The sequence below is a fragment of the Elaeis guineensis genome, chromosome 7 (genome assembly GCF_000442705.2).
Source record: "Elaeis guineensis isolate ETL-2024a chromosome 7, EG11, whole genome shotgun sequence".
Taxonomy (NCBI): Eukaryota; Viridiplantae; Streptophyta; class Magnoliopsida; order Arecales; family Arecaceae; genus Elaeis; species Elaeis guineensis.
The window spans coordinates 101,409,292-101,473,891 of NC_025999.2; the positions used below are offsets into that span (position 1 = coordinate 101,409,292).

General features: G+C 38.2%; 4 protein-coding genes across 11 annotated transcripts; 3 read left to right on the forward strand and 1 right to left on the reverse strand.

Moving 5' to 3' along the window:
• Positions 1-1,007: 1,007 nt before the first annotated feature.
• Positions 1,008-6,616, reverse strand: LOC105047990 (uncharacterized). Of its 5 annotated transcripts, none has more exons than XR_012142536.1 (4): positions 3,955-6,616; positions 3,241-3,777; positions 1,377-1,477; positions 1,008-1,281 (listed from the first exon to the last, which is right to left on the reverse strand). XR_012142536.1 is itself a non-coding variant. In XM_010927160.4 (3 exons), the coding sequence occupies exons 1-2, from the start codon at positions 4,514-4,516 to the stop codon at positions 3,272-3,274; spliced, it is 1,068 nt and encodes a 355-aa protein (XP_010925462.1). In that variant the 5' UTR covers positions 4,517-6,615; the 3' UTR covers positions 1,008-1,477; positions 3,241-3,271. The 5 variants fall into 5 exon arrangements, 3 of the variants coding, with proteins under 3 accessions (XP_010925462.1, XP_010925461.1, XP_073116629.1); XR_003801275.2 differs by having other exon boundaries at positions 1,377-1,482; positions 3,955-6,614; XM_010927160.4 differs by having other exon boundaries at positions 1,008-1,477; positions 3,955-6,615.
• Positions 6,617-11,149: 4,533 nt separating this feature from the next.
• LOC105047989 (glutaredoxin-C7) lies at positions 11,150-11,941 on the forward strand. Its single transcript, XM_010927158.4, has one exon. It carries the CDS (start codon positions 11,263-11,265, stop codon positions 11,686-11,688), a length of 426 nt encoding a protein of 141 aa, XP_010925460.1. The 5' UTR covers positions 11,150-11,262; the 3' UTR covers positions 11,689-11,941.
• Positions 11,942-32,317: 20,376 nt separating this feature from the next.
• Positions 32,318-42,241, forward strand: LOC105047988 (probable phospholipid-transporting ATPase 4). Of its 4 annotated transcripts, none has more exons than XM_073260530.1 (12): positions 32,318-32,504; positions 33,012-34,989; positions 35,133-35,243; positions 35,433-35,709; positions 35,787-35,875; positions 35,985-36,072; positions 36,176-36,385; positions 36,483-36,608; positions 36,755-36,853; positions 36,951-37,142; positions 37,388-38,069; positions 42,103-42,241. In XM_073260530.1, the coding sequence occupies exons 2-11, from the start codon at positions 33,173-33,175 to the stop codon at positions 38,048-38,050; spliced, it is 3,672 nt and encodes a 1,223-aa protein (XP_073116631.1). In that variant the 5' UTR covers positions 32,318-32,504; positions 33,012-33,172; the 3' UTR covers positions 38,051-38,069; positions 42,103-42,241. The 4 variants fall into 4 exon arrangements, with proteins under 4 accessions (XP_073116631.1, XP_073116630.1, XP_010925457.1 ...); XM_073260529.1 differs by lacking the exon at positions 42,103-42,241 and adding an exon at positions 38,447-38,943; XM_010927155.4 differs by lacking the exon at positions 42,103-42,241 and having other exon boundaries at positions 37,388-38,359.
• Positions 42,242-54,611: 12,370 nt separating this feature from the next.
• On the forward strand, positions 54,612-57,879 carry LOC105047987 (protein indeterminate-domain 7). Its single transcript, XM_010927154.4, has 3 exons — positions 54,612-55,592; positions 55,733-56,129; positions 56,601-57,879. Exons 1-3 carry the CDS (start codon positions 55,427-55,429, stop codon positions 57,565-57,567), a joined length of 1,530 nt encoding a protein of 509 aa, XP_010925456.1. The 5' UTR covers positions 54,612-55,426; the 3' UTR covers positions 57,568-57,879.
• Positions 57,880-64,600: the final 6,721 nt, after the last annotated feature.

A 64,600-nucleotide genomic window follows, 5' to 3' on the forward strand; every position in this document is an offset into this window, starting at 1 on the left:
CTGAATAGAAACAAGAAACCAGATGAAGCATGCTTGAAACTTTTCTTTCCAGAAACTACAAGACTCCACTTATTTACAACATTGACATAACTTAGGTGCTCATGTGCAAAAATAATTATGTCTGGTCTACACCAAGAGTAGGTTAAACAAACCAATAGCGTTTTCACATATGACTTCCTATCGGATGTAGGTATATTATGGGAGATCCTATATGAAAGTGTTTACGAGTATTAGTCGAGACCAATTCAATCTAAACACAGACACTTCTGCATGCAACCCCATTGTGCTGATTCCAATCTTCCTACATTCCATTGCCCAGAATCTACTCTCCTCTCATTCCGTTGCTGCTGCTTATTTATGGAGGACTAAATTGTTGGAGAGGTGCCAATTTTAATTTGATGTTTCAATAATATGGAGATTTATTGGGACTATTAGTTTAAAACAGACGGATGAAACAATTATTTAGAAGGCTATAATTCGAGGAATTCATGGTGTTATATAAAGGCCTTTGTTTGCAGTTTTCACATTCTATTTTCTTGCCATTTTTCTTCTTGTTATAATTTCTGCTTGTGTCGGTTATATTCTTGTTAAATGATTGCCTGATCATAGTGTTATTATGGTTTGAGATGCAGCACAGGCGTTCTACTTGGCAGCATGTTAAAGGAGAAGCATTTATATTACTATTGTTTAAAAACTGAGGTAGGATTATCTTAGCATCTTTGCCATCAAATTTCACTAACATTTTGGGTTTGTAGTGGGGACTAAATTTTAAGATCTTTTATCGCAGCAATGCAGTGCACAACTGAACCATCTCTCGTAGGTTTTGCCTTTCTTATGCTATCATATGCTGCAGGTTTTTCCTTTGTTATGCACATCATACTATTTCATATCTAAGTATCAGGTCCAGGTTGCCAAGGGGTCATTACAAGAACAACTTGGAGGAAGCCATAAATAAAAGCACTCGAGCTGGAAAACAAACAGAGCTTCTATATGTGAAGTTCGAAGAGTTGCAAAATATGATTGTTGATTTGCATCTATATCTTGACATATTAGCTTATTTGTGTGGATAAAACAATGCAAGCATGCCAGTGAATACAAAATACAAAAGAGGTTACATAAATATCAACATCCACCTGAGTGCATTTGTTGTTCACTACTGGTACACCTAATTTGCTCCTAAAATGCTCCATTGTCCTGGCGCTGTCGTAGATATCCACCATTTCCTTCACATCTTTTGCAGCTTAGAACTGCAGATCTGTGCTCCCAAAGTAATGAAAGCACCTGAATCCAAAGAATTATGTTCCACCAAGGCCTATACTTTTGAGGTCAGATGTAAAATAAATAACCAGAACTCACACACTGGCACATATTCTTACATTCCAAAACTAAAAGCAGCATGTGTAGTGGGAATCTGGTTCTTCCACTAAAGCCAACAAATTCGATCATGTGGTTCATGTCCAATTTCACAGCATAGATCCTGCTCTAAACATAAGAAATGCACGTGTGAATATATTAAAGTGTACGAAATAAAGAATAGGCTATTGATGTAGCTACATTGAATTTCACAAAATAATTCGAGCTCTTAATATAAGACCCACATGTACATAGAATAAGTCTAGGAATTCAAACAAAACAGGCCTGCTGATCTATCTAAATTCATTTTGCACAAAATAAAATAGTCTAAGCTATAAGACCTGCATATTCACTAGTTACTGAACATGTATATAGATTTAAGATGGTTGAACTTAAAAGAAGGTTTCCTTACAAACATGGATTCAGTTCCGCAAAATAAATGCAGGTTTCATCGCATAAAAATGTACATGCCAATATTCAATCTTTTTGATGTAAAGCAGGAGGTGTGTAAAACCTGAATTTATTAATGGTTAATAAAGCCTGAGTTTTTATGTACAATGTTTATTTACAAAGGTCTGTCTTCTTGATCTTCCCCACATGGGAGTTGAAAGAGAAACAGGGGCCAAGGTTTTCCTTATATTCCCTTGCATGGGAAAACAGGCCCGACATAGTCGAAATAGAGGAACTCAGCATAAGAGGCCTCTACAAGTTAGAGCATCTACCATTTTCAGCCTGCTTGCACCACTCGAGTATCTTCTTCACTCGTGAGGTCCTGGAGTAATGCATTGATGCCGGGCTTTATGACAATATGGAATCTTAAAAAATGAAATTAGAGGCATACCTAAATAAACAGAGTTTCACATCTAAACCAAGTTTCTAACACTAACACATGCACAAGCACATAAATTTAAGTGAAAATGAACTAGAAACAAGGCCTGTTAATAAACTTGAATTCAATTTGACAAAATAAATACAACAATCATCAAGTGTACCTGAATGTCAATCTATTCAATCTTATAAAATGAAACTAAGGCTTGATCATTAAAAATGGTTCTAAGTTCGCATTATAAAACCACAAACTAAAGGACACGAACATGTCTATATATCTAATTCTACCATGAGATTCTTCAATCCTTGATCAGCATCATGAAATCTGAAAATGGTGCCTCTAAGTTGATGGATCAAACTATACATATGACCTCTGAAGATGTCATTTCTATACAATCTTCCATTTTTGTATATGCAAAATTTAAGGCATCAGCATAGTGTATATGTAGCAGATGGATGGGGCCTTATGACGAAGAAGTTGTACCATTTCACAATTGATGCAACCGTAGGCTCTCTGTAAGTGCCTTATCCAACCCACATAACCACAGTACCAGATCAAAAGGGATGTTGTCACATTCATAAAAATCTCAGAGAATAAAATTAGGTTGGCATGGAACTGACAAATGAAAAATTAAAGGGATGTTGTCAAATTCACAAAGATCTCCTCAAATACAATTAGGTTGGTATGGAAGTGACAAATGAAAAATTGAGGGGATTTTTTTTTTTTTTTTTTGACTCAACAAGCTCTCACTAACATCTTGCATATGGGTCAAATGCCATCGTAAATAACATTTTCATAAGTTTTATACCAAGAGGGTGAATTTTACAGTTTGGGCATCCCAGGAAATAGAAACCAAAAAGAAAATACAGCAATCATTTGATTATAAGACCCATGTGTGACATTATCTGAAGTACTTGCAGTTCACTAATTAGTATGTACCACTTAAATTCTAGTAATGCATACAAGAAATGAATAACACAAGATTTAATTTGATATCATGGTTACACAATTACATGTGATACAAAAGAATCTAAGAAGTTGCTTAACTCAGTACTCACCAAAGGCAACAAATGTTGGTCAGTCATTATCCTACTCTTCTTCTTCTTCATCTTCCTCCAAATCTTCCTCCAGTGCTTCTTCTTCTTCTTCTTCCTCCTCCTCTCCTTCCTCCTCCTCGTCATCAACAATAAAACCTCCTAAAGTCTCATCTTCTTCATCCTCTTCAATATCTTCATCTTTTTGAGCTTTGACACCTTTCGGCATTGCAGGATGCCTACCACCTGAAGCATCACTGCGCCTTTTTTTGGCATCTTTAGATCTGGTAGAGTAGCTGGGTCTCTTAGAACTTCCAAATTTTGCAACCAATACCTTCTCTTCCTCACTTTCCCCACTCCAATTTTCATCGTCGCTGCCTCTGCCTCCCTTCTTCTTTCTCCTCCTAACCTTCCCCCTTGGGCTAGTTGCTTCATTGGTAAGTTCATCATCATCACTATCCCCTCCTGGATCCTCGAGGAACCAATTCCAATCTCCAATGGGACGAATCTTTTGCTTCGGGTAATTATCAAATTCATGACCTCTCACCAAGAATCCAAACTCTGCAGCATTGAATCATGGAATTAAAATTGGCTAATCACAAGCATTCTCCGAGAACTCATAAGGCTGGATTCCATAAGGGAACCAACAGGATAAACCCAAGTGGGTTCAGATCAGAGCTTAAATTGATACAAATCAAATCTAGAAAACCAAACATTTGAACAAATAAGTAATCTAACCTCTCACGGGGTCGATCTGGGAAACGTCCAAGGAGCCCAGCACTACTTCCAGTCCTCCGTCGCTGTCTTCTTCATGTCCTTCCCCTCCAGGTGCCTCCGCCCTCGCCCTCCTCTCCTTCTCCATTCTCCTCTCTACAGTCCTCCTCTCCCTCCTCTCCACCGCATCCAAGACCCTCTTCTCCACCTCCACCGCCTCCCCCTCTCGTTCTCTCCTCCTAAGAACGAAGAAAGAAGGGTTCTTTAGGGATAAGGAGAACCGATCCCCAGCTCGGAGCTCGCCCTTCTCTGAGTTCCGGTAAACCCTTTTGTCCCCGCTGCCGCTGCGACAGACCAAGATGGGGTTCTTCCCGGTTACTTCGAAAGAGACCCTGAAATCCCCACCGGAGTCGTCGCACCCCGCGTCGTCGCCGGCGGGCCCCAGGAGGTGCAAGGAGAGGTGGTGGCGGGAGACGGTCCGGTCCGCGGCGGAGGGCCCAAACCCTAACTCCGGTCCTCTTCCAACCTCCGTCTTCGAACACCTCTCCATAGGGATTCTCGTGCCGTCCTCGGCCTCGAGTTCCATGGCATCTACGAAGAGAAAAGAAGGTTTTTTTGGGGTTTGTATTGGAGGAAGACGGTAAGAGGAGCAGAGAAGAAGGAAGCAGCCGGAGGGAGCGATTCCAAGGATTTTTTTTTAAAAAAACCAAGAAAATTTAAAAATGCGTGAGTTTTAATATTCGGCTCGGTTCGGTGACTCGCGTTCCTTCCAACAAACCCAAATAGCTCAGGTCTCACCCACCACTCAGTGGTTCTGTTGTTGCCAACTTCTTATCATCTATCATCAGTGATGAATATCTATAAAAATAATATTTTTATATATCAAAATTATATTCGATAGAGATCCTTCGATATTTAAGTCAAAAAAAAATTTGATAAAAAATAAATTTGAAAGTTGAAAGTAGCAGAGCTCTGACTAAAAATATCTTATCCCTCTTGTTTACTTATCCTTCTTTTTATAGATAATTTTGATGTAACCGTCGAGCACGTGATCCCACTTTTTATAACACTAAATATCGAGCCATAAATATGGAGTTAGTGGGTCGTTAATTTTTCTGAATAGCCGTGACACATAGTTAATAACCGTCCACAACTGTTATGGCATATTAAGCAGATTTACCGATCATATGTCGGTAGAATCTATGAGCGACCGTCGGCTAGTAGTTCAGTTATGCCAATGGTTCAAGTCATCCGCTGTTGATTGGTAGTAATCGAACATTCATCGGTCAGCCGACCATAAGTCAGTGTGATTTACTCGATCGGTCAATGAAGAGTCAGAACTGTATGTTCAGCTGATGCACAGTCAGAATCATGGTGACCAAAGTTGAGAGTTGACTGGTTTACCCCAACAGTTGTCCCCCACTCCCAAATCTAAAATGAACTAACGTGTATATTGCCACATAGTTTGTCACATTGGACGTAGAGAGTTATTTTTTGTCATATCGAACTCCGATTCTGCAGCCATTTTTTTCGGAGTACGGATGATTGGCCGCTTTGTCATTTTGGCAGGTACAGAGTCGCCTTTAAATTGCCATATTGACAAGACGATTCAGTATCAGATGTCAGTATCAGATGTCATTTCAAGAAAGCGATTCGGCATTGGACGATATGATTCTGACAAATAGATTTTTGCTATGTGTCCGAATGTTATTAGGTCAAAGTTGTTCACGGCCAACTCCCTATCGCTTGTCGCCGGTGATGAGCACCTGCAAAAACAGCATCCTCACAGATCGGAGTTGTGTCCAACGGGGACCCTTCGATGCTTAAGTTAGAGAGGGAATTGGTAAACAATAGATTTGAAAGTTGAAAGTAGAAGAGCTCTGGCTAAAAGTGTCTTACCCCTCTTGCTCACTTACCCCCCTTTTTATAGATAATTCTGATGTAACCGTCGAGTACGTGGTCCCGCTTTTTATGGTGCTAAATTATCGGGCTATAAATGTGGAGTTAGTGGGTCGTTAATTTTCTTGGATAGCTGTGACACATAGTCAATAATCATCCACAATGGTTATGGTATGTTAAGCAGATTAACCGACCATATGTCGGTAGAATCTATCAGTGACCGTCAACTAGTAGTTCAGTTATACTGGCGGTTCAAGTCGTCTGCTGTTGATCGATAATAGTCGAACATTCATCGATCAGCCGACAATAAGTCGGTGCAATTTACTCAATCGATCGATGAAGAGTCGGAACTGCATGTTCAGCCGATGCACAGTCGGAGTCGTAGTGACCAAAGTCGGGAGTTAATTGGTTTACCCCAACAATTTCAGTTGTGGTTCTAATAATGTGGAGGGCATCAATAGTCCCACATCGATTGTAAGTCAAGGGAGACTCGTGCTTATAAGGAAGAAAAAATCTTTCTCACGTGAGGCATTTTTTAAAAGACAAAACCGTGAGGTCCATAAGTCAGAGCGGACAATATCTCACGTGACGGATCGAATCTTTGTCCGCAACAATGGCGTTCCAGATAGAGATCAAGATCCACCTTGATTTTTTAAGGTCGAGGTCCGTCTCAACTGACTGTGAGATTTTTCGAACTGTACACATCGAAGTCCTTCTTGACTGGAGGCTTTGTTGTGATTCTAATAATGTGGAGGACACTAATAGTCCCATATCGATTGTGAGTCAAAAAAAAATTATATTTATAAAAAAAATTATATAAAATATTTTTTAAAAAATAAAATTATAAAATTTATAAATTAAAATAGACAATATCTTATGCAATAGATTAAGCCCTTATCCGTAACAGATACAGAACATCTCCCTCTTTTAGCCTCCTCCTGCGCCTATTCCTCCGTTTCTCTTCCATTCTTTTTTTTTTTTCCGGTACAGAACATCTCCCTCTTTTGACCTCCCGCTCCTCTTCATTTCTCTTCCTTTGCTGCCGGACTTTGGCAACTCTTGTGGACGGGATGTCCACATAGTCTGAATGATGGAGGAAGAAAAGACCTCAGCCTTGGACAGGACAAGGATGATCTCACTTGCAGTGGCAGTTAGGACATGGAAACCTCCAACTCGAGCACCAAGACGTCATCATAAGATGGTACACATTAAAATCGTATTTGGTGAATAAAACAAGCTGCACTGCAGATGTATAGCATAAGACCTGGCAGAAGACGGCCTGCTTGTTCTGACCAAAGATAAAATATATTATTGTAACATTCTGATTACTTTATTTGTCTATACATGTAATGAACATGAGCGAGATTAAAATCACATCTGATATAATTTTTATAAATAAATTTCTCAAAATGATCCAAATTATTTAATATAATTTACTATCTCTATCTTATTTACATAACACAAGTTATATCCAAAAATTCCTAATCTATACATTCAATAGTCAATAATTAAATAATTTAAATAATATAATTTTTTTGATCATTTGATATATGAACTAAAAATCTATAAATAACATAATATTGGATACATAAGGTAGTGGACATGAATTCAAAGCTTCAATTATAGATGTAACCTTAATTGTCCATTCAAAAAATGATGTAGCTAATTTGATAAAATTTACACCAGTTTTGATATTATATATAATAAGTGTGTATATATGTGTCACTTTCAATATTAACGTATGAACATATTTCATTAGCATTTTGAAATTAGTAATAACTCTCAAAATGAAGAGAATTAAAAGTTACATGATGTCTTCCATGAACACGTTACATGAAAGCAATATCCTTTGAAAGGTTATACATAAATTGACTTTAAATACCATAGATTTTGCATCCAAACATATCCAGCCAATGTGAGGTGGCCAAAGTGGTACGCAATAAATTTAATGATCCTCTCCCATTAATGTAGCATTTCTTTTACATTTGCCCATCCAACTAAAATAAGACCGAAGTTATAAAAGAATCAAATGTGATTAAATAACCATTCATTAAATTAACATAATCAAATTCTTGTCTATTAAAATCCAGTACTAGTATTTTATGTATCTGAATCCAAACAGATGTTTTGCCCCTAGATTTGCTTATTATGAAAGAGTAAAACTATAAGACGTTACACAAATCCAATTAATATCATGCCTACGTATAATTGGAAACAAGGTGATTAATGTGAGCAAGTCGGGACAATGTAGGGGTTGAACCTAGGTATCGAGCCAGCACGCATCTTAATTAAGCCGCGCAATTTTTATTTTCTTTAAAAAAAATGAACGTGTCCGTTCTGGGAAGCTGCTCGCTCGTGCAATGGTATTACAATATCTTCTCGGCACGTGGGATCCGGTTATCACGGAACGAACGGAAGGATGGACCCCCAGAGCAAAAGTGGAGCAATATATTACGACAGCAAACACTGTCACGCAGAATCCCAGAATGTTCCGTATTTAGCGAAAAGTAGCAGCTAATGGTGGTCCCCTGGGCGGGAGATTTGACGTCTCTTCCCAGAAGGCGAAAGGTTGTGAAGTAGTTTCGTTAGACGTTCCGTCGTCGCGGAGATATCCTGAGGACCTCAGAACCAGACAAAGATCAAGAAAGTGGACAAGGCCGGACATTGCTGACATAAGTCCTCCAGCTGTCTGTCGTCACCAGTAGCAGCAGGGTCAACGACGGGCGCAGGTCTCTGTCCTCGGCCAGCAAAATGTGGATCTTCTAACACGTCGACCCTTCGGAGGGAGACAGGATCAGCAATTATACTTGTCCCATGGGAGCATGAGCACCCTGAATTACGAGTGGGCCCCACGCATCTGGCATTGGCTTGAAGGTGAAGGCCATGTATTCTTGTACGCATGCGAGTATTATTGCGCCTAGGATAGAAATTTTAGATTTTTTTTTTTTCTTCCTTTGATCCCCACCCTTTTCCTACTTGATGTAATTCGGCATCACAGCTTTTACAGAAAAAAATATATATATATTTATTGCGATACCTAACTTGTTTCATCCGACAGCCTGCATAATGGCGCTCCGTGTATTATAGTTTGTACTAAATACATAGGTCGCTGGTTCGTAAAAGAGAAGACAATGCATATTCCCAACAAATTAAAGTATGAGCTATCTAAATGGATGATTGAAAAGCAATTTACCTATAAGCTCCCATGGGAATGGTCGAATTTGATGGCCATGGAGAGAGAAATTATTGAGACCAGCTATCTTACACCTCAACAATCGGAATAGAAGCTTGGAGCATGGGGCGCTCGCTGGATGGAGTGCATTTATCCGGCTCTAAAAGGGAAAAATCTGTTCAAGTTCAAATGGCAAATCTAAGATTCCGTATGTGGTTGTCAACGTCGGTGGGTGGTAAAATGGTATTGGCATGGGCCAGATCTTAGCTCAGCTTTACTTCGCATGAACTAGTTTGCTTATGGAGTTGGCTTTTCTCTCACGCACTTTGGGAGGGAGGCAGCCTTCTTTTCGGATAGATGGCAGACAAAACATTAGCAACCCTATCAAACACCCCCCACTAATAGGATAACGAAAGAGCTAACGTCACTAAAGCTTCAAAAAGAGCCACAGATGACTCTCTCTTCTATTATTACAAACCTTTTATTAAGCAAAGGGAGGGAGGAAGGAAGCCATTTCGTCTCTCTTTCCTTTGAATGCGAAGCACTGTTGCCACCTTGGTTGGCATGCCACGTGAACGCGCTGTCTCCAGATCCGTCTCCCACAAGCAACGGCAAGCAGTCGTGCATGGCGGAAGAAGATATCGACGTCTACGTGGGACCCCCCTCATTGCCCTTACCTTGGTTGCACCGAAAGCTTCGGTCACATCTTATCCTCCCACGCACCTTTGTCAGCGTGGCCGCCTCCTCATCCAACCCCAACCCCAAGATCTAGATGTTCAAGAAAGACCGTCCATTCTTCAATCCCAAGCGCACCCTCCTCATCTACTTATGTTTACAACAATGACATGCTATTTTTTTTTGGTAGAAGATAGACAGTGCCTTCAGAAGGGAAAATTTGGGTTAAAAGTTCCGCGCCGGAGCTTAGGCTTGAATTTTTTTTTTTTTACAAAAAAAAAAAAAAAAAAAAAAAAGCTTGTTTGAGATTATTTCCAGTTCAATTTGATTTTAGTCCTCAAGCAGACTGAAAATGAGCCTAATTAATTAATTTGAATTACAAAATTAGATTAGAAATTAATTTAAATTTAAATCAAACTCAATTCAAACTTGAATCAAAGCTTGCTTTAAGCTTGACCGCAACTTGGTTCCACTCTGAATTAATATCTAATGCATCTAAAAATCTTATAAAATATTCAATTTTGGAGTGATACTGATGCCATGGATCATTGGATCTAGGATCCAAAAATACCATCCAAACTTATATAACTATATATACATACATAAATATATATACACACATATACAAACATACGTTTGAGTCTAATCAAGTTGAATTTGGTTGAGTCGAGTTTTTTTTTTTTTTGGACTCAATTTGATATTAATTTCAAACTTATATTATCGATTCAAATTTATTTTTTTTAAATTTTGAATTTAGTTTGAAATGGGCTCTCTCTTTCTCTCTCCCGATCAAGTTCGATGTCAGCTCAAACTATTAACCTTACCATGTCTAAATTACGAAAAATTATTGATTAGAACTATTCTATGATATGTACTTTAAATTATCTAATAAAAATTATTATATTATTTAAAAAATAATTTTTTAATTCAAATCAATAAAAATTGTTAATTAGTAATTAAAATAATTTTTTTTGTTTCACAATTTTTAACTATATTTCAATAATAATATTTTTTAAAATAATAAATAATATAATAATATTTTATGAAATAATCTAAGATTTATATGACAGAACGATTCAAACCAATTATTTCTACTAGATTAGCCTTAGCCTAGTTTGTCCCACGTCATGTTGTCGGGTTATCAAAAATGGACGATCCACTAACGTCCCTTCTTTTCTGATGGACGTCGACGGTGCTGGAGAATGCCACGTGCACCACTGGCCGATCATCTATGGAGCCCACGCGCCGTTCAGATGGCGTGCGGTTAACTTTCATCCACGTGTCAAGAGTAGCGGCACACCGGACGGACGGACCGTGCGACGTGGTGGGAGATGACGCCAGCCCCGAACCTCCCAGGGCACGTGAGGCAAGCTCAGGCCCACCGTTTCGCGTCACCGTCAAGGTGACGTCACCCCCCACCCCCATGTGAGACCCCTCCTCGCTTTAAAAATTTTATAAATCCCCCCTCTCTCTTTCTTGGCATCGATCTCACTCTCGCCTCTCCGTCGCTCCCCTTCTTCCTCTCTTTCCCTCTCCTACTCCCGGTCTCGGATCTCGGCGCTCTTTTCGGGGAAACACGGAACGCGATGCAGGGGGTGAGTTGCTGGCCTCTGGCGGGCGGTGAGGTGGTGGCGACGGCGACTGCGGCGGCGGCGGCGGCAGGGGTTGGGGGGAAGAGGAGGGGGGCGGCGCTGTCGATCGACGGGGCTGAGCCTCCAGAGGAGCGGATCGAGCGGCTGATAATGGAGAACCCGGTGTTGATCTTCAGCCGTCGGGGTTGCTGCATGTGCCACGTCATGAAGAGCCTCCTCGCCACGGTCGGGGTCCACCCTACGGTGATCGAATTGGAGGAGGCGGAGGAGACGGCGGCGGCGGCTTCCGCGGCCGCGGTGGGCCTGCCGGCTCTCTTCATCGGCGGCGCTCCAGTCGGCGGTCTGGAGGGCCTGATGGGGCTCCACCTCAGCGGCCGCCTCATCCCCAGGCTCCGGGATGTTGGAGCTCTCTGGGGGTAGAAGTGGTAAATTCCCGCGATCTCTTGAAAATAAAATCGTAATTTACCAGCACGTCTGTGGATCTGTAACTCTTTTAATTTTTTAGAAAAGGGGGATTGGAAGGATTGAGTCAGAGGTTTGGGAAAGTCCCCGTTGGCGTATGTAAATAAACTATATCAGGAAAGAGGGAAGGGTAACAAGGGAAAACAAAAGGGTCGTAAAAAAAAAAAAAAAAGTACTTTCACGTTTGCCTGCAATTATTACCAGTTTTTTACGATTTTGCTCTTTTTGTTTTTACTGTGATTTGGTGAATATTTTAACGCGGATAAAATATTAAAATGGAATGGACGGACAGATGGAAATATAATGGAGGAAACGTCATGTCATGTCGTTGCCGTCGGCGGGGAAGAACGAGTTTCGATCGTTCTTTAATTGGGCCGACGACACACCCACGTCAATTCAACTGGATACTTTGCTTTTCAAATGCGGAGGATTAACCATTATTATAATAGGTTCTTTAACTTTGCTAATCAAGCACAGTGCATGATCACTATATTATAGGCTAAATGAACATCCCGCATTATTCCTCAACCTTTCTCGATTGAGCTACCTGGCTAACTCATTTTATACAATTATACTCGGTTCACAAGGAGTCTAATGCACCGGTGGAATTAATCATTTGAATCGAAAGTTCAATCTCAATGTGTTTTACATCCAATATATGTAATAGATGCATAATGAGGTTGTGTTCCATTTGAAATACAATATCAAATATCTCTGGAGATATACTGTCCAAGAAATTTTTTTGATCAATAGGATAAATAAAAAAAAAAAAATAGTAACAGCTGCAACAAGAGTTGTCCATGTAACAGTAATTCAACTATTGCATATTATTAGCTTTTTTTAACTCGAGATAAATTATCTAGGATGAATATTTGGAGATACATCTTTTAAAATCCAGGCCTTGCAATTACTAAAATAAAGTTATTGGAAGTATATTTAAAAGATTAGAATTTCTTTACTTTAGATTTCATTGTGCCCAACTAATTATATGCATTTCAGTACTTATCTCGATATAAATTATCTAGGATGAATATTTGGAGACACATCTTTTTTAAAAAAATCCAGATCAGTCAATTACTAAAATAAAATTATTGGATGTATATTTAAAAGATTAGAATTTCTTAATTTTAGATTTCATTGTGCCCAACTAATTGGATACATTTCAGTACTTATCTGAGGTATATTGACGGTGTTCTTCGAATATTTTGGTAGAAGATTCAAAAACAGTTCAGTCATCAAGCTAATGTTATTGGATAATTTTGTAAAAAATGAGGATAATTTTTTTGCTTGGCATTTGGTTGTGTCCACCTGATTAGATGGATTCTGTGCATTTTGAATGACTATAGTAGATGCATTGACTGGGGAAGAGAGTGAGAAAAAGTGGCTTTTGGCCTTTTTATGGTCCCCTAAAGGAGGGAGGTATGACGCCATATTGCGGTTGAGGAGAAATCAGACATTGTCGCCTATTCCGCAAGATGTTTCCTATGCGGAAGGTGAGGTACCATTTGCCATTGTCTCTGGTAGAGAGATTATGTCCCATCTCACCTAAAGGTAATTTGCCAATATTGGCCCTTGCTTTGTCCGAGCTTTGTAAACGTTGATATTATTGACAGTCCTGCGAGCTCGCTTCTAAGATCTTTTCCTGGTGGAAGCTTGCAACTCCAGTGGCAGTCTTTTTGGTCACCAACGAGCAGGATGGAGGAATGAGGTTGCATGAAGAAACACTTGGGACCCTTAATAGCAACTTAAGTTATGCTCAAGCGACCATGACAAATACTCTCATTTGCCTTTGGCTATTTTAGTTCAATTCATGAGTTTTTTTATTATATTTTTTAGTAGCAGCTATTTGAAGTGCAAACTTGATTCTTGTGATGTCAGTAACAAATTTGACAGCTAGCTATATGAGTGACTGAAACATTCTAGTCCGTCCAATGCGTATTTAGTGATAAGACAATAATTGAGGATTAGTGCTGGCTAGTTGGCTAGATAGTGGTAGCCGCAACATTGTGGGCCAATCATGGATGATTATATTGGAGGAGACTAAAAGGATAAGGGTTTTGATATGTGCACTATAAAGAAAAGTTAATGTTTATATTTCTTTGAAAAATATAAATGGAGTGCCACCATCAGAATCTCTTTATTATTAAGAGAAGGGTGTTAACTAGCTACCATAAAGTTCGTCAACCAGACATTATCTAAAAAACAAACAAAATTTTTAAGAAGATGTAGATAAGGATGATAATTTTTTTCAATCTGATGGCTATCTAATCCGATCTGATCCGAATGGAACGAGTTTTATCCGACCTGATTAAGAGACGGGGTGAGTATGGATTCTTTAAAAAAATCTGAAATAGATTTGGATCCAATATGAATAACAGTATGCCCCATCTCAAACCCAACCCGATATATATATATATATATATAAACTCTTATGTATAATCTCAACACAAAGCCCTAGCCATCTAGGCTTTCCTGTTGGCCGCTTCAACCTCCCACCTGATTGATCTCCTTCTATATTCGGCTGCTCCAAGCCTCCCATGTGATTGAGACTCCAAATAATTGATCTCCTTCCGTATCCGACTACTCCAAGCCTACCATGCAATTGAGTTCCTTCCATATTTGGCCGCTCCAAGCCTCCCATGTGATTCAGATGCTTGAAGATGGAAAAAATCGAAGAAAAATCAGAAAAAAAAAAAAAAAAACTTCTTATTCGAAATCACCTGCTTCAAGCCTTCCATTCGAACCTTCTTATTCGGCCGCTCCAAGCCTCCCAGCTGATTGAGACTCTTGAGGATGGAAAGATAAAAAAATCTATGCAAACAAAGGAAAGATGGAAAAATTTAAAAAGTAAGATTTTTCTCCTCATTTTTTAATCTTTTCACTTATTTTCTCCTTTTTTTCATTCTCTTTTTCAGGGATCTGTGGGAGATTTTTTATTTTTGCTTTCTCTTCTTTTCATTCATTCTTTTTTCGAAGATCTGTGGGGAATGAGAGCATCTTTGGGAGATCAGGGGAATCTTGTGTGGGTTGTGGCAGTGGGAGTCGGTCTCTTAGGTTTTGAGTGCTTGATCTACCATGATTTTTATAGAGTTTAAGGATTTTTTTAAGATCTGACTCTACTTGATCCATCTGACCCAATAAAGCAAGTATATCCAACCCAATTTGACCTAATCCATGTCTTTTATTTTATCCGACGTGATCTGATTCGAGACGGATATGGGGCGAGTACGAATATAGATATTTTTCGTAGTGGAATGGGTACAAATATTGATTGACCCTATCCAAACTTGACTCGTTGCCACCCTTAGATGTAAATGTTTGTGTTTGTATATATAAATCCTTTCAAAAAATATATAGGCCTACTGATTCAAACACTACAAGAAAAATAATTATTAGCGACTGCTAAATGCCGCAGCTAATGTTCAAAAAGCCATCGTTAATACTATTAACAACGAAATACCGTCACCAATAAACTATCGAAAAAAAGTTGTTCGCTAAAGACCATTAATAACGACTGCAAAAAAAATTGTTGCTAATAAAGTATTAGCAACAATAATTAATAACGGTAAGTCTGTTGCTTATAATAATTTTCAGATCATTTTTTAATTTAAATTTAAAAAATTAAGAAATATATTAGCAACTGCTGTAATCAATCGCTAATAAGCTATAGCCATCACTAATAATTAGCGACGGTATTGGCGATGCATTTAGCCATCGCTAATAATAATTTTTTTTAAAAAATAGTAAATATATTTATTAAAATCTACTATAATTAAATTAACAACCAATATATATTTACAAATACTATAACAACTAACAACTAACTATCACCATCATCAATAAAAAACTAATATTATATAAAAAAGATGAATTATCAAATTATACAAGATAACATTATTCAAATGTCAAAATTAAATACATTATATCAAAACTAAAAATAATCAACGAAGATCCTCCTCCACCTCCTCCTTATGTATGTCGTCTGTAGTAGTAGATGGATGAGAGTCGGATATTCCAACATCCTGTAATGAAAAAAATAAAATATTATTAATAACTTTATAATTAAATTAATTAGAACCGTAAAACTAAAGTAATTGGTGCGTCTTAAGCCTAAACTTTTATAGAGGGATATATTTTGATATACTTCGATTCTCGAATAGATTATTTTTATATATTTTATTCGATGATACGGAGCTATAGACACCTCCGATCAGTCCATCGGATGGTTAGATTGAATTTTGATCCTCTAGATACCCCTTCTCTCCCTCTTGAAGTCTAAATCAGCATGGAATGGTATATTTGATATATTCCTCTGATTCTCGAACAAATTATTTCTATATATTTTATTCAATGATACAAAGCTATAGATACCTCCGACCCATCTATCGGATGGTTAGATTGAATTTTGACCTTTGGATATCTCCTTTCTCCCGCTTGAAGCCTAAACCGGCATGAAGGGGTATATTTTGATATACTTCTCCAATTCTCGAATGAATTATTTCTACATGTCCCATTCGATAATATGGACATATCTACATCTTTGACCCATCTATCGAATGGGTAGATTGACTTTTGACCTCCAGATTTTCTTCCTCTGACTCAAGCCTATGTGAAGCTTCTAAATATAAAAATTTAAAATAAATAAAAAAAATTATTAATATTGCTTGACTCATCTGCTATAATGGTTGTGATAACGAGCTACTCAGCTGATCGTACAGATATGGATCCTGGAGAATCTCAACAACCATCTCGTGGATGGTATTCCGAAAGCTCTGAGGTTGTTGAGAAAAAAATCTCTGTACAACCTCTTTAACATGTGCATCACCCCACATCTGGATCGTCAAGGCCTGAGAGAAAAATGTCGAAGATCAGTGAACTGCTGGAGGGCTGAAGCTATGCCTGAATTCTATAATCCGACTCCTACTCATCCCTCCAGTGGCCATGAGCCATCCTTCGAGGTCGAGGGGCTAAGAGGATGAATCCTCATCGTGCCGCGCAACGGCGTACTTCATGCAATCCGTCTATACAGTTTAAAAATTTATTAATGCTATTATACATATCAATGTATATAAAAATTTAATAAATAATATTTTAAGTTATCATAATCTATCTGGATCTAAAATCTAAGTAATCATCGATCTTCGTAGACTGATGTGTGACCTCCTACAACTGCAACTGCTTTGGTACATGACCCAGCTATTGCGTCTACAATAAGTAAAAGAAAATTTGCTTATAAAGGATAAAATAATCTAAAAGAGATTTTTTAAAATGTTAAAGTTTATCGAGTGGTGTAGGTGCCGCAGAACAATACGAGTTGGCCCCACAAGAGCTCTCTCCTCGAGAGTTTTATCTTTTGGAGCTCTCTTCTCAACTAGCATGACTCCATCCTCTAGAAGTAGTCATCCTGTAATCTCTAAAAATAAAAATAAATAGATTCACAGATTAATTATACAATTATAACAAGCAATGCAAGAATTGAAATGATACAAGACAAGAATGAAAAGCAAATAAAAGAAGCACACCACAAAGACAAAGAAAACTAGCCATTATGCTATCCTCAAGCCTGGGATCGACTCTAATTTCTCAGGAGTTGACTCCATCTGCTCAAGGGTCGATTCCAATTATTCAAGGATCGCTCAAGATAGCTAGGTCACGCATCCCATGCCGATGGGCCAACCCGGGGCATTTGCAGAGGTGGCACCTCCTACCATCCCAGTAGAGCATCTAGGCAAATCCCACCCTGGGGGTTTCAAAATATCGAGCAACATTGCAAATGGAGAGAGTCGAGATGCACGTTTCGTGCACAAATTAAATTCAAACATCATTAATTTAAATAAACATCATAAATTTAAATTCAAATATCAAAAATTAGAAAATAAGAAAAATAACGTGTGGCAACAGTTTCGTCACCGTCATCGTCGCCGTCACTAATACTCACCGGAGGACAGAAAGAAAAAGAGGGAATGACGAGAGAGGATGGCGAGGGTGCGGGGATGGTGGATCCAATGTGGGGACAGGGGATCTGGTGTGGAGACGGCGACACAAGGATTGGGGCACGGGGATGGAGGCTCCAGCAGGGTTTCGACGACACGACAGGGGAAGAAGGAGGAGGTGGGGGACGAAGGGGGGAGACAGGGGCACGGGGACGACGGATCTGGTGCGGGGACTGGGGCACGGGAACGGAGGCTCCGGTAGGGTCCCGACGATGCGGATAAGGAAAGAAGGGGGGAGGTGGCGATGCAAGGACGATGGATCCGATGTGGAGACGGCAGATCCAATGTGGGGATGGCAGCGTGAGAATTGAGGTGTGGGAACAGGGGCTTCAATAGAGTTCCAGTGGTGCGACAGGGGAAGAAAGGGGGAGGCGGGGCTGCGGGGATTGGGGCGTGGGGACGAGGGCTCTAATAGGGTTCCAACAGTGCGACGGAGGAAGAAAGGGGATTAGAGGCGGGGGAAGAAGGGGGGAGGTAGGTTTGCGGGGGGAAATAATCGATCAAAAATGAGGAAGATTTAGGACACTGTATTAGCGATGGCGAAAGTTGTGTCACTAAAATCATCACTAATAACCTATTAAACTAAAATAATTAATATAAATAATAACCGATAAATAATTAATATATAACTTATTTAAAATCGTCACTAATAATCGTCACTAACAACATAGCCATTGCTAATAACAAAATCCTCTATTGCTAATAGTTCTTCAACTCTTTAATAATAATTTTCTTTTCCATCGTAATAATCTATCGATAAATATCATTATTAACAATTGTTTCTTAGTTGTCGCTAATAAAGAATATTTTTGTACTAAAATAACTCTATTGATTTTCAAATTCTTAAGAAGTCACTAATAAAAAATATTTTTATAGTGAAATAACTCTATTGATTTTCAAATTCTTTCGGAACAACTTTTGCATCAATTCTTCCACAATTCTTCCGTAATTTTGCTCCAATGCCTTAGTTGCATGGCTACAAGCATCTACCCAGGTTGACATAGGGCCTGTTCCACGTCACTATAATTTTTTCTTCAATTTCCAATGCCTGCCTGGTCTTTTTACAGCTGTTGGCTCGAGGAGCTTATAAAAAATAGTGCCACTGCATCAATAAGACATCCCTGCCTCTTAATGGGCTCTAATATTTTCTACACTGAAATATAAATGCAATGACTGAAGAACTCATTTGGTTGGTTGACAGGAATCGGAGGAGAAAAAAAAAAAAATATAGTTCCTAAAAAATAGGAGATCTTTTATTTGATTAAAATTTTAAAAGAAAAAAATAATTTTTTTTTATGAATATATTTTATAAAAAATAAAAACCTGTAAGAGTGATAGATTTGGGCACTTTCCATCAAATGAAAAATGATAGTATTTTTTTTTCTCAAAATATTATTTTAAGATCTACGATTAAAATTTTATAAAATATCAATGGATGGTTAGAATGAAATATTAAATAGTAATATAATATTATATTAATATTATTTTAATATTATATGAATATAATATTAATATGAATATTATAATATTTATTATATTTTAATATTATTTTAATATTTATACTAATATAATATTTTTATTAATATTAATATAATATTTTTATTAATATATTAATATTATATTAATATTATAAATTATTATGGTCTAATGTTATATCATAATATATTAATATTATATTTATATTTATTATAAATATAATATTTATATTTATGTAAAATTTAGGAGCAAAAAAGTATGGTCTTATATCTGCTAAGAGTATAATAGATATTTTATACAGTTTTTTTAGAAAAATAAGTGTTCAACCATATATAAACTACTTTACAATAAGTTATTTTTTCATAATCGATCAAATATATCAAAATTTTATTTTCAGAAAATAATTTTCTGAGAAAAAATATTCTTTCTGCAAATCAAACAAATCTGAAGTATTTATTGAAATGCATCAAGTCTCGTTCTTCCAACAAGAATATGAGAATGAGGTGCATAACATGACCCTTTGAGTTGCCTCATTGATATATTGGGTTTTGAAGGCCACATGAAACAATTTCTAATACCCCAGAAGAGATTAGAAATATAAAAAAATATACAGCGAAATTAAGGGAAGGATGATCGAAACCAAGCAATGAATAGAAGCTCATCTAACATGATGTAGAATCAAATTATTTGCCTTTCCGTGTATATGGATGGGAATCTCATAATGCTACTAATTCCAGAGAAATCCAAAAGATGAATCTGCTTGTTTCGCTTATTTGGATCTAATATACAAGTAACTTTGACTATGCTTACTATGCTTCATCAAAATACTGTGACTACACTTTCTATGATAGCATGGATTTCATTATATTTTCAATTTTCTATATAGTATTTTCATCCATACACTCAATATGTTCAGATCATGGCCAACCTATGGTGTTTGTTGTCACAAGAAAATTAAAAATAAAAAAATAAAAAAAATAGAGTTAAGACCAGGGAGCAATAGCATTGACTCACTAAGCAAATGATATAGCTAAAAGGATGGATGGCTATTGTCCCTTCTAGAAAATGTTGCAAATATTCAAATATGAGCATGTATAGAGATAGATGGATAGATAGAGAGAAAATGATTAGAATCAAGAGATTGTTTTATAATATCAGTTTGTTTTGAACCTTTTACTGAGATTGATATTGGTGAGACCTAATTCATTACATCGCTTCATAGACCAATTTGGACCTACTACCCTAAGAGTTATGTCCTGTAAGATGTCCATTCCTAGGACCTCCCACTCAAATTCTCATGCCCCCCGCCCAAACCTAAATATGGTAGTTGTAAATACATCATTTGTCAGTCCTAAGGTACCTCTTCCTTAGATTGATTAACTAAAAGTGGTGGTGAAGATTAGAGAAAACTTAAAGTTTTCTAGAAAAACCTACTATATGAAGATATTTCTTTCCCATAAAAAGAGATTTATTTATTTTTAAATTTTCTTCAAAGGTATTTGGAGAATAGAGGATGATAGTGCCCCTTGTTAGCGCAAGGACTATGTTATGATAATGGAAAGCCAGATTATATATAGATAATGAAAGTTTAATATGAGCTTAAATTATTTAACTTAGGCTTTTTTTATGGTAAAAAAGAATTGATTGGCAATCAATGCAGTAGCTTTTAGTTTACATGGGTTAGTTGTAGATTATTTTTATAAACTATTCATTATATATAATAACATCTTATCTCAATTATTTGGTGTCCTTCTTAGGCTGATAGGATTAGGATTCAAACTTTGGTGCCAGGCACCCCACAATTTATTTTAGAAAAAAAAATCTCTACCTATAAGAATTTCTCAACAATTGTATATACTTACATTATACATTTAGATGTCCTATATACTTAAACTATAATTTTTAAGATGTCCTATCATTATGATCGTAGATGGCCTGCTAATTGGATTTAAGGTTCAAGACATTTAAAAATGAAGGCAGGTCATTGGATGGAAAATTTTTAGAGATTATATAAAAATATTTTAAATTATTTAAAATATTTTTATTTTATCTTAAATTTTAATTTAGTATAATCAAATCATCTAATTTTTAAATTCATTCAATTTGGATCTTAGCCATTGATTTTTTCAATTGCCATAATGGAATTGTCATATGATATAATTTTTTACATCATCTTTGTAGGTCACACAATATGATGTGATAATTCCATCACATAGTCAAATAGAATTTACTGTTAGAATTTGAATTAAACAAATTTGAAAGTTGGATGATCCAATTACACTAAATTAAGATTTAGAAGGAAATTAAAAGATCCCCAATGGTTCAAGGTTCAAATAAATTCTTTGTTTCTGAGATAGAAAGTTCCATGGAAACACAAAACTAAGGGGGAAAGGCTTACGACATCCCATATTGGGTTTGTTTCGTTAACCAATGCATCATGCCTTGCACAAATATCAAATCACTCCAGCCTTTTTTTTTTTTTCCATTCAATATATAAATCTCAAAATGGCTATTGCACAATCCAGTGATTAACATTGCAAAAAAAGATGAAGCATTCTATTATACGATACAGCCCAAACCTATCTCCATCAATTGTAAATTTACAAATTATTGCTACCAAAATTCGATCCGGTTAGAACCATCTAAAGGACGTTGTTTGATCCACAGTGGTGATGCCTTGGAGTCACAGATCCGTACACCAAAAAAATGAAAAAGCTCATCGAATTGTCTCCGACCGAATCTTTCGATACTTAAATCAGATCGGACTTTGGAAGAATAGGAATAAAGAAAATATAATAAAGTATTATAATATACAATGTTACTCGGTTCTGGTCGGCTCACTTGGCTTTTTGTTGAGGTCAGACTTCCTCGACTTTCTGAAGAGGTGAACTTCCTCGATCTTCTAATGAGATCGATTTACTCGATCTTCTGATAAGAAGGTTGACTTAGTCAATCTTCTGATCAAGTCAGACTTCTTCAATTTTTTGATGAGGTAAACTTTCTCAATCTTTTAATGAGGTGGATTTTCTCGGCCTTCTGATGAAGTTAGACTTCCTCAGCCTTCTGATGAGATGAACTTCCTCGACCTTCTGATGAGATTGATTTACTTGACTTTCTAATAAGATGGACTTTCTCAACCTTTTGATGAAGTGGACTTCCTCGAATTTCTTCCTCGACCTTGTCAACCATCTCGAATTTCCTCCTCCATCTTACTAGCCTTCTCAGATTTCCTCTTCAGCTTTATCAACCTCCTCAAATTTTTGATAACCTGTGGACCTGCACTAAGAGAAAAAAAATGATGGATGAGGGCTTATGAGCCTCTCACTATGAGAGTTTTGAATTGTAGGAGTCTTTTCTCTTCAAAGCCTGTCTCTTATGGAGTCTCTTGATCCTATTTATATAGGTGTGGAGGAAGGATCCATTGTAGAAATCAAGAATTGAGACATAACTTTCTCCTTATGAGCAATCAATTTTTTTCTTTATTTTAAATTTAATCTGTCATAATAATCATTCTATTTCTGAATTTCTCTTAACGGCAAAGGTGTAGCTGTCCAGAATTCAAATCTGCCATAATAATCAATGATAGGAAGGTGATTTATATATCATATCATATGCCCCCTACTTCCGATTTCAAAGCAATTTCACTGCTTTGGACGAAGAAAGTAGTCAATAAAAAGTTGAAATATCCGAAATATCCAGAGTAGGTCCAAAGTTGAAGTACCTGAAGCATATCCAAAATAGATCGAGATCGAAATATCTGAAGTCGAAATATCCGAAGTAGATCAGAAGTCAAAATATCCGAAGTAGATCATAAGTTGAACCCCAACAATAAATCTTGCTACATCAATGTCATCATTATTTTTGGCTCGCCATGTGGTCATGTAGGGTCTCTGAAGGGTTAGCTTCTTTGCAATCGATTGGCTAGAGTCAGAGTCAGAGCTCATATTTTTCATTAGGTTGAGTCTCATTCGATCAAATTGAATCATCTCGAGTCAGAGCTCGTATCTTTCATTAAGTCAGTGTTTAGCCAACCAAGTTGAATCATCCGAGCCGGAGCTTGTATATGTTGTAGGTCGATTCTCATCCGACCCAATCAAATAGCGATTCATAGATGTATTTTTTTGTTGACTGAGATCAACTTTAGTTGTTGTAGCTCCAAGCTTGAAGTTTGATGTCGTCTGGGGTGAATCTTTTGTTGCTTTTCATTAAATATCATTTCCGTAATAGGAAGACACAAAGAGAATTAAACATATGTCGAAAGTTGGAGGGCTGAAGGTTCAACCTCCCCTTCCAAGCACGCCAAACTATTGCTGCCAAAATCCGACTCGATTAGAACCATCTGGAGGGTATTGTTTGATTCATGGTGGTGATGCCTTAAAGTTGTGGATCTACACACCAAAAGAATGAAAAAGCTTGTTAAATTGGCTCCGATCGGATCCTTCGATGCTTAAGTCAGATTGGACTTTGAAAAAACAGAAATAAAGAGAATATAATAAAGCATTATAATATACAATGTTACCGTATTTTGGTCGACTCATTTGGGCCTTCTTAGAATCTGATGAAGACACTGAGAATGCCATTTTTTGTTCCATGAATGGCAAGTAGAAACTCCAGATGACATGTTCTACATATGATCTTTGGCTAGGGAGCTCAATCTTGAAAAGAAGCTGTCAGATGAAGATCTACTGAAGAGGAGCTCCAATCAAAGCTGCACAATTCAGAATAGGAGCCTTACTTCATGGAAGAATTGGTAGAACTAATTTTGGAGAAAGTATTTGAGGCAGAAATGCTGCTGAGTTCCTTCGAGGCATTTCAAAAGAATTAATGGCAAAACTCTAGATTGTCCAGCTAAACCTAAATTTATCGGCACGTAGAGAATGTGAATGAAATCCAAGTTGCCGCAAATATGACAAAGTTACCAGCTGAAGAAAGTGCTTTGGGGAATCTGAAAACTAGTTGCGCAGAATGTGATAACATCCTTGTGTTACAAAAAAATGGTCTGAAAATAAGCCTCAAAGAAGCTGATGATAAATGTGTGCTCGGTGGTTCTGAGGTCTTGACTTGAGGGAAAAGCTAAGAGCACTTGAGAAGCAGTTAAGTGAATCTGATGTCAAATTGCAGATGCCAAAGTCCTCTCTGGAACATAGGAGCAGCAGCGGGTGTTACATTCTAAACTCGGTCGGCTGGAGACTATAATTGATAGTTTCAAGGAAAATCACTTGAATATAGATAACTCAAGGTGGGAAATGTAGAGTCTAGGTGTATGTAATTAGCTAAAACTAACAGGGAACTTGAATATAAATGTACCATGCCAACTTGCTCTTTAATGATCGACCCAAGCTCCAAGGCACCAGGCAAAACAAAGTTTCATGCACTCAAAAAGTTCTGGGAAAGCCACACTCAGCTTTTTAGGGAAGAAGTAAAAGGAGAAGAAGAGGGCAAGACTGCTCTTATCGCCGGTAAATTGACAGAGCTATTAACATTCTGTGGACATGGATATAAAAACTTCTAGGCAACAATCATATGTTCCTCCCTAAATAATAAAAAAAATTATTGGGATATACCGACCGACCGATTCCATCCGATCGACTGGTTCCATCCGACCGACTGAATCCATCCGATCGACTGGTTCCATCAGACCGACCGGTTCCGTCCGACCGACCGCGGGCGACGCCGACAGCGACTATCGATTGCGCCCCGACCGGAACGGATCGGCCTAGCGGCCTCGCGTCGCCTCCGATCGCCTGAGGGCCAATCCCCCGTCACCGACTTCCCATCGGATGGGGCGCCGACGACTCACTATCGGTTTGGATGGCTGTCGTCCCACCTCTACAGGCCCTCCTAGATGCCGGATGAGCGGCGTGGGCTGCAGTCCCATCAAGTAAACGCCGCACGGATGCCAGGGGGCATTATCCTGCCAGAAAGCCTGGGGCGCTGTCCTGCTAAGGACGAGAATTAATTCCTAGGACCTGTCAACTTTGTCAACGGCATGACCATTTCCGACGATTTGACAACTCTTCAGTTGTCTACGTCACCGACGGCGAGACCATACTACCTCCAACTATAAATCGGGGAAAGCAACAGCGCTAAAAGGGGGGTCCTTCCGAAAACTCTCAGGCTTGCTCCCTTTCTTTCTCTTTTTCGATTGAGCTCTCTGTCTTCATTTCACTGTTGCCCAGTCTCCTCTCTGACTTAACCGTCGGAGGGTCTCCGCCGGAGCCGCCTCCGGTCAGTGTGGACTTTCTTTTGCAGGCGCTCGTTCCCGGAGACCAGGCGACGAGGGGATTGGCCGCAACAGATTGGCGTGCCAGGTAGGGGGCACCCGCCCCCTGTCCACACATGCACCCTCCAGAGTGAGGGGCATGTTGTGGCAGGCTGTGGAGGGACCTCCCTTAATAGTCCCACATCGGGCAACTCTGGTGTGTGCATGTGCTTAAGTAGTGCGGGCTCTCTCTTACCCCGTGAGGCGCCTTTTGCTCAGAGGGGTTGAGAGGACAAAACCGTGATCTGTCGATCGCGTGCGGCCCGTACGGACGGTGCCGTCGGGGAAAGCAGTTAATACCTTGCGAGCGATGGAGAGGGAAAGGCACCGTAATCTTAACACGTGTGCATAACAAAAATATCATAAAGCCTCGACCAACTTGTTTTATCTCATCAACGAGGATTCTGCTTTATGATTCAGGCATGATCTACTGAAGTTTAATAAGTACTATTATGTGGTCTCTTAGGACCTTTTGCCACTATTGTTGTCTCTGTTTCTCTACAATTTAGCGAATATTGAATGAAGATAAATGCTGCGGACAGCGTTCACAGAAAAATTCTGCTATGCCTTACTTTTGTTTTCACTTTTTTTTTTTTTTTGAAAATAATGATTTTTTTCTACCAAGAGCTCTAAAAATTTTGAAAATCATTTTTAAAAGCAAAAAGGTCTCATCATAGACGATGTTCAGTTTGGTTCATTTTTCTTGGTATTTTTTAGATGGAAAACAGAAAAACTAATAGGCCCTTACTTTTCTTGGTTCTTCTACTTGGCTATCCAATGACATGCTTTCTGTTAATGTACTTAAATACTATAGAAGGTCTAGATCTCCCTCTTGCTTATTTTGTAAGACATACTTAAATTACTTTTTTGTGTTTTTCTTCAATAACCATCCGGAGTGGAAGGATTGGCAGACCATTGCCAATGATTTATAGGACTTATGTCATACCGGACAAAAAGGACAAACAGTGAACAACCCAAAATATCCACAAGATCAAAGACCTTTTCTTTTTTTTTGGATAGATGAAGGGACCAAATTACAGACTAGGGGTCACACAATTTTTTCCTGGTGAAGCCACCAGAGATGTTGAAACCCAAACACTTCCTCCGCTGCTCGGGAAAAATCCCCTCCCGTACAACAAAAACCATCAAAGGACGTTTGGGCCCAATCCGCAGGCCTATACGCATGCGGATATTGGAGTTGCACAAATTGTGATCTGTTGTCCCAAATAAGACGTTGAATAACAGCTTCCTCGCGAGTGGAGAAGTTGGACATCACTTTCAATTATGATATCCCTTGCTTAAGAGCAAAGCTTCTCTTATTGCCGAGGTCTCGATCGTAAGAAAAGTGGGGAAGACATCCACACTGGACTAGCTCTGAATGTGTCTCTTGCCGCAATGATAACAACAAATGTCATAGTACCACATCGACCACTAAAAAGAGTACCACAAATATTTTTTAGCTTGCACCGATTCTCCATCCAATAACTTAAAACTTTTGAGATATGAATCCATGGCAAATCGTATCAGAATTTAGAGCCAGCAAATAAGATCTGAGCCACATAATCATCATTTTTTAATATATATTAAATAAATAATTTTATTTTTTATTTAAAATTTTGAATCATTCAATCTGTTGGACCACGTGGTCATCATTTTTCAATGTATATTAAATAGATAATTTTATTTAAAATTTTGAATGATTCGGACCATATTTTTTAATGTACATCAAATGAATAATTATTTTTAATATATATTAAATGAATAGTTATATTTTTTTATTTAAAATTTTGAATGATGAAAAAAAAAAAATTTCTGAAAAAATTATGGCATCCTATGCTTAGGATATCATAAAGAAGGAAGAATATTTTCATCATTGAAAAATTATAAAAACGATGGCTATATGATTTAATAGGATGAAGCGGTATGCTCCACATCAGATTTTCTACACCACGAGCGGTGCACAAAGAATTTCTCCGTCATGAAAAGGAACCACCAGCAGTGGGCTTCACAAAACCATCCTCACGGGCCGGCCTGCCATGCAACCCAACTTCCCAAGCAATCCGAGGATAATCGAGTCTTCGGCGTCAGAAAGGCAAGAGCCGACGCACTCCGAGCAGTCAAAGTGGGGCTCCATTGGAGGTGTTCCCAGAGTAATTGCCAAGTTTGCTTACCTTTCATGCATCAATAAAGAAGGTGATTCGTATCTTTGCAATCAAGCTGGCAAATAGAAAGAACATAGCAATGTGGAACGTAAGTGCAAGGCCTTCAGGAAAGAGTGGGTACTTGGTAGGTAATGGTGGGGAAAAAGAAAGACATCCTTTCAAGCAAACTACTGAGGCCCCATCATGACCAAGTACTGGTTTCTGTTTCCCAAAAGCTTGCTCACTATTTTATAAATCGTTCTGCGATGTGCTGAACGTTTCAATTTGGAAACGCGGAAAGAAGGCATGCATGGACGAGTATGATCCTGAAGGGGTACAGCTATACGCACCAATACGCGGGGCAAGTTGTGGTAAGTATTGTCACGATGGAATAATTTATCGGCAAAGGAGCTGGCTCTGATTCATCTAGCCGCCCACTACCTTTCTTATGCTAAACTATGAGGAACAAAAGTAGACTGCATACTTTATGTCAACTTCTTGAAAATGAGGTCGATCATTCAAAATCTATGATAAACCAATCAGATTTAAAATCTAAAGTATTGAATATGATCTCTACTATAAAAAAAAAATATTTTGAAATAAAAATTCTGATAACCTGATGCTTTTTAATTTAGTCTAATCATCGACTATAGATATCAAAAATAGATGGTTTAAATATTATGATACTGTGCTTTATAATGTTCTGATCGTCAAATAAATTTGAATTATTCATATTTCATGATTTGTACATTGCGCTCCAAAAATAAATTTTTAATTTATGTGCTCTATCATGTATTTTAATTTTTTTTTGATAAAGATATTTTAGTATTAATATAATAGATACGGACACATTTGTATTGCTTGTATTTTTTTTTTTTTCCCCTTCTGTTTCTTTTTTTATCCGTCTTTGTATGCATTGGTTTCTGGTTGGACCAGTCCACCATCGAGCTGATCGACCTGATCCATGCCTTAACTATTTCAAGATGGTGTGAGGGCTTTAACTTTTCCTTATCCTCTCCATAACTTCGGTGCCTTATAAGGATATTGACCAAGAATTACTTCTTCTATTCCAAAGAATAGTGTTACATGAACACGAGATCAACGCCTGCTCTATATTAAGGGTAGGTAGGCCTTAATCAAGCCCTGCTTCACCACATACGCTTGACATCATGCATGGAGAGATGCGTTGGTAGAGTCCAGCAAGCCCTTCTCATTTTATAGGGGGATGAAACTAAGTCCCATGGCACATGTACGTCTCCTCCTGTCAGAGGATATGGTAGTTGGCATTTTGTTAATTCAAGGGTAGATGTTCGAGAACTGGTCATGATAAAAATAATCCCACATCTACCTGGACAAAGAAAGTGGTCCTTAAAAGACTTATCATCCTCGAGTTTACCATAAACTTTGTTGTTAGCACTAGATCTAATACTCTTTTATTATTTCCGCCATTATCATTCTCCGAACTTTGAGCCTTGTGACAATTGCTGAAAAGATACCTTCACCTTTTGATTAACGATGATGCATATTTCAAGCATGTTGGTTTCTAGCATCAGTTAGCGCAACGTAAAAAATTATGTTGATCTTAAATGGAGTTTTAATATCATCTGATTTAATTTTATTTAAATTATTTATTTTTTTGATTATTTGACAGAAATTTTTAAATCATATATTTTTTTTATATATCAATAATTTTGATGTAGTAGATTATATCCAATAATTAAGATCATCGATTTATGATTCTCATTATCCAATTTTGATCTAAATAAATCTAAGCCTAAATCTGATAAATCATATTCAAATCTCTCTCACACACACGCAAGGACTTACATGTCATAATAAATTTACATCAAACTAATATCAGAGAAAGAGACAACTGCAATAAGTGCAATTGTAGGTAGCTCAATTCTTTACCAAACAAAAAAATATATAGGTACTTCAATTGTCCGGTAGATTGTTTGAGAAGTAGTCTCACCATCACATTTGTGTAGATAGTTTCTCCAATTCCAGAATCCCCATGTGTTATGTTGCAAACTAAATCCTCTGCATGGCTGCAGACCCTCTAAAAAGAACTGATTTTGGTAGGCTTTACTATAAATATTGAAGCACAGGTGGCAGACTAGTTTCTTGTTGATAAAAGCATAACATGGCACAAGTTTTAAAGACAACTTTACCCCGCACTGTGGACTCACGCAAAGAAAATTGATTCAAACCGGGCATTGGAAAATCATTATATGGCATGGCTTTTCTAAGTATGAGTGGTATGAGTGGCAACGTTGATTGGCTACACACGAGACATCACCATGACACCATCCCATGCACCTTTGTAATCATATCTATATTGGAAAAAGAAGGTGAGACTATTGAGCTAAAGTTGGTACGTCCCATCATAGGGCCCATGTGTTTTTAGTATTCGGTTCGAGAAGCAGGCACTCACAAGTGTGGGATACCCTTCTACTTGCTATTGAAAAATAATTAATAAATGCACCATTGCAGACCTAACCACTCTGCCATTCAATCTCTTGCAACCTTTGAATTAGAATATTTCCATCTCCTACAAAATGGATGGAGGGTGTACTCTATTAGGTTTTCACAAAAGTTAGCAATAATGACTTGGTCATATGATAAGTTAACGTGAGAGTCTAGCATTTCAGTAATGACCTGGTCATCTATATGCTGCAAAAATGGATGGAGGGTGCACAACAACGAAAATGCGAACATGAAAGTCTAGCATTTGATTAATGACTTAGTCATGCTAATTGCAAGCTAAACCAAAGGACTGGGTTTTAGAAGAGAGTTGTTAGCATCAGATACTGATATATATTATTTTTATAGTCCAGTCATGTGAGAAGGGAAGTCAGCATTCTACATAACGTAGATAATATATGTCAAATAAAAGGAAATAAAGATGACCAGGTATTAGTGCGATGTTTGTCCCATCATATATATAGTATGGCGTTAGCTGCTTAGCAGCTTGGCTCTGATACACTAATATATAATAATATATATATATATATATAGATGATAAGGAAGCATTGATGATAAGGGAGCACCGATAACTATATCATGACATATATAATGTTTATATTCATGCACTAGCGAGGAAGAATTGTGTCATGTCCTTAAACATATATTTCTGACAGAAGTGGTATTATGGTTGGTTGCAGAATAGGTTTGTTCAAGCGGTTTTGCAGGACAATCAAGCAAACAGTTTAAAATTTATTAATTTTCATTTGCAACTCAAAATGTAAAGAGAGAACATCTATTAAAAGTGATTTATAACTTCCATATTTTTATTTGAGAAAATGCAATATTAGACGAACAACCTGCCTTAGCAATTAGCAGTATCCAAAAATATCAAATGCATGAATGGCATGAAAGACAAATTAATTAGAAAATGAGAATGACGTTGTATTTAGAAAAATAAGAAATTATTAAAATGATGCAAGAATCATCCTACCTTACATTTTTGAAATAGCTATTATTATTTTTCCTTATCGGTGCATTAAATATTTTTTTTATTTACTAATTTAGTCGATTATAATATTTCTTTCCATATATGTTGAGATCGGATTGTTGATTGTTGGGAGATCCGATCGATTGTTAATTTTACTAGACACATATCATCATCTAATTAGCAAATTGAATGGTCAAGTGATATTTTAGGGATAGCGAATCGGGATGATATTAGGAAAGAAGATCTCGTAAAATATAAATAAAAATATATTTTAAATAATTTGTCACCAACCATGTGACGCTAAGTTGCACGATACAATCTCTGTGGTTTATCAGGAAATTATATGTGCATGTATTATAAATATCTTTTGGTACAATCACTTGTATGGCATTTTCATTAGTTATGACTATTAATTAATCAATCCCCTCACTTGACATTTTCTTTTCACGACAAGAAAAGCCTACCTTCCATTCCTAACTACCTCCCATGTCATAGGATTCTTGTGATAATACCAACCGCGCCCCCTCCCACACGCTTTTCTTAATTTCTGTTAATCTTTACATTTCCTAATCAAACCAGGCAATCGCAAAGTTGGAAAAGAAAAAAAAGAAAAAAAAAAAATTCTTACTGTAACACCACCATGGCACTTGACGCGGACGGGCCACCAGCCCTAATAGAATCCAAAATTAATTACAGCCAGCTCGCCCATTTCTAATCCCCAAGCGTTTCAAAGTAAAACCGAGTAATGGATTAATTTTGCCCACAGGATTCAATGGATTAACCGCGGCATTTTTGTTGTTCGCTAAAATAATCTCCCGCCGCTAGGTCCGGATCCACCCTCCTCGCTTCTCCCAGTCGGTGGAGTCCGCCATCGCCGTCCCCGGCGACAAGGGCGTAACTCTTGCTCCCCCCACGTAATTGCCAACCAAGGATAATGAGTTAGCTGTCGCCCAGTGGGGCACAACTGGACCGCTCACTTGCTGCCACGTCGCAAGCTTGGTGGGAATCACGACTCAGGATCTGATCGCCTGTTTGCTGCCAATCACCGAACTGGTGTTCTGACCGACGCGTGTCTGGATACGCAGATCCTCTGCGATCGATACGAGCCGTACCGGGGAACTCTTGAATGGAGCTGTGGGTCCCGTGGTGACTGGAGAAGGTCAGCTCTGCGTTCCAGCTCACCGTTAAAGGTTATTCCAATCTTTTTTTCTTTATAAACATAATTTTCATCTAATGGGGATTAGAATACAGAAAGCGAGCGGTGCTTAGATAGGGTTCTATAAAAGGAAATATAAAAAGAAAAACCGGCGAAGGCCGGCGCTTCCAGGCGTTTATTCGGACGAACAAAGAAAGCGAGCCGCAATTTCCCCACACCCCACCCCGACCACCCCTCGCGCGCGCCTGTTTTAATCTCGTTGGTCGGGTTGATCTTGTTGGCACGATTCCAGGTAGGTTTTCTCTTATTTTCCCTCGAGCTGAATCTTTGTTTCTATATGTTTCTGGTTGTTGTGTCGTAGATTCGGTTCTTGATTTTTTTTTTTTCATTTTTTTTCTCGATTTTTTTTTTGGTGGGGTTTTAATGGCTAGAAGTAATGACTGGATTCGCTTTAATTCATATTTTTTTAATTATATGGATCGCGTTGTAGGACAGATCCGGAAGTAATGCGTCTGATTTTTGTTTTCAATTTTTGAAGTATTCTTTTGCATATTTTCTTTGAGTCTAGATTTAGGATTTATGCTTAGTACTGTTTTCTTTTTTCCACCATTCTCTTTTCTCCTAAAAATAGAAGGTAAATTAGATTCAAGAAATCCGTAATGCCTTTCAGAATTCATCCTCGTTTGAAGAAAGACTTGGTTTATAAATCTGGTGTTCATCTGCTGGAATCTCTATTATATATATGAGTTCAACGCAGCTTGGAGTTGAATTAATTCCATAACTCTATGGATTTTGTCAGATAATTCCTGGAGTTTTTTCTCAATCCAAGATTTCAATATCCGTTCTTGATTGCTGCAAAAGGGAGAGCAATGCATTCTAGTTGGAGCTGAAACCTTTGAGCGATTAGATGTTGGGAATGATTTATTCAATTTGAGCTGAAGAAACCCTAACAAAGGGAGGATGGCACCGACGAGGACGTTAAGAGAGCGGCTCCGGTGGAGCAAGCTCTACTCTTTCTCTTGCGTCCGTCCCTCTAGTCCGTTAGACAATGAGGCTCCGTATTCTCTCCCAGGTCCGGGCTGCTCTCGTATTGTCTACTGCAACCAACCCCGAGTCCACCGCAAGAAACCTCTCAAGTACCCTACCAACTACATCTCCACCACCAGGTACAACATCATCACCTTCCTTCCAAAAGCCATCTTTGAGCAGTTCCGGCGAGTCGCCAACCTATACTTCCTCCTTGCCGCCTTCCTGTCCCTCACCCCTGTCACCCCCTTCTCCGCTGTGAGCATGATTGCGCCTCTGGCTTTTGTTGTCGGGCTCAGTATGGCGAAAGAGGCATTGGAAGACTGGCGGAGATTTATGCAGGACATGGAAGTTAATAGCCGGAAGGTCAGTATCCACAAGGGGGAGGGGCGGTTTGGTTACAAGCACTGGCAGAAGATTCGGGTTGGAGATGTTGTCAAAGTAGAGAAGGACCAATTCTTCCCTGCTGATTTGCTTCTGTTGTCATCTAGCTACGAAGATGGGATATGCTATGTCGAGACTATGAATTTGGATGGGGAGACGAATTTAAAGGTCAAGAGATCTTTGGAGGTAACTCTGCCCTTGGATGATGATGAGGCTTTCAAGGATTTTAGGGCCTTCATACGGTGTGAAGACCCAAATCCGAGTCTCTACACATTTGTGGGTAATTTTGAATATGAACGGCAGGTCTACCCTCTTGATCCAAGTCAGATTCTTCTCAGAGATTCAAAGCTTAGAAACACTAGCTATGTCTACGGAGTTGTTATTTTCACTGGTCATGACAGCAAAGTTATGCAGAATGCAACAAAATCGCCATCTAAAAGAAGCAGAATTGAAAAGAAAATGGATAAGATTATATACATACTCTTTACGCTTCTTGTATTGATTTCACTGATCAGCTCAATCGGGTTTGCAGTGAAGACAAAGTATGGGATGCCAAAATGGTGGTACTTGCAACCGCAGAATACCACTAACTTGTATGACCCATCAAAGCCTTCATTAGCTGGCATCTTCCATCTTATTACAGCCCTTATTTTATATGGATATTTAATACCCATTTCGCTCTATGTATCAATTGAAGTTGTCAAGGTCTTGCAAGCCATGTTCATTAATCAAGACCTTCACATGTATGATGAGGAGACGGGAATTCCAGCACAAGCGCGGACCTCAAATTTAAATGAGGAGCTTGGGCAAGTTGATACAATTTTATCAGATAAAACTGGCACTTTGACCTGTAATCAGATGGATTTCTTAAAGTGTTCCATTGCGGGAGTTTCATACGGTGTGGGTTCTAGTGAAGTGGAAATGGCTGCAGCAAAGCAGATGGCCTCAGAAGCTTCCAATGCTCCAGAGCAGCTTAGCAGCAGTCAGGATTTCTGGGAGGATAGTGGAGGTGCTTTTGGATCTTCAGAAATTGAATTGGAAAGTGGGATGAATTGTACAGTTGAAAAGCCACAAAAATCTAGAATTAAGGGTTTCAGTTTTGAGGATGATCGTCTTATGCATGGAAATTGGACAAAAGATCCCAATGCAGGTACCATTCTTCTGTTCTTCAGAATACTCGCACTCTGTCACACGGCAATTCCTGAGATGAATGAGGAAACTGGTGGTTTTACCTATGAAGCGGAATCACCAGATGAAGGGGCATTTCTTGTCGCAGCTAGGGAATTTGGAATTGAGTTCTGTAAGAGGACTCAATCAAGTGTATTTGTCCGGGAGAGATATTCCTGTTCTGAGAACCCTGTGGAAAGGTCATAACATAGAGCAATCCATATGGCATTCTTGCTTCTTCTTCTCTCTCTCTCTCTCTCTCTCTCTCTCTCTCTCTCTTAGAGTCTTCCCATCTTAACCTGTGAGTCATTTTCCTTTTTCTTTTTACCTTTAAATTTAATAGGGAGTTCAAGATTCTCAATCTATTGGAATTCAGCAGCAAAAGGAAGAGAATGTCGGTAGTTGTACGGGACGAGAGTGGGCAGATTAATCTTCTGTGTAAAGGTGCAGACAGGTATGATCTAATATTATTCTTATCATTGGCCACAATGTTTGTGGAACAACACATTTGTAGTTTGGATTAGATGTTATTTGTCCATTGATTTTTTAAATCATCTCATACATTAATTCGTAAATGATCCATTTTGTTTCATCTTCCATTGCCTTTATGCCTAAAGAAATGTTTGTTTCATGAAACAAGCAGCATCATTTTGGAAAGACTGTCAAAAAATGGAAGAATGTATGAAAATGATACTAGCAGGCATCTAAACGAGTATGGAGAAGCAGGCTTGCGGACATTGGCACTAGCATACCGGGTACTTGAGGAATCCGAATATTCTGCCTGGAACACTGAGTTTGTTAAAGCAAAAACTACCATAGGGCCTGACAGAGAAGCCCAACTCGAGCGAGTTTCTGATATGATTGAAAGAGATTTATTTCTTGTTGGTGCAACTGCTGTGGAGGACAAATTACAGAAAGGAGTAAGCAATTGCAGCATTCTTTTACCATTAAATAGGAGCTTCTTTCAGTCTTTTGACCATTTCATCCTCCTGTACAGGTTCCACAGTGCATAGATAAATTGGCACAAGCTGGTCTTAAGATCTGGGTTCTGACAGGTGATAAGATGGAAACTGCCATCAACATAGGGTATGCCTTTCAAATTGTTCACTTTGAACAAGAAAGCTATCATGAGCATTGAAATGAATCATCTTCCTGTTTTCTTTATTATCTGGTAAAACTCCATTTGTATTGGCAGATTTGCTTGCAGTTTACTTAGGCAAGGCATGAAACAGATCTGTATATCCATAATGAACAGCGATTTGGTAACTCCGGATGCTAAAAAGGTATATCTTTATGTCATTTTCCTTCAAAAACTGTCCTCGATCTTGTTCTGTGCTGGAATTGGATTTCATGGTAGGCTTTGGTTTATGTTTGATGATTGATCAGGCTGCAAAAGAGAATATTTTGATGCAAATCACTAATGCCATCCAAATGGTCAAGCTGGAAAAGGATCCTCATGCAGCATTTGCTCTAATTATTGATGGAAAAACTTTGTCATATGCTTTGGAGGATGATATGAAGAATCAGTTTTTGAGTTTGGCAGTTGATTGTGCTTCTGTCATATGCTGCCGGGTCTCCCCAAAGCAGAAAGCACTGGTAGTGTTCATTGTTTTGTATCAATATTGTTGTTTCTCACCAGCACAAAATGCTAAGCTGCACAGTTCAGTCAGTCACGTTGTATTTCTTGCTTTAGGTGACTCGGTTGGTGAAAGAAGGTACGGAAAAAACTACTTTGGCAATTGGTGATGGTGCAAATGATGTTGGCATGATTCAAGAGGCAGATATTGGTGTTGGTATCAGTGGGGTGGAAGGAATGCAGGTTGGTAACAATATGCAATGGATGCTTGATATTTGAATCATACTTAAACATCTGGTATCTAGGCTTGTAACTGTTTCAGAAGATGCCCAAGTCATCTAAGGTTGAAACAACTGGGTAGGTAATTCTTAGCAATTTGACTTGTGCAGGCTGTGATGGCCAGCGATTTTTCCATTGCCCAGTTTCGGTTTCTAGAGCGGCTTCTTGTTGTCCATGGGCATTGGTGTTATAAAAGGATTGCCCAGATGGTACAAATTAAGGAACACATTCATTAATGCCTTTTGCACTTGTTCTAGTAATCTGTCATGAATATGTGTATTTTAATTACTGATTCTTTGTATGCAGATCTGTTATTTCTTCTACAAGAATATAGCCTTTGGCCTCACTCTATTCTACTTTGAGGCATATACTGGCTTCTCTGGACAGTCGGTGTATGATGACTGGTACATGCTACTGTTCAATGTCATTCTCACATCATTGCCGGTTATATCACTGGGAGTATTTGAGCAAGATGTTTCTTCTGAAGTCTGCTTACAGGTATGCTTGGTACAATATTTGGTTTTCCTACAAAAGCAATACTTGCAGTGATCAGCTTTCAGTGACGAGGCTCTATAACTTTTTGAAATAAACAAATGCTTGTTGTCTATTGCAAACTGTGCATCAATCTATCCCCTCTTCAACATAAATAGCAGCATTCTTCAATGAGTTTGAATTTTTTGCTGTGCACTTGATTATGAACTTAAATTGATTTGATGTCACACATTGAACCCTTACCTCTGCAGTTCCCAGCATTATACCAGCAAGGACCGAAGAACCTTTTCTTTGATTGGTATAGGATATTCGGGTGGATGGGCAATGGTCTCTACTCATCCCTTATTATATTCTTTCTGAACATCAACATTTTCTACGATCAGGCATTCCGTGCAGGGGGCCAGACTGCTGACATGGCCGCTGTTGGGACCACCATGTTCACCTGCATCATATGGGCTGTCAACATCCAAATTGCCCTAACAATGAGCCACTTCACGTGGATCCAGCACCTGTTCGTGTGGGGAAGCATTGCCACATGGTACGTCTTCCTGGTTGCCTATGGAATGTCTTCACCATTGATCTCTGGAAATGCCTATCAGATACTCCTGGAAGCCCTTGGACCAGCCCCTATGTATTGGGCTGTAACACTTCTAGTTACTGCTTCCTGCAATATCCCCTATCTGGCCCACATCTCCTTCCAGAGGGCGTTAAATCCTCTGGATCACCATGTGATCCAAGAGATCAAATACTATAAGAAGGATTTGGAGGACCAGCATATGTGGAAGAGGGAGCGGTCGAGAGCAAGGCAAGAAACTAAGATTGGTTTTACTGCAAGGGTGGATGCCAAGATCAGGCAGCTGAAGGGGAAGTTGCAGAAGAAGTCATCAACATTCAGCATTCAAATGGTGTCGTAACATTTGTCAAAGCCTATTGGTGGGTTCTTTTTCTTTCTTTCTTTCTTTCTTTCTTTCCTTTTTTACTTTTCTGCCTCTTTAATATCTTTTTTGGCTTAGGCTTAATTCTTACTTTTTCTTTTCACCAATTCAATCTTAGCAATTTTCATTTGGGAGGTTCAATAGTTCCCCCATTATAGAAAGCTGGCCTTTGTACAATATTTATATCCAAGTTGAGTTGAAGCCTTATGCAAATAGTTGAGATGTGTGTATACATACCAGTTTTGTTTCTTGGCTATTGGCTCTATAGTGTGATGTTGCTCTTCTTCTTACTAAATCACTCTTTTTTTATGTGTTAAAATTTCTTGGAGGAGTCCAAATTGGACACTGGTGTTAAATGGGTGCCTTTTGTCACAGTAACGGCATGCTACTCCATACACAGCAGCAAATTTATTGCATGGAAGTTCTTAAAGCAAAAATGTTTCCAATCAACATTGTATTGCAACTGGATTGTGATCTGGGCTTGAACTCACGTGCTTGATGCATCCCTTCTGTTGTGAGAGGATCATGGGATCAAGTCCTATCAAGGCCTTTAATTATGATGCTGCTAGAGGCTTTCCCAATGTGATGCACACAGCATGGAGGCTTATAGAGCTAATTGATTGGACTTGGTGCTTGGTTCTATACCAAGGGACCTCTAGATGTAGCATGTACAGAAGGAAATATTGGAATGTCATCCGGCAATTATCAGGATACACACACAGGCGCCTGCGGATATGTACATAACGTACATTACTACGTACATTCGTACATACGTGTGTGTGTGTGTGTGTGTGTGTTGTAATGCTCACAACAGTTGTCAGGAATCTAATGACTCTGACTGCAGTTGGATAGCAAGTTGAAATTGAAAGTTTACTTACCTGTGGTTTCAGCCATGTTGACAGAGGTAATCCAGCTATGTAGTTGTGAGAGAAATAAGGACCTAATCTATACATGGTTATCTTGGCCTTCTTTAGAGCTTCATTGTTAGGTTAGTCACTTGAGTACAATGGACTTGGTTACCATCAGAGGATAGTGGCAGATGTAATCTACTGGAAGGGAGGGAAAAAAGTGATAAGATTGGGAGTACAAATGGACCTTTCCTATGGAATTTGTTTTTTTTTTGTATTATAGAGTTTCATCATCATAATTCACTTTCCATTCAAGGTCATTCAGCTTACATTGCTGTCATGTAGTTGAATGTACCATCATTGCCAAGCTAGTGTCTGTGATGTCCTGTTATTCCAATCTCTTGGCATGCATGCCCCTAATAGCTTCTATCACCCTTCTCCAGTAGTTCTTGGGATCTGTCCTCATATGTGTTTGTTGTTTTGCCCCACAAGCCCTTTTTTTTTCCTTTTTCCCTAGGCTGTTTTAGCGAGGGTCACACACTTAGACATTGACCAAACAGAATGTGGAATAACATGGATTTAAGGAACCTGTGTTTCTGTTGCCACTTATTTTATGGTTCTGTTCACTTTCAGAAATTTTTTTTTTATGCTATTTCTTTTATTTTAGCTGCCCAAAGAGGTCTGTTATCTTATGGAAGGATTCTTGTTTCTTGATGGGAGGATCAACTATATGTTATTAGGGCATGGAATTTTTTATAGTTCTATATACGTTGAAGAATATTGATGGGTAAAAGAATCTTTTTGGTTATAAATCTTTCATCTGTTCCATGTAAGTAGGAAGGTATCTGTTCCATATATTCAAACAGACCTTGCGTGCATCATTACAGTGCATGGTCACCTGCGTATATATGCAATGATAGTTTATATCGTGTTTGGAACTTTGTATTAGTAAACAGAAATATTCTTTTGACCTCCTCCTTCCTGAATCTGGTGAGCATCGTATTGAGAAGATAATGGACTTTTAACTTTGTGTGCTCGCACTGGTTGGAACTTGAAGTACATTTGGTATGAGATGCTGATTCTTATCATGAACTTTTAACTTTGTATACAAAATATATCTGATAGGATGTATCTACCTGTTGCTAAAATGGTATTTAACTGCCATAATAAGATCCAATAAGTCAACTCTGACCAAGTTTTGGTAATGACAAGTCCTGGTATACAGAGTTTAGCCTCTGACACTTCAGACAAACACTTGCCTTTTATTATGCCTTTTTTGCAATCAGTTAATTCTAAGGAGGATTAATTTTTTATTACTAAACATCATTCTAAAGGATAATGTAATAATTGCCAGTACTGGTATCAGAGCCAAATGAAGAAGGATAGAAAGCATTCTGATGCTTAGTTGAGGAAAAGTCGTAGTTATGAGATGTCTGATATGTTAAAGTAATTCTGACATAGATGAGTCGATGAATCTTGAAATTTGAATCCTTTGAGTTTTTTGCACCAACTAGGATTAAACCTTCTTTCTGTATTTGCATGAAAGAAATGCAGGTATTGCAAGGCAGACATTGATTTCATTTGTTTGGAGATAGATCGTTTACCTTTTGCAAGTTGGTCAACTTCAGCGCATTGACCTTTCGGAAATGTTATCTTTTTGTATCCTGAGCAATCAATGTTTATTTGATTTTAATAGTATTCAATGTTGAGGTACAAATGGATTTCCACTCACATATATGGGCAAGCGTTGCTAAGTCTGACTCTGATCCCTTATTGTTAGACCACTGTAGGTGTTGTTTCCACTCCATTCTTTGTATTCTCACTAATATTGGAAAGAAAGTCACTGGAGGCATCTGATAATTATTCTGGGATGCCTTTCCATTTCAGTGTCATCTAAATGATCTGTTCCCCATGTTTTTCAACTTTGTATGATGTCATTGTGCCATACAAAAATGTAACCTCTTTTTACTCAAGACATACTGTGCTAAGATCAATAAAGATAATTATGAGATCAAACCATTAAAACATTCATTACGTAGTAAAGATTGGAGATCTACTGGAGATCTACTCGAGCTTATGATATTAAGGTTTGATAGATCTTAATTTGAGTTTCAAGTCCGAATATTTTGAATTGAGTCGAGCTCGAGCTTCTAGCTACTCGACTCAGCTCGATTGGCACCCCTGTCCTGCATGAAACCAGCAAGCTTCTGCAAGGGGTGTAGCTTTATGCGTGAATATCTGATTCTAGTGGTCTCCCATTTATAGCTGAAATCAAATACTTAAGGGTTCTAAAAGTGGTTGAAATCTATAATTAATTATTTGACAAAGTTTTTCTAGTTTTTGGGTGTTTTTAGCTATAGTAGTTCTTTACTTAGATGTTGGTGAAGATTAATTCTTTAGAGTTAGTGTTGTTGGCATCGTTTTGGATAATCTAGCATAAGGGTTGCGAACAGATATGTTGAGATGCTGAATTTGTTGGGTTGTTTTCCTCTATTTTCCTTCCCCTGTTCTTTTTTCTCATATTTCTCTTCATACCTACTTCCTCAAGATTGTCCATGTCCTCCATGTTCACCCACAGAATGAGCACCTAATAGTATAAAGGCCTGGATCTCTAAGTTCTTTTCCTTTCTAGTTGCAATTTATGGTTGTTTAAGCTTGGGATAGCAAGTTCTGCACCTTGACAAAGAAAATTGCCACTCAGAAACAGTCCTGGGCCTCCTGGCTATGAACTCCAACCACCTATTTCCCTATGCAGAACTATTGTTGTTTGGATTTCTTGATATTGACATTGGTCAAGGATAATTATTGGGTTTTATTGAACATAGAACAGGTTAATGGTGAGTTAATCAACACCTAAATTTTGTGTATGTTCATGTTTACACCAATTCTGCTTTGTCGCTTCCATTGATGACAGTTAGGTGTAATTAAGAAACAAAGGTTTATTCCTTGGATTCTCTTTGAATGTCATTTCTTGTGATCTTTGTTAAGTAGCTAATTTTCTCTTTCCCTTTCTGAATGAATATTAGATTACTGATTTAGTCATGCATCCTTTGAAACCCCGCTGCCATCTTATGCAAATTAGATACTAAATCCTGCTATGGAGCTTCTAAGCATAGTTTCTCTGTATTAGTAATAGAATAACCTATTTGGAAGGATAAACACAAGGTTTTTATTGTTGACTAGGAAGTATGTATCCAATGATCCCCCAATGTGGTACCAGCAGATTTTATTGCATTGATTGGAAGAAATGGTCTCACCTTCAGCTTAGCTGTGATGTCCTCCACATGCTAGTAAGACTGATCTTCTTAAAATTCTGGTCTCTTCTTTCTCGGCAATTATTACAATGTCAGCTTGGAAAAATTGTGGTACTTGATAAAATATAATAACTCTGGAGTTACAGTCTACTCTGCAGCAAATTAGTTTTTGCATGATTCAGAAATCTACAGGTGGCCTAACCATTCAGGCTTGTGATCTAAAATTTATAGGTACGTAATCGACTACAGCTGACTGCTTGTAGATCTAAACTTCTGTACAGAGTTTACCTTTTAGGGAATGTTATGGTTGGCATCATTTTAAAATTATAACAAAATTTAGGGTGCCTGAAAAAAATTGATTGTTTATGTCAGAAATATCTTGTATGTTAAGGTTGTAATTCCTCTGCTTCGCTGTAACTCCTTTTACTGATTAAAGTTGGCTGCTTATTGCTCTGAAATTTTGCACAGAATCTAACTTTTAGTGAATGTTACGCATGCCACCATTTGGTAATTATAACAGAATATAGTGCATCATAAAATACGCCGGTTACAGAACTATCTTGTATAATAAATTTACGATTTCCCTTCCTACCTGTTCGAGCCAATCCGAGAAGGATGAAAGCAAGTCATTCCTCGTTGCACTACAAAGTTTGTGGATAAATTATATCGGTGATGTTAACATGCCAAACCGCACGCGTTTCTGCATGATGTTGTGTGTTGGATCAGCGCATTCAAGATTAATGCACTGCCCCAATTCAACCTTTTGATAACACTAATTATTAGATGTGGTATTCATGGAAATGTGTTAATCAGCAAGGATATTTTCTTTTTAATGGTTCTATCTATTCATTCCTCTGACGGTCTTTCATTTTTTTTTTTTTTAATGTTTTCTTATTTTTCCCCCTCCTCTCCCTTTTGGGTTAGTGTCTGGTTAAGCCAGATATCCATTGGACGAATCGTCTAGCTTCTGTAATAAATGAAATATATATGTTGTTTTACTAAATAAATATCATCAGGCCAAGATTAAACCCCACTGTTATAATCCACCACTAACTTGTCATGGACTAATGTTGTACCCATCCTTTTCGCAGCTGTTGGATTACTAATCAATTAGGCTGACTTTGATTCACTCTTGCAATGACAACCATACATCAGATTGGTTCCGGATTTTTGTTTTGAAGTGGCTACGCCCGGTAGAATGAGATCCATTTCGTCGCACAGAGTTCATTTTCGCTAAACAAGATTTCCAGAAATTTTTACAGATTTCTGCCGGTCAAATGTATTTTCAGATGGGGAAACCTTCTTCTACCAGCTTAATGTTGGATGAGTAAATATTTGGCATTGGATTCCCAAGACATCTTGAGGTTCTACTTGGAGAATAATGCTCTCGTATAGACCGTGATAAAACAAGGGAAAAGCCTGCATAGAAACAATGCAAACCCAAGATCCACGGTATGTGATGTTGGGATCGCCTCGACCACCGCCTCGTCTCACGAAAACACTATTCGCGCCTGACCTCCACCGTGCCACAAAAATTGCTTTTTTTTTTTTTTTTGGTAAAAAGGGGAGCTGTCGCTTAGATATTAAAAGCCAAAGTGTTCCAAATGTTTGAAAGATACAGTAGGTAATACATAGCTGAACGAAAACAGTAGTATCAAGAAAAGTACACCAATGTGGCTTGAAACAAATCTGGTGTGAAGTGTGCTGCAACCAGATCCCCCAGCTAGAGCTGTTGGGATAGATCTCAATATCCCATGGCGCTGGGATGAAGCAATCAGGCATTAACACTGAGTTGGGGCAATAAATAAAGAGGCTCCAGAGATGCATATGACTCAACTCTGGTTTTGTTTTTTGATATATCAAATTTATTAAATCAATTTAAAATAAATATATTCATAAAAAATTAAAAAATAAAATATGAAGAAATTCAGTAGGAATATCTATCAGAGTCATTCCTAAAGTAGATCAGATGCAATTAGCTATATATACCGTCGTTCAATCTACAATGATGTCAATCTCTCTATAAATGTGCACAATTTCGAAAGATTATAGATGTTACGGTCCTATCAGCCAGGTCCATAAGATCGAATCCGGCTCTCGAAAATGCACCCATAGCCTATTTCGGATGTAAGGCGGCTCCACCCGCACACAAGGTATTATCTGTTTTGGACGTCCCCGTAGGGTCCCCGCATGACTTCGTCCCCGTGGGCCGCTTTATGGACCAAAAGGCACCTCACAAGAAACTAAAGAGTTTTTCAAACCTTATAAGACGAGGTGATCTGACTGAACAACCGATGTGGGACTAAAGAGTCCGCTCCCCTTCCGCAATGGTGGCCCCTCAGTCAAGGGATCGAGCTTGTTGGAGGGAGATCTGCATGGGCCATCAGTATTACGGTCCGGTCAGCCAGGCTCATAAGATCGGATCCAACTTTCGAGAATGCATCCATAGCCTGTTTCGGGTGTAAAACAGTCCTACCTGCACTTGAGGTATTGTCCGCTTTGGACGTCCATGTGAGGTCCACACATGATTTTATTTCTGTGGATCGCTTTTCGGGCTAAAAGATGCTTCACAAGAAAACTGGAGGGTTTTTCAAATCTTATAAGGCGAGATGGTCTGACTGAACAACCGATATGGGACTAAAGAGTCCGCTTTCCCTCCGCAACAATTGGCATGTCCTCATTTTCTAAGAATCATGTTAAAATAGATGGGAACGATCTTTAAAGGAGCTAATCCCAATAATCATGTAACAACTGTCAAAAAGTCTTTCAAAGATGATATGAGTTGCTTCATAAGATGCACTTTTTCATACAGCACAGAATTTTGCCATAGAAATTGTAAGGATTTTGCTATGGTGTTCTTTTATAATATTTTATTATAAAAAATATTATAGATATTACACATTATAATTTTATATATTTTATTTAAAAAATAATATTTTATTATTATTTTTTTTTTTTCTTTCTCGTGGCTTCTTCACTTGTCCATCTTCCTTTGCTTCTCCCGCCCACCCCCTTTTCTGACGCCGCTGTGGCTGCTCCAAGTGGTCCTTCGTCTGTGGCTCCTCCCCTCCGGCCTCCTGCCTCCTGCCTGTGGCTTCTCCATCTCCCTCCATCGGTGACTTCTCCGCACCTCGCATCCACCCATGGCTTGTCCACCCCTTGTCCACCCGTGGTCCCCTCCACCCTTAACGTCCGTCAGTCTTCTACCCTCAGTCCACAACACCCTCCCCCCCGATGCCCCCCCACCCCCGTGTGCACCTGCATTCCCACCTCTTACCTTCCCCCCAGCACCCACGGCTTATCCGCCCCTGCATGCCCGTGGGTCCTTTGCTTGTGGTCAATCCTCCGACGCCCATGGGTTCTCCACGCCACCCCCCCTCCGGCCACCCACAGGTTATCTGCCCCCCAACCTGCCTGCGGTTATCCCCTCAGGCCGCCTGTGGCTTCTCTGCGCGACCACCCTCCCTCGGTGCCTGCAGCACCTCTGCCCTCTATCCACACCCCTGCCACCCACGGCTCCTCCATCTTCGCTAGCTGAAGAAAAGCTTTTTGAAAAAAAAAATTAATTTAATTATGAAACCTACATTTAATTCAATTTTGAAATATCCATAATCTTTAAAATATTTATCACACTAGCTATGCACATGAGCACAATAATTGATCGAAATCTAAATGATCCATATTTAATCCAATGACTAGAAATACATAAATAATAAAAAGACTAAAATATCTTTTAGAGTACCATAGTAAAATCCAAATTGTAGTATCCAATGACCTAACTCCATATGTAGTAAACCAAGGTTTCACTTAGCTTTTTCTTTTATTTTTCCTTTTCAAGAAAACGAATAGGCAGCCACTGCGATGGCAGCCCAGCGATATCGGGTCATGGTTTTTAACCGCGCAACCCAAATTCGAGTCCCCTGATGGATGTCGAGGCTCAATTAAATGCCAGTTCTGAGATGACTTGCGGCGATCAGCTGCTAGCCTGGATGTGGGGTCTGAAAGCGGTATCTGATCTACTGGCCCGTAGTGATGCTGAGGTGATGTACTCACTCATTGAGTTCACCCATATAGTGGAGAGGAGGCCATCTTCTTCTAAAATTTTAGCTTCAAATCGAACATTCTCCAATAGAATTTTAATTCTATTTTGCTTATAAAAAAAAAAAGCAAGCAAATAGGCACAGTGACCTTTTTAATCTTCATGGGGCAACGATAAATATAGCGGTAAGAAAAAAAAAATAAAATCATATTGTTAAAAGGGCTCCGATGATTGGTACTGATGCGTGCCAGTGGACGAGCAAGAGGATGTTCCAAAAAACTCTCGATTTTTTTAATTTGCCTAGGGATGGCAAAATTGATCCGACCCGATGGGTATACACCCTATCCGAATCCGGTCAAATCCGAAAAATAGGGTTTGATCGGGTTTGGGTAAAATCCAAAAACTATAGTATGGATATGGGTAGGATATGGATAGTGCTATTTTTTATCCGAATCTGAATCCGAATCCGACCCGAACCTATGGGTATGGGTAATACCCGAATCCATACCCGAACCCAATTTCTATGGCAAATAACTCAACTGTAGAGCATGAAAAGCAAAGAAGTGTGGTTTGGAATCACTTTACCAAGAAAAAAGTCAATGGAATGGATAAAGCAGAATGCAATTATTGTCATAAGTTACTTGGAGGGTCTTCGAAGTATGAAACAAATCATTTACATCATCAACACATAAAATCTTGTCCGAAAAGAAGTACAAAGGACATAAGACAAATGATGTTAAGTATGAATGTTAAAAAAGACATAGCTAATCATGCTTTTGATCAAGCAAATGCAAGGAGAGACTTGGCTTCTATGATCATAGTACATGAATATCCTCTTTCGATGATGGATCATGATCTATTTAGAAAATTTCTCAATACACTTCAACCACTTTTCAAATGTCCATCTCACAATACTATAAAAAGTGATATTTTTAAAAATTATGACTTTGAAAGAAACAAGATGATGAAGATCTTAGAGAATAATACTAATAGAGTTGCTATAACAACAGACATGTGGACAGCTTCAACCCAAAAGAAGGGATTTATGGCCGTCACAGCGTACTTTATTGATAACTCGTGGACTTTACAAAGCCAACTTTTGAGATACCGAACTCTTTAATATTTTTTTAGTGCTGTTTTATAATATTTTGTACTTATATGATTGTTTTTTTATTATGAATTATTAAATTTTTAATAGGTTTATCTATGTGCCTTGTCCGCAACTAGTGATGTTCTTGCTAAAGCATTGGTCGATTGTTTATTGGATTGGAATGTGGATGCAAAGTTATCAACAATTATTTTGGATAACTGTTCAACGAATGATGCTTTGTTTGGTATTGTGAAAGATAAATTACAAATTGATTACTTGTTGTAATCTGGTTCCTTGTTACACATGCGTCGTTGTGCCCATATTTTGAATTTGATTGTCAAAGATGGTTTGGATGTGATAAAAAATAGTCTTGAAAATATAAGGGATAGTGTAGTATATTGGACTGCAACTCCTAAAAGAGTTGAAAAGTTTGAAGAAACTGTTAGACAATTACGGATTTTTTGTAGTAAGAAATTATGTTTGGATTGTCCAACAAGATGGAACTCTACTTATTTGATGCTTCAAACTGTTATTCAATATAAGGGTATTTTACTCGATTGAGACAACGTGAATCTCAATATAAGTATTCACCTAGTGAGAATGATTGAGAGTTTGCTCGAAAAATTTATGAAAAATTGAAGATTTTTTATACTGTTACTGAGTTAATTTCAGGGATAAATTATCCTACTGCCAACTTATATTTTAGAAAAATTTGTCAAATTAAGTTGGCTTTAGGAGAATGGTTGTTTGAAGATGAAGAAATACATGAAATGGCAATGAAGATGCTGGACAAATATGATAAATATCAGGGTGTTGTGCATGAGATAATGGGTGTTGCTTCAATTTTAGACCCAAGATATAAGATGAGTTTGGTTGAGTTGATTTTGATCAAGTCTTTGAGAAGGAAGAAGCTCCCAAGTATGTTGATAAAATTTGGACATTATTAAATAATTTGCTGAAGAGCTACAAGTCAGGTAACATTTCAAATGCAGAAAATGTTAAAGATAGTGAGGGACAATCAACTATCAAGTCAAAGCTTGATTATGATGATAGTGCTTTACTTTCTTTTATTTAAAGTAAAAAAAAAAAGCTAAAGTAACAATTATGACTGAGTTGGATCATTATTTAAAGGATGATGCGTTGCCTTGGTCTGATGATTTTGATATTTTAGTATGATGGAAGCAAAATGGATTAAAATATCCTACATTACAAACTATTGCTAGAGATATACTTGCTATTCCTGTATCCACAGTTGCTTCTGAATCTACTTTTAGTACAAGTGGCAGACTTGTGAGTCCTCATCGAAGCCGACTCCATGCAAAAACAATTGAGGCATTGATGTGTGCTCAAAATTGGTTATTAACTTCTAAAAGAAAAGGTATATTAAATTTAACATTGTTTATTATTTTATGTACTTTTCACTATGTTAATATGTTTATCTTATTTTGAATCATTGATAGATGGATCATTAGCTACAAATACTTATGATGATGATGATGATGATGGTCATTTGGATTGTTCAGGAAATAATATTTTTACTTTATGATTATTTTTCTTACTTTGTTATATATATTTATTTAATTATGTATTAATTTTTTAATTACTTGTTGCAGAGCCTACTGTTTGTCTTGAATGATTTGTGGAGTTGCAGTCATTTCATGAAATTATTTGAAAGTTTGGTATTCAAGTTCACTACTTGTTTAGCATTATACTAAATTTTTATGAATGAAATAATGAACTTAATGGTTATGCTAGATTTTGAATGGTAGTTCTATTTCTATGTTGATTTCTATAAATTTGGATTTATAAATTATATTCTATATTGAATTGATAATTTTATTTTGATTGATAATATGCAGAAATTTATTTTGATTGTTTATATATTCTATGTTTAAATGTAATTCTATTTTTATGTTTGATTTCTATAAATTCGGACTCATAAATTATATTTTATATGGAATTAGTAATTCTATTTTTGATTGATAATATGCATAAAATTATTTTACTTTTTTTTTTGGTATAGAATGGACGGGTATAGGTTGGGTATGGGGCGGGTATGGGTTGGGTATGGAAAAATGGATTACCCACGGGTATCTCCGAATCCTTTGGGTATAGGGATGGAATCTATTTTCTTATCCAATTGGGTATCGGATAGGATTTGGGTATAGGGTATTAAGTTCGAATTTGAAGATGGATAGTACACTATTCGACCCAAACCATACTCATTGCCATCCCGATTTTTGTAATTTGCCCTGTTGGAACTGGCAGCGACCGGTCACAAGGAATTATTTATTACTTGATACGCATCGCACGGGCTTCAGGCTGCCAATGACGAGGAGGATGGCGGCTCATTTTTCTCGCCTCCAGATTTTCGGTATTGACGTCTTCCTTTGTCCATTCAAAATTTTAAATCAAATTTAGATAAAAATTTTTTTGATAGCAAATGATATGATAATCTTTTTAGCAGATGATTCAAAATATATATGATAAAATGATTCTAGCTAATATTTTTTTTTTCTGTACGGTGAGCTGCTATACTTATCGCTCACCAGATAAGGCAAAGACAGTGGGGTAAGTGTTATGCAAGTCTGACGGAGCATCAGTGTAGAATTTGGAAAGAAGAGATTTGAGGAATAAAGTTGGATCAATGCAATCTTACTTTTGATCGAGCAACAAATACGACGGAACCTCCTAGGCAAGAATATGGACAACATGATGCAGCTTCATGTGTAGCCGGCGTGTGGCCATTTTAACTAGCTCAATGCTTTCGTGAGCCGTAGGGGAGGTTGTTTTCATTTTCTTTAAACTTTATGAACATAAAAGTATTGTCTCATTCTCATCTTGCATGACGGGAATTAGAATTAATGTGAAAGAGAGCTGGTTTTAGACAAGAAGCAACGTGGAGGCAGACTTTTCAAAAGAAATATATATATATAAATGGTGAAAAAGGACTTTAATTAATGATAGAATTGGACTTCTCTTCATTATAAAAGATCCACTGCTCACCATACGTTGTCAACACAAACACATATTTCATTACGTCGGTTTACTCTTGTTCATAAAAAAACAAAATTAATCCAATGTCCAAACAGAAAATAACCATGCATTATCCTAAGATGATTATCATTTATCAACTTCTTTTTAATTCTTCGAAAATGGATTACATTAATATGTGTGTAAAGTTACTAAAGCTCCTCCTAGTCTGCATGAACTAAAGCTCCTCTTAGTTTTTTTTTTTTTGGTTTCTCAAAAAAAACTATGAAGTATTTTGATACACTTAAATAGGCTATTCTTATTCCACATGTGTTTATCTCTAATGGACAATTTTCGTGAATTTTGCATGATTTATGCATTTTGTAATTGGTTTATTTGAAATCATTTTCGGTACACTATTTATCGCCTCAAAATTTCTAAAGAAAATAAGTCCCAAGTCCATCGCTGGTTCCAAGCAAGTACTATGATAAATTATTGCCTTAAATGTTTGAGTTGTACTATGTGCTGCATGTCTATAAATCCATAGCAGTGCCATAGCCTGCGGAAGATTTGACACAAATCAAATGTAACAAGGAACGATTAATAAAGGGATAAATAATGCAACAAAGAACAAACGACAATTACTTCTGTACTATGAAGTTCCCATACGGATGGTATGCCCTGCCCACTCATAGCATCTTATGAATCATCATGATCCGTAAATGTGACCTTAGCCATACTGCAAGCTTTGCATAGGAAAATATAAACATTTTCAAAAAATATATATACAAGAAAAGACAAGAAGATATAAATGATTATTTTGGAATTATTTATGGGACATGAACATTTCATTTTGTGCATGCTCTCTTTCTTCAGAATGAAGTGACTGACAGAAAGTTAAAGCATGCTTTTGGTGAAACATAGTGAGCCATGGTTTAGTGGGGGCATTAGGATGCTCGTGTTTTTTTTTTTTTTTCCCCTTAAAAAAAAAAAAAAAAGGGGAAATACTGATGTTTCGAATAAATAGTCACACCAGATAAATTATTAAAGAGTTTACATCGAGCCCTTTGGCAATGATCTACCAAGTTTGGCATGAATTGTTACCATCAATGGTAAGCAATTGATGCAAGTTCCACAGCAAGTTTCATTAAGAAAAAAAAATGTAATCAAAACATATTTCTGTATAACTTTTTTCTAAACCGTGTTATTGGGAGAACACTTATACTGATATTAAACATTGGGGATATATTATGTATTAGAATGTTATGTATATAATAGTTTTTACTTTCCTATTATTTCAAAGTATGACAAAGCGACAAACATCTCCAGCCGGTTTTACGGACGACAAGCATCCACGTCCAAGAGAATTTTTTTACTTGTAGTATTGTGTTCCTCGCAGCACGCACGAAGCAACAAATGCTCCAAGTTCAAGATTTGGGCATTTTTGGGGAACAATAATAAATAACATTCGTCGGATTCGAATTTTTAACACCCATTCCATTGTTTCCCATATCCGTTTGTTGCATTCTGAGGATACCCGTGAGGATTATAAGACATTCCCATTTAAAATCCTCCTCCAAGGAATTAAAATATGTCCAATTTTAAAATGGCCTCTGATGAGGTCGGAGAGCATGTCTGCATGCTCCCATTTGGAGATGAATAATTTCGCAGACCGAAGAAAGGATCGAAAATGACAAAAGAAAGCATAAAATACTCTCTTTGTTCCTTGGATTGCAAGGAAACGAAGCCCAAAGAAATCCACAAATCCCTTAAAGGTTGTTTACCCACGAGATTTTGTTCCGTTGATGCTTGTATGCTTTATTTTTTTTTACTTTTTTAAGCTTAATCCTCTGCTAAAGCCCTTCATGTCGACATCACTAAAATGGTATTAATAAGCATTGCTAGGTACACCCACCCCTACAACACCAATTCGTGAACCCTCTCACTTGATGGACACGTATGGACAGATGATAGATGTCAAACCCTCCCCACGAGAGACACACCCAAAAAAAAAGGGGAAAATACTATATAGAACTAGATAATATTAGCTTAGCCCTCAATACATTAAGAGCATATTTGGTTGAGAGAAGTTGGACTAAAAAGTAAAAATAGGAATTAATGACTCTCATTCCAACTATTCCTAATCCTTATGCAAAAAATTCAAGCTCTTACGTCAACCTCCCAAGATATTTATAATTCTTCACCTTTTTATTACTGATTGGTGCGGCAGAAGTGTTCAATATTGTTCGATTATTTGTTGAAAATTATTGTTTTCCATATACTTGTTTTTTAATTCATGCGTGCACCATGTAAGCGCATATAAGTTTAGCTTTGGATGATTGAATTGATACCGAAATTTAGAGGGTTAGGGATATTTCATGGAGAACCATCCCTTATTGTGTGGTTCATTACTTAGTGACCACTTTCATCAAAAAGAAAAGATTGGCACTCCGAGAACCAAATATACATCAAATGAAAATATATGCTAGTGTTTGTAAGGGTATAAGAGATATATGAGAGCAATTTCACCACAGACAAAGTAAGATCGGAAAGCTCATGTCTTTTCCTTAACTCATCAATCCCTAATTTTGATTCGAATGAGTCAAGCAGATGAATTGGTGGAATAATTTTACTTTTAAAATATATCATACAAGTATCAAAAATGATTGCAAATTATAGAATGAAAAAGATATATATATATAAAATAAAAGATCAACTCAAAGGAACAAAATTCTCTTAACAGCTCATCAAAAATAGGTGGGAATGTGAGGCTAATTTTCAGCCAACAATGACACGGCGTTACGGTGCTAGACCCTTGGAGCCGTGTGTTGATGTAGCCCCACTAAAGGCCGAGATGAAAGCAAACTTATCCAACTTGTACCTATATGCTTTGTCTAAGTCTATGTATAAGAAACCAAAGATTTTGTGTGGTGTGCAAAGCCATGAGAAGAGTGACAAGATTTAGATAGAGCGTAGACTTCCATATCTGCGGTCTTCGAAGGTAAAAATGGAGAACAACAACCCACAGCTTCAAGTCAAGAGGTCCTTATGTGGACGGTTCAACAAACCTGCCATGTTAAGCACAAATAATGTCCATTTTCTGGGCCTACAAAAATAGTAAGGCTTAACGGATGCATGCATGCATTAATTTCTTTCTTTCAATAAACATAATTTTGTGTCTTTTGATTAGTTAAAAAAAAAGATTAAAACCTTTTCTTTTTTGATAAAATGGAAGATGACTGCATCCTACAAAATCAAAAAATTAAATATCATGAAACAAAATAGAAACATGTACAAAATCATTTCTACGCGATCACATACGAAAAGTGCTCTTTATTCTCTTCAAATTCAAAAATATCACAAGTACAGTGAGTCCACTCTTTTCAATATTACAATTTTTTTTTTGAAACAATACAAATTATTTTATTTTTTATGACAAACGTACAATAGAACTATAGAAGTGAGTGGATTCAGCTGAAATGGACTTCACACCCTCCTCTCATGCCATTTTTAATTGAGCCAAACCCCACGCCCAAGGAAACAGCTCCTGCTTCTCTAATTTGATTTCATTTGCCAAAGGATAATGGGGGGAGAAAAAAAAGTCTCCCTTTTTGGCAGAGGATGACTTCATACAGTCCCAAAGAGGGAGGTCGTCCGCTGGTGGGTCTGTGCTTTAAAAATCCCAAACTACTCACCACTCCTCAGCACGATAAAACTGGACCAAAGAACTCTTGGGATTTTATTTCTTCTATTACTTAAAAAACAAAAAAAAAAAGGATTTAATTTAATTAAAAAAATACGACGTGAGCATTCCAGCTGTGAATTCAATCAATGCCCCAATCATTTTAGTGTAAACGTAAAAATTGGAGGCTTGCTTTTACACCACAACTCCCAATCCTTTCCTAATGAGAAATAAATGAAGAGCCCATCATTCTCCCCCCTTTTACCCACTTTTCTCCTTTTAAGACAAAAGCTGTTTTCATTAATCTAACAGCCGCCTAAAAGCTAGTATATATGCACGGATACCAAGACCAACTACCCAACCCACAAAGGAAGTTAGTCCACCACAAAGTATGAATTTTGTGGTGACCGCTGCATCACTTTCTGTGTGCGAACACTGCATGTTTGCATGTGCAAGCACTCCAATACACACACCGTACGAGCGCTCGCGGTATCATTCTTCCAATGGTACCGTGCTTGGCAATAATAACAGCCGATATAAGATATTTAGGATGATGGGAAAGAGATCAAGTGTTGTACAGTATACAGGAGATTATATTATTGAAAGGAGGAGGAAGGGGGAGGGAAAGGAATTTCTAGATAGGCGTAGGGAACAAAGGAAAAGACAGAAAGTGCGACGTCAGAGTAGGCTGTAGGATGTGAGTATTGAATGGGTGGAGGGTTGCACACTTACTTTCTTCCCTCATCCACAGAGACCTCTCTTTCTCTCTCTCTCTCTCTCTCTCTGGGGCAAAATTCCCCTCAATTCCTTTCCTTTCTCTACCATCTTTTCTTTGGCTTTGCTCTCCTTAGTTCATCTTATTTGGAATTTTTGGCCAGCAGTTACTGTATCCTCCCAGCCAGTCTTCTGGTTGTGATTTCAGGTTTCTGGTCTTCGGGTAATTGTTTTTGTTTGATTTGTTCATCTGTTGACGCTTTGATGCAAGTTTTATGTGGTCTTCGTTGAGGTAGGAAAGCATATGGAGTTTTTGAGTCATGGAATGGGTTCTCCGTTTCTTTTTCTCTGATGGAGGGTTTGGTGCAGTTCCGTTTGCTGGCGTCATGAAGTCTTCTTAATTTCCCCCTCTTTGGTTTAATTTTGTTTGCTGGAATTTTGGTTTGAAGATCTCTTTTTAAAATCTGATATGGAAATAGTACTATCATCATCCTAGAGTTCTCCCTCTTTTACCTTGATGAATTATATGTGTATTTTATGTGGAACATGGGATATCCCTTAGAGATGCATGTCAGATCCAGTAAATGATGATGCTCCTTTTTGTGAACTTTGGAATCCACAGAGTTTCCTTTTATCAGATGAGAGGAGACAAATAGATCTGCCTTAGAGTACTTGAGCTATTCACCAGCCCTAGCCTATCTTTCCTTTTCCTTCCACCCAAAAATTATTTAAGGATTCTCCACTCACCAGTAGAGATGATGAAAGGGCTCATAATTCAGCAGCACCAGCTGGCGGAGGAGAACATGTCCAATCTAACATCAGCCTCTGGGGAAGCCAGTGTCTCTTCCAACCAGCAGTCGTCCTTTGCCTCCCCAAACCCAGCCCCAGTGAAGAAGAAGAGGAATCTCCCAGGAAACCCAGGTCTTACGGTTAACCTAACTCAAATATCTCCAACTAATGTTATCTGTCATGTTTTTGTTTTAATCCAATCACTAAATCTATGCTGGAAATTTTCATTTTCTTGGGTTTTCTTTGGGGGTGGTGGGGGAATTGGATATCAGACCCAGATGCTGAGGTCATAGCACTCTCCCCCAGGACCCTGATGGCTACCAACAGGTTTGTGTGCGAGATCTGCAACAAAGGGTTTCAGAGGGATCAGAACCTGCAGCTCCACAGGAGGGGTCATAACCTCCCATGGAAGCTGAAGCAGAGAAGCAGCAAGGAGGTGAAGAAGAAGGTGTACATCTGCCCAGAGGTGACATGTGTGCACCATGATCCCTCTAGGGCTCTTGGGGACCTTACTGGGATCAAGAAACACTTCAGTAGGAAACATGGGGAGAAGAAGTGGAAGTGTGACAAGTGCTCCAAGAAGTATGCTGTTCAGTCTGATTGGAAGGCCCACGCCAAGATCTGTGGCACAAGGGAATACAGATGCGACTGTGGTACCCTCTTCTCAAGGTAGCAAAAGAACTAAACTAATTACCCAACTAGTTAGATTCGACTATAGTAATCCTCTAGATATGAAACAAATGGGTAGCACTGAAAAAGAAGTACTTGAAATTAAGCTTCATCAGAACAATCACTGCATTAAAACCATCAAGCATTAAAGTTAGGTCCAAAAGTGCCAGCTAGCAGGCTATCTGCGGTGGTCATTGCCACTCCTGTTGGGTTTTGGTCATGAGGATAGCAATTTGAACGGAAACAGTTCAGTAAAATATCCCCATGGATTCAGAAACCCAGAGACAAGAGGCATAATATATATTTTTTCCCACTTCGATCTGTTTTTCATTTCTCTTCTTTTTTCTACACCATGTTTTCTTTTTGGAGTTACGTGAGCTTTTTTCAATGATGGCTGCCCTTTGTGATGCTTGCTCTTTTTCTGTGTCCTTTGTTTGTTTTTTTCTCTTGGGTTATTTCTCTTTGTTGCAGGAGGGATAGCTTCATCACCCACAGAGCCTTCTGCGATGCATTGGCAGAGGAGAGTGCAAGGGCCATGGTGGGAAACCCTCTAGCTAACAACCACCCGCTGCTATTCTCTCAGCCCACATCATCCCATGAGCCCCCTCCACTTCCACACACTGCCCTCCAAGCCCAGTTTCCTCACCTGATGAGAACCACGGCGGCCAATACTAACATCATAGGCAGTCATGGGCTGCAAGAGCTCTCACTGAAAAGAGAACAACACCTCGGCATGAGAGCAGATATCCCACCATGGTTGGCTGGCCAGGGCCCCGTTTCTCTGAACCAATTAGACCTCCCTTCCTCTTTCTACTCCACAAGACTAGAACAGCAGTACTCGCATGAAAACCAAGCTCCCCATCCTCCACCTCTTCCTCCTCCTTACCAAGGGCCCTCGACTGCTGCCTCTTCTCACATGTCAGCCACCGCATTGCTACAGAAGGCGGCTCAGATGGGTGCAACCATGAGCAGACCTCCACATCATGGTCAGATGGCATCTCTCACTACCAATGCTACTGTTGCCAATACTGCTAGTACCGGCTTTGGACTTGGCTTGACTTCACACCAAGAGATGGCTGGAGGTGGTGGTGGTGGTTTCGGACATGGGTCAGCACCCCCCCTTCTCCAAGACATGATGATGAATTCCCTCCCCTCACCTCCTGGATTCGGTGGGTCTTTTGAGGAATCCTTTGGGGTCATGCTGGAAGCCAAGAGGCAAGAGAACAATATTACAATGGAAAGCATTGCAAGAAGTCATGGAATGAATGAAGGAGGAAGTGCCGGTGCTGGTGGTGGAACTGATGGGTTGACTAGAGACTTTCTGGGTCTGAGAGCCTTTTCCCACAAGGATATCCTCAATATGGCAGGGTTCGACCCTTGCATGAGTTCCTCCTCCTACGAGCAGCCTCAACAAAATAAGAAACCATGGCATGGTTAGCTACTGCACGGAAACTGGTATGGATGGGCTCCAATTTTCAGAATCTCGAGGGAAAAAAACCCCATAGTAACTATTCTTTACCTAGTTCTTATCTTTTTCTCTTTCTAGCAAGGGAGGAAAGCTGGTTCCACATCTCTATTTTTCCCGTAGGATTCACTTATATGTTGACGTTGCTATGGCAATCCAGATTTATTGTTAAATGAATGTTCTTATATTTGTTCTTGTAATAATCCTTCTCATGTGCTCCTACATTGAAGGTAGATCCTCCTTGTAATCGGTATAGAATAATGGAATTTTTAATTCGAACTGAAATAGAGTTGACTATAATGGTGTCAGGAAATATCAAACTTACTCTTTGCTCTTAAAATCAGTTGTCGATAAAATTGTAATTAGTAGGTATATATCATCTTTTTTACTTTCTTTCTTTCTTCTGTTTTTTTTTTTTTTTTTTTTTGCTCCTTTTATGGTGGGTATCCACAGCTTACGCTCTTCATGTTTTATTTATTTTTTGTTGAACAGAGTAAAGGACAGTAACCACACCATATCCATCATAACCTGTGTCGTTGTACAGTGTCCCGTTAGTTTTATGAGAGTTTTAAATCTTCTTAAGGTGAATATCATTAAATTAAAAAAAAAAACTGTAATTGTAGATATAGAGTAAGAGTCTCTTTCTTTTTTTGAGTAAAAAGACTAAGTTAATTATTGTGGTATCAAAGTTACATTTTTCTTGTATTTAATTACTTATTCTGCTCCTTTCTTGTTCTTTAAGTTTTGTCTCCTATCATTTGATTCATATAAATGGAAAACCGAAGAAATTGAAATGCCTGCAATTTAACCTGAAGAGAGGGCATACAATTGCATCACCAGGGCATGCTTTTGATGATGATCATGGAAAAAAGTGTTTGCAGGATGAAAAGAAGTCAATGATTAGAGAGGTGATTGTGGGATGCCGTTCCTTCTCCATGTAGGTCATGTCAACCATGTCTTGTGGCATATTGGGCATGTGTAAAGAATGATGAGCTGCGCCAGTGGCCATATATCTCTAGACATGGTTCAGTCACTTGCTTCGCAGTTCAGTACATCGTAAGATCGGCAGGTTATAACCAACACATAATCCAGCATAATATATCAAATATTTAGAAAAGAAAATTATCATAATTAATTAAATGATATTTTTTTAGGTAGCTCATACGATTTGAACCGCATAGAGTCGTTAATTATCTTTTTCAGAATGCACTTAGAGTTTGTTGGTAAATTGGAAAAAGAAAAAAAAGGAATGTAGTTAAGTTATATCTGGCCAGTCTTTCCATTAAACTGCAGCGACTGAGACGTGTTAAGCTACGCTCGTGTTGCTGTTGGTTTGCAACGTGCATCAATTGCATTTACATTGATCATAGATGACTTCGACCGTTTTCTAAGTTATATAAGACTACCTTAGCTCGCCACATACACCAGGAAAGAAGGCTGGAAGCCAAGGAAATGAAGCTATGCCCCGTCCATGCTGCTCTGAGATGTGGGCCAAATCCGGCAAGGAGACCCTCCAAACCTACACTCGCTTCATTCACTAGCATGAGAACTGATCCACTTCATATAACAAACTAGTATGTCAGATGTGATAAACAAATGCCATGTAGAATGTTAGAAGACACACACACACACACACACACACACACAGAGAGAAGAGTAAATAGTTGGTCACAAATTACTTGTTTTACATGGTAGTGAAGGGTGCAAGATAAAGTAATTGGCAAGCCCCTGAGCTTGTGGGACTTGATCCTTTTGTGCTGCCTTTGTTTTTTATATCGTCAACGGCCCGGTGATAAAGACTGGAGCGCTTTATTGCTCAAGACAATACGCAGACACAGATGCAGGCATACATGGATGGAGCGAGAGGGAGAGGTAAGAAAAGAGGAGCACAAAAGTCCTTCAAGTATGGGGGAAGAGATGAGAGAATCTTTCGCACTCTCAGGCACTGTTTTTACCCATTTTTAGCTTTTGTCACGTCTGTGCCTGGGTGTGGTGGCGTTGGTGATACCGAGGCAGCAGCGGCCATCACGAGGTTTGGTGAAGGACTGCACGCCCTTATCCGGACTCCTCTCTCTCTCTCTCTCCCCCCACCTCTCAGGCTCTACTTTTATCTCGTTAACCGTGGGGTATCTAAAAAGAGAGCCAAAAAGAGAGAGAAGGTATGCGGTATAGGCTGTGGAGGTTTAAGTAGCCGTTGACATGAGGGGATTCTCTGTAAAAGAAACGCTTGCTAATGGTAAAGATGGAACTTGTGATTTTTCCCCCCTAAGGGACTAATTAATTAAGGGCTAGTAGCATAGGCAATGGACTCCACGTATCTGCTGTATTTTATGTGTACATGTAGGCTTCCTGCGATTGGGACGTGTTAGGATTGAGATCACTTACTGGACAAAGCAAGCAACCTGGTATCAACTAGAACTATAGATCTGTGACTTGTAAGTTTGATAATTAGACTGTCTTTTTATTTTTCAAAGAGAAAAGTTTGATAGCTAGAGGAGTCCTAGATTATCTATGGTTGACTATCCTCAACTTCTTTTCTTAGTCAAAATAAAGCTGCCTGCTGGTTTTATTATCTTAAGAATTAATCAAAACATTCAAGCGGAGGCCTCTCTCCCCCGGTTGTGGACCGATATTTCTATTCTTGGTGCCATTCACTTCATAGTCTAGTAAAGATCAAAACAAGAAGAAATCCCTCAACAATGATGGGATAATGAAATAGAAGTACATCATAAGCTTCAGCTTAATTATTTACATGGGAGGGCAGAAAATGATCCAAGAGGATCATTAACCTCACCATAGATCCCTTCGGTTGGAGTTCTAGATCATGAACCATTACGACCATTCCAGCACTCAATCTAATTACGAACCCCAACTTCCATAGACCATGACTTTTCCATCTGATGTCTATTTTTGGCATACCAACCGCCAACATGATCAAGCTCCCAACCAGTACCATGAGGGTGCATCGATCCCTAAAATGTTCTGTGGTAAATAGACCTGTAAAAGTAAAAGGTTTCTTTTTAGAAAAATTCTAATTGGGCATAACTGACTCCCGGGAAAAATTGGATGACGCAGCTGGAGATCTATTTTTGTCCTAACAGCGCACAATTGTCCCGGAGTACTCCTTTTCTCACAACATATGTAGCGTAAAAACTTGTTTTACGCGTCAGGATAAGAAAGACCATTGAAATCCAACATCTTTGTGTGCATTGCATTTAGCCCATTCTATATCTTCCACCGCATGCGGGCCACCTCTGCAGCGTGAGACGTGTAAAGCACCATCACATATAGAAAGTCTTTGTGCACCACCCGTGGCTTAGAAAATTTGATGTGGAGCATACCATTTTATCTTAATAGATCATGTAGCTATCATTTTTCAATGTGCATTTAATGTCCACAGTTCTATTTTTTCGTTTAAAATTTTAAATTATGAAAATGTCTTTCTTAAAAATTATGATACCCCTTTTTAAAAATTATGACACTCCTTCATAAAAATTATAATACTCCTTTCCTTCTAAAAAAATTATGATATCCTATGCTGATATTATAGCATCCTGCATTGAAATTATACCTTTCTGTACAATATGTCATAATTGTTTTGAAGGAGTGTCATAATTTTTTTGAAGGGGTGTCATAATTTTGTGAAGAGGTATCATAATTTTTTTGGAAGAGAAGGGATGTCATAATTTTTGTAAATAAGTGTTATAATTTTTAAGAAGGGATGCCATAATTTTTAAGAATGATATTTTTGTCATCCAAAATTTCAAACGAAAAAATAAAACTGCGGACATTAAATGCACATTAGAAAATGATGGCTACAAGGTCTAATAGAGTGAAGCGGTGCACTCCACATCAGATTTTTTATACTGAGGACGGTGCACAAAGAATTTCTCCCATCACATATAGCTATTTATATGGTCTCTACATTTGAGTCATGCTAGATGATATGTATTGATAAATAGTTAACAAAGGAAATGAATAAACTTGGGGCTGAAATTACGCATGTCAGTCCACTAAGTTGATTGCAATTTGACAAACCAATAAATACGGGACAATGTTGCATGTTTTAGTAATCATAAAAAGTGTGTTTGATGTATTCATATGTCTCGATTTGATTACAATATACCTTTTATAGATTACTTGCTGGAAGTCAGAAGTTATGACTTGTAATCCAAAGAAATACTTCCTACCATGACAGATTTGCTTTATGGTGATTAAAGATCATGGAAATATTGATTGATTAGTGTTTCAAGATAACTCACCATGTTCCCTTTCCTAATTATTTGGCCATGGAGATTTCTTTGTTACTTTTGAGATGAGATATTATGTAGGTTAGATGTACACTCATGTCAATGATACACAATCATTGTGGTGTGACATCTTGAAGCCATGCCAGAAGAGAATTTTGTGATGTAATCTTATCAAACTAACGAGGGTTGGAAACGTAAGAAGCAAGTTGCGAAAATTAACTATACAAGAAAGCAGCACGCATAAACGAGCCAAAGCCTTCAAGGAGAAGCAATTAATAATTAAAAAACATTATTATGTCCATATTGCAATGTGTTGGGACACTTAAGGATTTCAGATTCTTCCAAATAGACTTTATTGGTTTTGAAACATTGACACGGCTTTGACTGTGTGGTCATTAAAGATTAATTGTTCTCGAAGGAACTCACAGACAAGGGCTTATGACTCTGGATTCTACACCTTAATGAGCATCACAAACTTAGGATTGACCCAAGTGCAAACCAAAACTGAGTTAGGCTACATGTCAGGCAAGCGTGAGCCAAATTACGCTGTAGCGTGTTTTGGTGGTCCAGCTGATCTGATTAGGTTTGACAGGAACAACGTTTGGCTGGGACTGTGAGGGCACGGGTAGACAAAAGGCTGAGCCTGAAAACAAAAGGCTCAATAGTATGGCCCTCAAGACACAAGGCAATGGGAATAAAGAAAAATTAACCACACCAAGCGTACGGAAGCACACCAACGATCTTTTCTTTGTTTCCTTTCTTCTGCTAAGAATGTTGTGACACGTGAAGCTCTGGAACCCAGCTGCTCCCTGTATCACCTAAGAGGTACGCAGTTGTAGCTTTTACAGCCGAATTATTGCAACTACTGTGTCCGGAATGTACCCTTTCAACTTCACTGGCAAATGTGACCACTTTTTTTTTGATGGGGATATCACCAAAAAAAAAAAAAAATTACTGAGGGTTGGCATATGTATCAGACGTGAGATGTACCATAAATGGATGTAGTCCTTCAGTTTAGGCTTTTTTTTTTTTTTTTTTTTACTTATATATATTTTCTCTGGAAGAGGTGCACTTCTTTTATCTCTCCCTGAGAGTGAGGAAATAAGTACTGTAGATTTCTATTCAAACGATTAATTTTTTCCCAACACCATTCAACCTCAAGTCAAGCATGGATGGGGCAAATAAATGATAGAGACGGGCCCAGGAAAAAATTTCTTAAGTGGACCTATTCATCCTAAGTTTGATTAGTGGTCCAATCCCAGCGTAGTTTAGCGGTTTTCTTGGAAGAAAGTTGTGTGGCCTGTGATCAATCCTAGCTCAACTGTTTGGCATGTCTTTCCAGTTGGAAGAAGAGGTGCAGTTTCATATATTCTTTGATGGTGCCATCTCTAATTAATATATTTTGTATGCGTGTGCGCGAGAGACAGAGTGTGTGCATGTGACCTGGATAACAAATTCTCTAAATAACAACTAGCTGTCATATATCGAGGCCAAATCAATATCAAAACAGCTATACATAAACAAGCTAATAGAATTCAGACAGGGCAGCGACATCATGTGTTTTTTCCTTTTTATTTACCCGCTAGTGTTGTCCATCAATGCAGGTAGTGCACACCCACACCAGTGTGAGTGTGTGTTTGCTGTGTGTACATGCTCATACTAATGAATACTATGCGAGCAAGTAAATACTAGAGAATACAATTTATGTTTTTAAGCTATACCGTGTTCCATTTCCCTGCCTGTCATTGCTGTGGGGCAAATGCCAGATTCATGCGGTCCCTTGGATGGAATAATCTGGACATTTAACTGACCTCAAGTGGACTCCACTTTATATATACCGAATCATTCAATTTGACGCTGCCCCACAATCAAGGCGTTCTAAAACATGCAGTTGTTCATGAGAGCACATAATTAGCATAAAAGCCAGAAGCATGCTATAGAATTAAGCTAAGCATCAAGCGAACTTTATTGTTAAGTGATCAAAATTGTTCAATATCGGTCAACTAGGTTTATTTCTTAATTTTTCAAATGGTTGCAACAAGAGACGGAAATTCCCAAAATGCTAGATCTTTTTTTGGGTAAACTGGAATCATGAAACCAATCTAAAATAAATATAGAGCATTTAAAAATAAAATTTCTAACAATTTAAAAGAAATAACTTCCGCAGTCATTCAAAGAATGGGTTCTGTGTGATCGGCGACATATATACAGCACCATTCGATCTGCTGCTCTTTTAGTTTCTCTATGAACATATTTCACTTGAAAAGACTAAAAAAATAATCTCATTCTCCAACACCTATCTCAAAGGATGAATGTTAGTCTCTGCGGATGTTGTACCACCAAAACATCTAAGAATGGTGAAAGAATTATATATGCTCCAAAATAATACAAGATATCCTCGAAATAAAATGCTAGATATTTTTCAGTTTCAAGCGAAGGGTTAAGGACCTGGAATATGCGCATCTTCCTGTACTCTTCATCCGGAGGAGAACGAGGCCTAGGATTCCCTTGGTTTTGTGCTCGCTCTGGCTCACCTCCACTCTTTTCATCTTCCCAAAAAAAAACCATGCACAGTTGGTGCTCCCATTCACGTGTGTTGGTGCTCTCCTTTTTCTCCTCCCGTGACACCCTATGGATGTAATATCATAGATAGATCCAATGTTATTGCAGTTAAAATTAAGCTTTTGAAATGGACTCATCATGGTAGGTTCCCGCTCACTGTAACCATCCCTCTCTCTCTCTCTCTCTTCCATGCT

Excerpts from the sequence above, each read along its gene's own strand:
- LOC105047990 (XM_010927160.4), bottom strand. The coding sequence starts at position 4,516 with ATGGAACTCGAGGCCGAGGACGGCACGAGAATCCCTATGGAGAGGTGT. Across the intron at positions 3,778-3,954 it reads CCAGATCGACCCCGTGAGAG|AGTTTGGATTCTTGGTGAGA; the intron begins GTTAGATTACTT and ends TCAATGCTGCAG.
- LOC105047988 (XM_073260530.1), top strand. The coding sequence starts at position 33,173 with ATGGCACCGACGAGGACGTTAAGAGAGCGGCTCCGGTGGAGCAAGCTC. Across the intron at positions 35,876-35,984 it reads GAAACTGCCATCAACATAGG|ATTTGCTTGCAGTTTACTTA; the intron begins GTATGCCTTTCA and ends TTGTATTGGCAG. Across the intron at positions 37,143-37,387 it reads CTTCTGAAGTCTGCTTACAG|TTCCCAGCATTATACCAGCA; the intron begins GTATGCTTGGTA and ends TTACCTCTGCAG.
- LOC105047989 (XM_010927158.4), top strand. The coding sequence starts at position 11,263 with ATGCAGGGGGTGAGTTGCTGGCCTCTGGCGGGCGGTGAGGTGGTGGCG.
- LOC105047987 (XM_010927154.4), top strand. The coding sequence starts at position 55,427 with ATGATGAAAGGGCTCATAATTCAGCAGCACCAGCTGGCGGAGGAGAAC. Across the intron at positions 55,593-55,732 it reads GAATCTCCCAGGAAACCCAG|ACCCAGATGCTGAGGTCATA; the intron begins GTCTTACGGTTA and ends ATTGGATATCAG. Across the intron at positions 56,130-56,600 it reads TGTGGTACCCTCTTCTCAAG|GAGGGATAGCTTCATCACCC; the intron begins GTAGCAAAAGAA and ends TCTTTGTTGCAG.